At 34.1% G+C, this 72,089-nt stretch overlaps 1 protein-coding gene and 2 pseudogenes across 1 annotated transcript; 2 read left to right on the top strand and 1 right to left on the bottom strand.

The window, feature by feature from the left end:
• The first annotated feature begins 10,899 nt into the window (after nucleotides 1-10,899).
• LOC110673025 (receptor-like protein EIX2) lies at nucleotides 10,900-14,836 on the top strand. The gene has a single exon (XM_058142167.1). The coding sequence runs from the start codon at nucleotides 10,932-10,934 to the stop codon at nucleotides 14,043-14,045; it is 3,114 nt and encodes a 1,037-aa protein (XP_057998150.1). The 5' UTR covers nucleotides 10,900-10,931; the 3' UTR covers nucleotides 14,046-14,836.
• Nucleotides 14,837-17,593: 2,757 nt separating this feature from the next.
• Nucleotides 17,594-54,136, top strand: LOC131177214 (receptor-like protein EIX2; annotated as a pseudogene).
• LOC110657550 (metal tolerance protein C2-like) lies at nucleotides 28,801-30,170 on the bottom strand (annotated as a pseudogene).
• Nucleotides 54,137-72,089: the final 17,953 nt, after the last annotated feature.

Genomic DNA, 72,089 nt, shown 5'->3' on the forward strand with positions numbered 1-72,089 from the left:
TTCTGCATGGATTTTCTTCTTTTACTTTTTCTTTAGTTTGATAAGACATAATAATCATTATTAACAATATCAATAGGCTTTAGTTTAATAGTATTGGAGTTCGTTTCAAGAATTATAAAAGCTTTAAATTTAAGTCTCAGCCAGAGCTTATAAAAGAAAAAATTGCCAATTATCGTTGACAATTTTAAAATGAAAAAAAGCTAAATTTGTTCTTAAATTTTTTATTTATATCCAAATAAATTTAATTTTAAATTTTGTATTAATTTTTTTTTGAAAGTTTTTATCTTAATCAACTCTCAATTGATTCTTGATCATATGGGTCTCATCTTTTTTAAGCGAATTCATATTGGGTTAATTTAACTTAGCCATCATTTTACTATAAAAATAAAGAGTTCAAGTTAATTTGTAAGCTGCAGATTAATTTAGATCAAAATATTAATTTTTATTAAAAATTTTAATTTTATTAATTTAATTTAAAAAAAATAGTTAATTAGACCATTCAGAATGTGTCATTTTTAAGTAGAATTATACAATTATTGGATTGATCTTTAATTGAACCCTTAATTTTATATACATTTTCAAATTTTGTGCCATTTGAAATTGTTTGCAAATCTTTCTTGGGTCGAGCGATGGAATCAAAATTTGCAAACCCTAATTCCATCCATCTTTTAATCTAGTAATAATAATTAATTAGATGACAGGCATTTGGTTTTATTATGTCGATAATGATCTCGACAGTTGCTTTGTGTGAAAGCTGGTATGCAGTCTTGCTCCAACCTGCACCACTTGCTCTTGTAGATAATTGATGCGTTTTCGCCACGAGTCAAATGACCACTTGTGGGAAATTGACAAGACAAAATGACTTGAAAAATTGACTCGCCAACTAATTTTGCAAGGTGGTTTTTAATATTTGACTTGGTTCCGCCTTACCACCGAATGGTTGATATGAAATTGACAAAGGTAGGGGTGGCACGGTTCGATTTCAAATTAAAATTGAACTGAAATCAATTTGGTCAAAATTAGAACCTACTTTGAACTAATCAAAATCACCCTTTTGTGGTTTGATTAAGGTTCATATTTTTTAAGAACTGTAAATCAACGGTTTCAAATCAGATTGAATTGACGATTTCAAATCAGATCAAACCGATAATTTAAATACAAAAGAACTTAATGAATCCGCATGCAAGGTGTTTTGCAATGGCTTGGAAAGCTCTCACCGAAGTGGAAAAGAGTGAGGAGTCGCCACTTTAATTTTGAGGAAAATTAAAGAAAACCATTTATGAAAATAAATTTACATTAATCGAATAGTTCATACATAGCACTCTTTACATTGGCCTAGGCTCAGGGAGACTCCTTATAATGTAATGACATCTTTTGAAACACTCATAAAGCCTTTCTTCTTGTCTAGCGGGGTCGAATATCTTCAGGGCATACTCGGATTCTGGCAAGAGCTCTTGTTTCCCCTGTGCTATCATTCTCTCCAGCTGGTCAACATTTTCTCTTAGCTCTTGATGGAGAGTAACTTGTCTTTCTTTTTCCTTTCTTTCTTTAGCACATTCTTTTAAAATATCATTGATAAGTTATGCTTGCTCTTTTAGTTCAAGCTTCGTCTTTTTTCCCTCTTATTTATACTCTTCCATGAGTATCTCTTGGTATTCCATTTTCTCTTGGAGCTTGCCATTCCGAACTTCTGCCTCTCTTGTTGCAGCTTGGAGGGAGATCTTTTCCCTTTCCCACCGTGTTTCTTGTTCCTCAGACTCTGTTTTTTCAGTCATTGCCTCTTCCCTGAGCCTTCTTACCTTTCTTTTGAGGATCCGCTGTTGGTCCTCCAGCTGTCTTATTCGTTCTTGTAATTGCTGGTTCTCGGTATCCGCTTTTTGTAGAGAGTCGACCAAACGAGCATTAGCTTCTTCTGAAAGGATGTTCCGATGGGGGATGCTACCTTCGAGTTCCGTTGGCTTAGCAGTTGGGTGTCCTTGATCCCTGCTGGCCCTCCATTTAAGATAATCTTCCGTGGCACCCAGACCTTTAGGCGATCTCTCCATCATAGTGATGCTCTCCCAGGATTTGCGGGCTACTTTCAATTCCTCCTCACTACCGAGCTCATGATAGAAGTGACCTTGATGGTATTCTTCAATACTGAATACGGACTGGGTTGAGCCGAACTGCCTCATTACCAATGCTGGGATGTAACTCGTGTGTCCGGTCACTCCGATTAGAGATACTGAACAATTACCCCCTGTGCTAAACAAAATGGGTTAACCCAATGTCCACAATTTCTTCCAGCAGTAGTCGTGGCTGTTGAAGCTTAGAATCCGCTCTTGCCACTGCAGCTCATCCTTTGGGCTAATTACTAATCTGGTCATTTTCTCAATAAGAGGCTGGTCTGGGTACCAAGTTAACCCCTTTGTCTCTATAGGGCACATGTGACTGATGATCCAGAGGTGCAACAATTGAGAACAACACTTAATGGATCCCCTGCCTTGTTGTCTACAGTAAGTAAGAGTCAACAGAGTCTCCGCAAGGATTGCTGGTATTGGGTTGACCTTCTGCTTCTCTACTGCCCAGAACATCCCCGTGACACTGCAGGTTATAATTCCCAAAGGCCCAGGGAATAAGATCAGGCCATAGATCCCCAAAGCTAGTGCTAATGAAGCTTGCTCCTATTGTTCATCTCGGATGTACAAGTCCAACTGCTTCTTGAGGTAGGTCCAATACCACTCGTGTGTGTTCCCTTTGATAGTTTCTTTTGCCTTTGCTTCTTCCGGGGGAATCCCCAACATATGTGCAACCGTTTCCAGGTCTGCCTATGCTCGAGGTATAGGTAGATCCTATTCTGTGCCACATAAGGAATTTCTAGCAGCGCCTAATATTCTTCCATAATGGGGGTCGTATCGATGTCGTTGAAGGAGAACACCCCATACTTGGGATTCCAAATTGATAGCATGGCCTTTAGTGCCGGAACTTGGATTCTGACTCGTATCAAGGTTGCAATCCTTCCATATTTTTCCTCGAATTTTGCCTTGACGTGATCGGAAAGCGACCTCCAACTACTAGATAGACCTTTGAGACCGGTCATTCTAACCTCGACTTTATTTAAATCTAATGGAGGTAGCAGGCTAGCATCTATCCTGGTGACATCACTTTGCGGGGGCACTGAACTATGAGGCGGTCCCACCATAGTTTAGCATTCTGTTCTGGTCTAGGAACTTCTTCCGCCAACTGACTTGAGGATGCCATGTTAAAATTGATGATTATTCTTTTACAGACCCTAATTTTGTGATGCCTGTGGAGAAAACTTGTTAGCAGGATAAATTCAGGTAATTTTGAATTATACTGTTGGCGGGGTGATACCTACACATTTATCAAAGTAGGAAAATGTGCAGATCCTCCTAACGGTATGATTCAAAATTGCCCTTAAAAATAAAACATGAGAAAACACAAACAAAGTAGGGTAAGAGGAAGTATGTCCCTTTTGTCCTAAAATAGGAAAAATCATAGTACCGGGTAAGTGCTATCTAATCGAATAGTTCTATCTTATGAGGTAGCTTGCTACAGCTTCCAGCTATTGTGATAGTTTAGCTCAAGGTCTAATTTTCTAAAAGCCACAGGTTCCCAAATTGCCCCTACTATAAACAGTAGAGGCCCATTCCATCACCATGATACTAACGGGAGAGTTACACGGGTATTATAGCAAATAGAACGAGTTTCAATCTGAGCAAAAGCCTTCACGGATACTAACAGGGTAAAACCCACGGGTACCGCTACATGACTCCCTCCTACTTTCCTAAAGGGTGAGAAAGCCCGGGTATAGGGCTGAAGTGTGTGAGGACATTGTGTCAGTACTCAATGTGTGAAGGGATATATTTACCTCTTCCCTTCATGGGGGATTTTTACATTTTTTTTTATGAAAGTTACTGTGGGAAATAAGACAAGCAAAAATGGTTAGAACAATAACAAATCAACATATCAAGATTTCAAATTTTGCAAATTAACCCCCCCCCCCCCCCCCCAATTACGAATTCAATTTATATGAGCGTATAACTAAATTTATTCTTGGACTTCTAAACCAGGGTAAAAAAAAGTCCCCAATGGAATCGCCAAGCTGTCGCAAGGTGTTTTGTGGTTGCCCGGACGAAAGCTCTCACCGAAGTGGGAAAGAGTGAGGAGTCGCCACTTTAATTTTGAGAGAAATTAAAGAAAACCATTCGTAAAAATAAATTTAAAAGAAACCACTTCGAAAATAGAGATTCTAGGTTTGGGGTCCATATACAGGCGGGGAAGGTGTTAGGCACCCCTCCCCGTCCCTCAATGAGGGTAAACAGATTTAGTGTTATGCACTTTCATAAATTAAAATGGTAATTAGGGGGTTGGGATAGTGATAATATTAAACCTTTATGCAAAAATAAGGAATATTTAATATTTCACTCATTTTGGATTGCCCAAGAATATGAGTTCATGAGATGGCCCTTTAGTGAATAGGTGTTCGAATTAAAGTAGCCTTGTGTATTGGAGTTGTGTTATTAAAATTGAATTTTGTTAAGAGAGGAAGTAGCGTCTCCCGATCCCTAGGTATGTTTTAAAAATTTTAAGCTGGAGATTTCAGATAAGAACACTCCTCCTGTCTCCATGTTTTTCGTTTGAATGAGGATCAGGTAAGAACTCTCCCCCGACCTCTATGTTTGGTTCAAAAATTTTAAAAGAAAGATCTCGGACAAGAACTCTCCTCCGATCCCCGTGTTTTTATTTGAATGAGGATCAGGTAAGAACTCTCCCCTGACCTCTGTGTTTGGTTCAAAAATTTTAAGAGATGGATCTCAGATAAGAACTCTCCTCCGATCTCCGTGTTTTTATTTGAATGAGGATCAGGTAAGAACTCTCCCCTGACCATCTTAAAGTGTTCGGTTCAAAACTTTAATGAAGGATCTCAGATAAGAACTCTCCTCCGATCTCCATGTTTTTCGTTTGAATGAGGATAAAGTAAGAACTCTCCCCCGACCTCTGTGTTTGGTTCAAAAATTTTAAAAGAAATATCTCAGATAAGAACTCTCTTCCGATCTCCGTGTTTTTATTTGAATGAGGATCAGGTAAGAACTCTCCACCGGCCTTATAAAGTATTTGGTTTAAGACCGAGTCTTTCACTGATCTCGTATATGACTACCTTGTCCGAACTCTTTGGCTGGCTACATCCGATCTCTCTCGGTTACTAATCTGAAGTCCAACCTTATTTCAGTTCCCACTCTATTATGCTATTTCCTAGACTTGCTTAATAGCCCGACCTCATGACTTTTCTCCTGATTCCCTATTCATTCTTTGATTATTTTACTTATTTCAAAAGACATTATTATGTTAGGATATTGTTGCCAACACTTTGCTAAATTACCTAGAAGCTACTTGTAACCGGAACACCTATATTCGAAGGAAATAAAAACTAAGAACAAATAAATAACGTGAATTGGAGAATAGAAAAAGTAAACTCAAGAGAGTAATTATTGACCTGAAGGATCCGCATGGAGATTTTTAGTATAACTGAACTTAATGAGAATTTTAAGAATAAAAGCAGAGAATGTAAAACGAGAGCGTTCGGAAAGGTGACAGTCTAGATACTTACCTGTATGAGTTCAAGGTTATCAAACTGACTTTGGAGATCACAAATATTGTTACGTTGAAGGCTGATGGTTCCGGGACCAATGCTTACTTTGAGATTGCGAGAACCAGGCTGAAATACAGTTAAGTCGAAGCTACGGCTACCTGGTCAGAATGAGGTCAAGCTGAGAGAAGAATATGTAAGTGATAGGGTGATGAAGACAAGACTGACTAGAAATGGTATAGCAGAGTGATGAACAAACTGAAAATGAAGGATTTCAGGGTTCGAAAACTCTCTATCAATGGAGATACTCAAGAAAATTAGTTTATGAAGTTTCTCAATTTTCATGCAAGCTTAGAATGGCAAAGCAGCAAGGCTGAATTAAATTTCAGAGCCTTTCCACTATAATCACCACCACCTTTTTTTGTCCGTCTCCTCTACAGTATTGCATACAGGTATTTATAGGGAACGAGTACTTCTAATGAAGGGTCAGGATCTCTCCTGGGGAGACGGAAGGTTTGGATTTAAAAGGACATAATCCGATGTCTGAGAATTAAAGAGAATCAAAATGGATGGCTGAGATCCTATTTAGAATATATGTCCTTTCTCTTTTTTAATCCAATGGCTCAGGGTCTTGCCTTACAAGACGGATTTGAAGGCTGGGAATGAAAGGCGCCGGACCTGTCATCTGCTTTTTGATCCAAGGGCTCCGGGTTTGACCTTGCAAGTATGATCAACGGTGGAGATTGTGATGTATAGAACTGCCATAACTGTTTTTGGCGTCTGTTAGCAATGTGGGCAATTCTACAAATGAGGCGTGCGGTGAAGATTTGATCACTCCTGCAATGCTTTAACTACCTCGGCTCTGATTATGTAGAGAGTTATTGAAAGTCATCTTATCCTCTTCGAGCTTTTCGATCTCTATTCCTTCTGACCTCTTTGTTATGACCCTTTTCCGATCTCTCATATCGGGCCCCCTCTTCCCGATCTCTCTCTCCCCACCAGATTCAAACCTTGGACCTGAAATTTAGCATATAAGCCAAATCCAATGAGCCACAAGGGAAGCTGGTGCTTATGTGAATGCCCACAGCGATCTTCTGGCTGAGCTCAAGAGGCGTTATCCTGGGGAAGACTTCTCGTGGATGGTGGATCTGGCTCCTCAAGACAAAGAGGAGAGCGAGGAGGAAACCGAGAGAGAGAGAGAGAGACTGAGCAAAATGTCAATGTACCTGGAGAATAGGCTAGGGCTGACCCTCCAGCTGAATGACTTGTAACCTTTATTTTGATATGAAATGAAATCCCTTTTGTTCAATTTCTTGATAAGATCGGAAAGTATCCAAATTGTATGAGTGCTTGATTGTTTAAACGTATTAGGACATCAAACTTAAAAGCGATTATTAATTTAAGTATAAGAGGTTGGAAGAACATTGTAACCATGAGATTAGCCTAAGCCGAGACCAAATACTGAGTAGAACTTTAGATCATTAAAATTGGAAACTTGATTTGAATACTTAAGATCGGAAGCACCCTTAAGTCGGACTGCAACCTTAACTTTGTTAAACGATTTTCCACAATATTTATAAAGGAGAGATCAGAAATAAGACTGGATGGCACGGAGACCTGATATTGGTTTGATTTCCTTTGACAAGAGATCGGAAATGAGATTTGATGGCATGAGGACCTGATATTGGTGTGATCTCCTTTGTTGAGAGATCGGAAAGCATTTGATTAGATGCAGGATTGGTTTATTTCCTAATCAAGTTACTTGTAACCGAAGAATGTCAGTTGGGGGTCGACTTTCAAAGTTCATTGACTTTGGTGATCGGCCAAAATATGGTGTCGACAAATATCTCATCTCATTCCTAATTCATTAATATAAATCTTAAATTCTCTATATAATTATTCTTTCCACTCTCTTTAATTCTTAATACTTTCTCAATTTCTTTCAAATTTTCTAAATAATTATTTTCTACATTCTTTTTAATTCTCAATACTCTCCTAATTTCTCTACTTTATTATTTTATACACTTACTGAAATTTTCAATATCATATCAATTACTCTATTATTACTTTATATCTTCAATAAAATTTCTAATACCTCTATTTTATATAACTTTTAGAAAAAAGGCAAGTAATAAAACTGGAAACTTTGATTTCTCTAAATTCTAAAAGGATATATAAGCAAAATTAAGTTCATGCACTCTTTTAATTTCTTAAAAAAAAAAATAATTTTATCTCTAATTTTTTAATCAAATCAAAGTTTTTTCTTATTAATTTTTCTTAAAGATAAATTAATTTCATTATCTTTTTCCTTATTTTATTTTAATTGAAAGATTTCTAAAAAAAATAAAATATTTTTATAAATATAAGTTAATTCTAAATCAATAAAATTTTTCTCTAAATTTTTTTTTCTTAATCGCTCCCAAATCTCCTTCAAAACTTTCTTGAACTATCTTTTTTTTGAATCGCCTTCAAACCATTTTAAATCGAGACTCAAATCGAATTAGTAGTTTAAAAATAAACTTTTAAACCATTTTATAACGGTTTGATTTATGTTCATGATTTTATTAAACTTGAACCCGTTGTTCTGTCCCAAAACAATGTTATTTTATCAGAATGACTGAATCCTCCCTACTTCACCTCTTGCAACCTTTATATGTAAATAATAATTGTAATTATTAAAAGATTTGGAAAATAAAAATGCAAATGCAATTAATCACTTTGATTTATATATGATTAATTGTTCTTCTACTCATAAGTTGGAAAAATTAACCATTCTTTTCCTCTTTAAATCCTTGATTTGCTCTTTCCTTCCCATGCACGACATGTTAATTACAGCAAGCACTTGGCATCAGCACTTGGGAAATAAAAAACTAAAATCAATCAATGGCAATCATTATGATAGAGAGATATAGGTATATTTCCCACTCTACTTACGGAAATTAATGCACGTTTGAAAAATCAAAGCTGCAAAACTCTTACATACTAAATTCAGGTGGGGACTTTCAATTCTTAAAAGCATCGACATTGGCAACGCCCTATAAAGTGGTGGACACGTTAATGAGGACTTGTTAAATATAAAGTGGTGGACACGTTAATGAGGACTTGTTATATATAAAGTGTGGGCACGTTACGAGAAATTTTTGAAGTATCACTGTACTTCTATCCAAATATATAATTATTATTTTAAAAAATAAAACTGTAGCGTATTTAAAAATTTTTAAGATATATATATATATATATATATATATATATATATATATATATATATTAGAATCCACACATGTTTACCTATCCATTCACTATTAGATTATCATTCTATACATGACATCCTATATGAAATTATTATTTTATTATATAATTTTTTCGAACGAAGGGCAAGAATGGAGCCCTAAAATTTATCTTATGGGGTCTAATACGATGATAGAGCTACATATTTTTTTAGTGTGGTTAATTAATTCACTCAATTATATATAATCATTCTAAAATTATATAATAATAGAATATTTTTTACAATTTTCAATATATTTTCATTAAAACTAATACAAAAATAAAAAATAGATGAATTTTATATTTTGAATTAATATATGTAAAAAGAGTTAAAATAATTATATAATTTATTTTAAAAAAAAAAGATCACGTAATTTATTTAAAAATTTTTAATATTTTAAGTGATATTTGAGATATATATAAAAGTATTTATATTTAAATTCTATTAGCTAGCATAAATAAGAAAAAAAAATTCTTAATTTACAATGATTATATTAACATTTTAATGTATTAAAATAATTGTAAAATGTCCTAATTATTAAAAATTATATTTTTAAATTAATTTTTTATTTTCAAATTTTAAATATTAATTAGAATATATATATATATATATATATATATATATATATATATATATATAATTATTTACTTATACTTAAAATTGACGAATTACATAAATTAATAACACTATTAAATAGAATTTTTAGCTTTGACATTCAGAAAATGTTGACTATAAAATTAATTTTTAAAAATAGTTAATAACACTTATTATTTATATATTTTGAAGGAATAATGTTATATAATAAAAAAAATCATAATATAGTATAATTAAACTAAAAAAAAAAATAGAGTGCCAACACTATAAAAAAAATTATTGAATGTATAATAAAAAATAAAATAACTTAAAATTTTCATATTATATTATAATAAAGCAATAAAAATTACTAGAGGGTTAATAGTTAAAATAAAATAATTTTTTTAGAGAACATAAGGAATTTTTAGGAGGAAATTATAATATTCATAGAAATTATAACTTATTAAAATATTTCTAACATTGAGGCCACTTAGTAAAAATAGTAAAATATTTTTCTAATTAAAGAAAAAAATTAAATTTTTTTTAAGGAAAATAATTTTTTTTTAAAAGAGGAAGTTTTAAATTTTGATAATCTTATTAAAATGCAAAAATACTTATACATATATGACATAAATACATATTATTAGTTTAACATTACAACTAAATAACAAAAAATATTTTTATAAAAAATATTTTTTTTTGAAAATATTTTTCATAAAAAATATTTTTCACATACAAGTTATTTTCCAAAAAATAATGAAGCCTAAAACTTGATGTTAGAAATAAGTATTGTTGGATGCATAAATCTGTTAGTTAATTCAAGGTTTAATAATTAAAAGTCTTTAATTAAGATCATTATCGTAAGCCATTTCACAACATGTGAAACCAAAAGAGAGGGCTGCAAATTGCAGGAGATTTTGTGGGGTGGCTGGCCTGAAAAGTGAATGGCTAAATTGGGGAGCTTAAGTAATTTAATTAACATATTTGTCCTTTTTTTGTAATTCCAAATTTTTTTATTTAAAACAAAATATTTTACAATCTAGAAAATATTAATATTTTCAGTTAATAATAATACTAATAATGATTATAAAATAACAATCTCCAATAGGAAATTGAATTCGTAAGAATTAAACATAGGAAATTGAATTGTCAAACCTAAAACCACCATTTATTTTACTGAAAGCAAAATTTTTATGTGAATTTATGATCAATTCAATTTTTTTAATTTTTATTATTGAAGTTTAATTTCTGAAATTTATTGCAATTTTATCAAATCAATTCAATTAATTAAAGTTCATTAAAAATAATATTTTGTTAATTAAAATTTTTTTAACTAGAAAATTAGGAGAATAAATATTTTAATCTGATTCTGCCATATGAGTAACATCTAAGGCTAAACTTATTAATTAAAAAATTGATTTAATTTAAATCTCGAATTCACGTAGTGGAGCACTATAAATAGCATCCCAGTGGCAAGGTTCTTTCATCAAACTGAATTTCATGGAAAAATCAATGAGTGCTCCACTAACAATTTCTTTCCTCTGGATTGCAACCATCAGTCTTGGCATCTGCTATGGAAAATTCAGTTCTAGTTGCAGTCCAAGTGAGAGAGAGGCTCTCTTGAAGTTCAAGCATGAGCTCATAGATCCTCTAAACCAGCTTTCATCTTGGGGTGGTAAAGAGGATTGTTGCAGATGGTTTGGAGTGATCTGCCACAACTTAACAGGCCATGTCATTGAACTCCATCTTGGAAGTCCTTCTTACGAAGGATATTACGAGGAAGCAGACAAGGAATACTATATGAAGCCAACATTTAGTGGTAAGATTAGTCCATCTCTACTCGACTTGAAGCATATGAGGTACTTGGATCTAAGCAACAATGATTTTGGAGGAATTCGAATTCCCAAATTCCTTGGCTCTATGGGGAGTTTAAGATACCTTAATCTCTCGGGTGCTGGATTTGGGGGAATGGTTCCTCATGAACTTGGTAATCTTTCCAATCTTCACTACCTTAATCTCAAAGCTGGTGGCTATTATTATCCATATGTTGAGGATTTGCATTGGCTTTCTGGTCTTTCTGTCCTAGAATTCCTTGATTTGAGTAATGTGAATCTTAGCCAAACCTTCAATTGGTTGAAAGTGACAAACTTGCTTCCTTCTCTAGTAGAATTACACCTGTCAAATTGCAATCTGCAGTATCTTCACCCACCAGTAAATGTTAATTTTTCGTTTCTTTCCACTCTTGATTTGTCATTGAATGTTTTTCCTGAATCTTTTCTTCCTAATTGGATTTTTCATCTTAAAACTCTTACTTCTCTTAACTTAGCTGGAAATCTATTTCAAGGACCAATCCCTAATGATTTTCAAAATCTAACTTCACTCCAGAAACTTGACCTCGCATCAAATGATTTTAATTCTTCAATTCCCAAATGGTTTTTTCGTCTTGGAAATCTTGTTTCTATTAATTTTGCCCTTAACAACTTTGAAGGTCCGATTTCTATTGAACCTCAAAACATCACTTTATTGAAGGAACTCGATTTATCTCGAAACTATTTGACTTCCTCAATACCCAATTGGTTATACAATTGTAGTCACCTTGAGCTCCTTAATCTTGCTAGCAATTTCTTTCAAGGTAAAATTTCTAGCGCCATTGCAGACTTTACATCTCTCACCAGCCTTGATTTGTCAACAAACAAAGAACTTGAACTGGATGGAGGAATTCCAAGACCATTCAAAAATCTTTGTAATTTGAGGTTCCTCTCTTTGTCAGGAGTCAAGCTAAGCCAGGACATAAACGATATCCTTGAGATTCTATCAGGATGTGTTTCAAATGGGCTAGAGTCATTGGAGTTAGATAGTTGCCAATTATTTGGTCGTTTGTCCAATCATCCCAACCATTTTAGGAATTTGGTCAACCTTCGTCTTTCGGTTAATTTCATTTCAGGAAATCTCCCTGTGTGGTTTGGAGCACTTGCAAATGTAGTGGAGATAGATATTGCTTACAATTTGTTGGAGGGTGATGTTTCTGAAATCCATTTTACAAACCTCACAAATTTGAAAGCTTTTGATGCTTCCGAAAATCATTTGATGTTGAAAGTTAGTTCAAATTGGATTCCACCTTTTGATCACATTGAATTCTTAAGATTGAGATCTTGGGTTATTGGCCCACAATTTCCAAGGTGGCTTCATTCTCTAAAATATTTATATGAAGTGGATTTGTCAAACTCCAAAATTTCCAGTGTTCCTTACTGGTTTTGGAACATGTCTGCACAATTTTACTATTTAAATATCTCTCACAACCAAATCCATGGAACCATTCCTGATATCCCCAATATTAATCCATCTTATTCGGTGATTGACTTGAGCTCAAATCACTTTAGTGGTCCATTACCTTGGATCTATGCCAATGTGAAAACGTTGATTCTTCACAATAATTCATTTTCAGGTTCCATATCCAACATCCTTTGTTATAAGAAGAATCAAATGAAGGGAATGATTATTCTTAACCTTGAAAATAATCTTTTATCCGGAGAAATACCAGATTGTTGGTTGAATTGGCCAGAACTGTGGTTTTTAACTTTAGACAACAACAACTTGAGTGGCAATATTCCCAATTCGATTGGGGCTTTAACTTCTCTTCAATCCTTGCATCTTCGTAATAATAGCCTCTCAGGTGAAATACCATTCTCACTTCAAAATTGTTCGAAGTTAACTACACTTGACGTTGGTGAAAATGAATTGATCGGGCGCATTCCAACATGGATAGGGGAAAAGCTTTCGTATTTGCTTCTTCTCAACCTTCGTGCAAATAAGTTTCATGGGTATATACCCAAGGAACTTTGCCATTTGAATTCTTTGCAAATTCTAGACCTTTCTCACAATAATCTCTCAGGGACCATCCCAAGCTGCATAAAAAACTTCAGTCCAATGACTACAATTAATTCAGTAGCACAAGTTTTTAATGTGTCAAGTGGATATTCATTTTTTGGAGATGATGCATTAATTGTGATGAAAGGAAGGATGGTTGAGTATGAAAAAATTCTAAAATTTGTGAAAAGCATAGATCTTTCTGACAATAATTTTTCTGGAGAGATTCCAAAAGAAATAACAAGTCTTTTATCATTGCAATCTCTTAATTTGTCAGCTAATTTGTTATCTGGAAAGATTCCTGAGAATATAGGTGCTATGAAAATGCTAGAAGTTCTAGATTTTTCTCAAAATCAATTATTTGGAGGAATTCCACAAAGCATCACAAATCTAACATTTTTGAGCTTGTTGAACTTGTCCAATAATAATTTGAGTGGGAGAATTCCTACAAGCACTCAATTGCTGACCTTTAGCTCTTCTAGTTTTGTTGGCAACAAAGGACTATGTGGACCTCCACTCTCTGAGAATTGCAGTGACAATGGTGTTATACTCAATAATGGAAAAGAAGAAGAAAAAGAAAAGGGTGATGGTGTCAAAGTGGATTGGTTTTATGTGAGCATGGCACTTGGATTCATTGTGGGTTTTTGGAGCGTGTTGGGACCTCTAGCTATTAATAGACGATGGAGGTATGTGTATTTTCATTTCCTGGATTGTTTTTGGCATAAAATTTGGTGGAGTTTAAGGTAAATGTTGTTGAAGTTGTTGTTTTTAATGATTCACAGTTATGTCAGTGTCTTATTTGTGTATGTTATGCTAGTACTTTATTTTGTTGTTTCAATGTTTTTTGAGAGATTTTGTAAGCGAAGATACTACAACAATAGTAATTGCTATTTATGGTTTTTATCATCCTTAAAAGTTGGAAGACTCCCTCACGGAAAGAGGTGATGCTTTCTCGAGTGCTTGGATTGTCAAAATGTCATTTCATTTGTACCAAAACACAACCAAGTTCAAAGAGAAAAAAAAAAAAAATCATACTAGGGTAAGTTTTGATTCACGATCAAGTCAGCCCTGAATCTCAAGATGTCACTACGTCATGTATTCTTTGTTCATGTTTTGCACAAAGCTAACTCCATCATTGATCAACTAGCGAAGCAAGGCGATCTGTATCAAAAGGATTTTCTTGTGTTTCTCTAGCTCCTTTGCATTTGTTGTTGTGAGAGTTTAACTACCCTGCTCTTGTAGTTTGTGTTAAGTTAGTTGTGTGTTCTTCTGTTTGATCTTGGTGCTTAAGTTTTGTTATGGGTTTTAATCCTCTCATTTTGGCTTGATGTGTTGTCTTAGCTAGTTCTGGGTTTTCTTGGATGCTTTTGTATCTTCTTACCAGGTTTTTTTACTTAACATGCCACATCTAGGATGGGTGTATTGGGGGGGTCTATTGACCAGGTCTTAGAAGGATGTGCTCATGTTAAGTTTTTCCTGGCCATTAATTTAAGAAAAAAAGCATGCTTACTTATAAAAAAAAATCTCATTCAAATCCAGCTTGAATTTAAATAGCTTGATTACAATTTGCCATCACACCCTTGAGAAGATAAGAAGAAGAAAGAGAGATCATGTATACTAATACTTTGCATGCATGCCAAGATCACTATTGCGGTATGCATATAACTTCCAATTCCATTAGAAATCCAAAAATCTATTCATCTTATCATAAAGTGAAATACAGGTATTATTAGCAAAATTTATTCTTTTTTTTTTTTTCTTTCAAATGGGCCTCAGATAAATGATAAATCACTATTTCTTTGGGGGTAGTGAAACTCATTTGATACAACTTTAAAACAAATAAAAGATCTAGTAGCACTACCTTACGCCAAACTGAACTGCAGATATTGCTTAAAAATCAATAAGAGGCTCTCTTGAAGTTCAAGCATGAGCTCAAACATGCTTCAAACCGGCTCTGCTTATCAAAAAGTTGGCCATCTCCTTGAACTCCATTTTCAAACTCTTTCTTTCACAAATCGAATATCTTGACTTAAAGCAAATTTTCTTCTTTTAATTATTACTAGTTTTTTGTGACACATACGTTGTATGTGCGTCTTATAATTTTTAATACATCCATTTTTATCATTTTTAATTAAAATTTCTAAAAATCATAATTTTAATTTAAATATAAAATTTTAATTTATATATATTATTTTTTATGTGCAATCATAATAAATATATGAATATAACTATCAAGTTAAATTTTTTTTTTAATTTATATTGTTTAAAAAAGTTAAAATTTTAATGATTACAAAATCATAATTTTTAACTATTATAATTCTTCACATGTATATAAAAAAAGATTTAGAAAAAATTGCTATAAACACTTTCTTGATAATGTTATAAACACTTTCCTTTTGAATACTATAATATTATCTTAATAATTGATTTATATTATTTATATTATATTATCTTACAAGTAAATTTATTAATTTAAAATCAAAATTTATTTCAATTTGTATATGTGGATCAATTATAGGAGCATAAAAAATCATTAAAATTTTCTTTCATTGATCTTCAAAATATAATATCATACAAAAAATACAAATATTTTAATAGTTGAATATTTCACTTTTAATATATATATATATATATTATTGCAATATAATTTTTCTTTTTTAAGAAAATATCTAATTTTTCCTTTTAAATGTTAATATATTTTATATTCACCATCTATATCTGTACGTCATTTATTATAAAAATTTTATAATAAATTTAATTTTATAATTTTAAGTCTTTTCTAAATATATGAATTCAGTTATATATTTTTATAAATATATTATATTATTATATATAATTTAATTGCATTTAATATATTACTGTATATGTTTATAAATGTTCGCGGTGTGTATTTTTTAAAAAGAAATTTTTAGATTAATTGCATGTTTTAGAATTAAATTGTTTTAGAATTGTAAATAATATAATGGTATTTTTGATCCAAAAATTGCTGAAGCAATAGCCTTTCGGGAAGCATTGAGCTGGATAAAGGGTCGGCATCCACATAGCCTTTAAATCAAGCTTTGAAGGGTTCTATTGTTCATGTTTCTTACTTTGGGGTTGTGGTTCAAGACTGTAAAGTTTTATTGTTAGACTTTGATTCATGGTCTGTCTCTTTTGTTAAGAGGCTAGCGAACGTTGTTGTGCATATGTTGTTGGTCGATAGTTGGTTTTACATTTGATTTCCAAGAGTGAGGTCTGTCTCTTCTGTCTTTATTGATGATATTATTTGTTCTGATCTTTTATAATTTATAAAATTTTATAACTCAATTCAACTAAGCCTTTATCCTAAGAATTTGGGCTCGGTTATATAGATTCTCTTTCTCAATTCTAAACGATTTTGGGTTAAATTCTTGAAAATGTTTAATGCTTTTAGGTCATGTTGTACTACTCTTCTCTAAGTCAGTTTAGGTCTACCTCTTCTTTTCTTTCTATCCTCTAACCTAATGTGCTCTACTTGTCTAACTGGAGCCTCCGTATGTCTACGCTTCACATGACCAAACCACCTCAATCTTCCTTCTCTCAACTTATCCTCAATTGGCACCACTCCTACCTTTTTTTTAATACTCTCATTGCAGACTTTATCTAGTCTAGTATGACCACTCATTCACCTTAACATTCTCATCTTCGCAACTCTTATCTTAGACACATTCGACTCCTTCAGTGCCCAACACTCACTACCATATAACATGGCCGGTCGTATGGCTGTACGGTAAAATTTTCCTTTCAACTTATTGGGAATTTTGCGATCACATAAAACTCCCATGGCACTTCTCCACTTCAACCATCCGGCTTTAATCTTATGACTAACATCCTCCTCACATCCCCCATCTACTTGAAGGATTGAGCTGAGATATTTAAAGTGATTACTTTGTGACAGTACCACTTCGTCCAAACTAACTCCTTTCCTATCACCAGTTCGACCTTCACTGAACTTGCAATGCATGTATTCTGTTTTCGTTCTACTTAACTTAAAACCCTTTGACTCTAGAGTACTTCTCCAAAGCTCCAACTTTCTATTGACTCATTCTCGCATCTCATCTATCAAAACTATATCATCTGCAAACATCATGCACCAAGGGATACTCTCTTGTATATGTTTCGTCAATTCATCTAAAACTAATATAAAAAGGTAAGGGCTTACAGCTGAACCTTGGTGTAATCCAATTGAGATAGGAAAATCTCTTGTGTCCCCTCCCACTGTGCGCACAATAGTAGTTGCTCCTTCATACATATCTTTCAATACTTGTATGTACCTAATGGATATAGATAACATTTACGATCAACGAGGAGGATATCGAAAGTATTATATGAAGTCTACAATTGGTGGTAAGATTAGTCCATCTATGCTCAACTTAAAGCATTTGAGGTACTTGGATCTAAGCAACAATGATTTTGGAGGAATTCAAATTCCCAAATTTCTTGGATCTATGGGGAGCTTAAGTGCTACCTTGATCTATCGGGTGTTGCATTTGGGGAAATGATTCCTCATGAAATTGGCAATCTTTCCAATCTTCACTTCCTTAATCTCAATGCTGATGGCTATTACTATTATCATCCATATGTTGAGAATTTGCATTGGCTTTCTGGTCTTTCTTTGTTAGAATTCCTTGATTTGAGTAATGTAAATCTTAGCCAAACCTTCAATTGGTTGAAAGTAATAAATGCCCTTCCTTCTCTAGTGGAATTACACTTGTCAAATTGCCACATTCAACATATTCACCCACTTGTCAAATTGCCATATTCAACATATTCACCCACTAGTAAATATTAACATTTCCTCTCTTTCAATTCTTGATTTGTCATACAATCATTTTCATGAATCCTTTATTCCTAATTGGATTTTTCGTCTTAAAACTATTGCATCTCTTAATATAGCATATAAGACTTCACTCCACAATCGTCAATTGATTAGCTTATCCTAAGGATATGCTATTTCATCAATCCCTAATGATTTTCAAAATATGACTTCACTCCACAATCGTCAATTGATTAGCTTATCCTAAGGATATGCTGTTAGAAATAAATTAAATTATTATAGATTACATAATTAAAGAATATGTGTACTTGGAAACACGTTTGTATCCATGATTTTTAGTGAACAATCAAGAACGGAAGCAAAAGGGTAAGTTCACAACGCTCAATATCCACAGTATTCAAATTCTATCTGAATTCTATCTGATATTAAATGGGATTATCAGAATATATATATATATATATATATATATATATATAGGACTGAGAGTTGGGGCCTCTTCCTTAGTGAGCTTATGGACAGCCTGACCCATTACAGGCTTTGTTTGTTGGTTTTTCAACCACCGCAAGTGCACGGATCGCTAACAAGTAATAAAGTGATGAGTAGAGTATCGTTCCTACGAGGACCGTGTTGAGTACCAAACTATAGTGATTTTAACTATCTAGACGATCGAATTGTAAAGAAATAATAATTAGATCTAAATTAAAAGAAATAAAATCTAAATAATTAACTAAAATAAAATACTAATGCACAAAGGCATTCTAGAGCTAGGGGTTCACACTTCAATCAATTATAGAATCAATCTTATTCATTCAATAAATGGGAGATTATTACTTTGATGGAAATTAATCCTAAGTTTTCTTAAGTCTTCTCTTAAGGCACTCAAGGTGTATTTTAATTAACGTAAACCCTATTTTCATGGTGATTAAATTAATTAAAATCCTTTAAAATCCTTGATTAATTTTGGAACTCCACAAAGGTCATCAGCCTATCTCTAGGTCAGATTTCCTAGGTTCAAAATCCTGATTTTCTAATATTAACCTTCACCTTTTAGTCCTTCAATTAATATCTGTAATCAATACTAAGTGGGTACCAACACATAGCATGCATTAAGATCACAAGAGATTGAATCAAAGAATAAAATACCCAATGTATTTAATAAAATCAAACCAGATCCATAATGAAATTGAGAGTGCTACACCCTAACCCTAGAATAAAGAACCTACTCACCCATGGTGAGTTTTACAATCAAGTTTATAAAAAGATAAAGAGAAGACATGAGAAGAAAATAGAGTGAAAGAACCCAGAAAAAGAATTCCAGCCTTGGACTTTTGGCACTTCAGCTAAAAATCCTTATAGCAATCTTGCACATCTTATTTCTTCCTTGCTTCCCTTGAGGTTGATGTGCCTCCTTGAATGTAAATCGGCTCTTGAATGTTAATTCTCCTCTTTGGATGTAAATTCTCTCTTTTCCCTCAATTCCTGACTTATCCTATTTATATCTAGTGTAAAAACCCTAATTTCAGAGTCCTAGAAGCATTAGGAGTCCATCCGGGTCGAGCTGGAGCAAAGAAAAATCGCATCAGAATTGCTATCAGGGGACTTTACAGGGGCTGTGTAGTGATACACTCCCCGTGTAAATTTCTGCCACTTCATTTTTCACATTTTCTTTAGTCCAAAGAGTTATACGGGGTCCAGGAAGTTACACGAGGCTGGTTACATGGCCCGTGTCCTGCTTCTGGCCCTATATTCTTCACATTTTAACCTCCAGATTTCTTCCAAACTCATCTTTGATTATAGAACCATATAAAAACACCTGATAAAATATAAAAATCAATGAATTGAGTCAGATTAACATCCTTTCTAAAATAATAATGAAAACATATAAAAAAAAACATAAAAGGATACTAAATGCTAACAAAATGCAATGCATGTTAACCTTAAATGTCTATATAATTTGATGCAATCAAATACCCCCAAACTCAAACCCTTGCTTGTCCTCAAGCAAATTAAAACTTTATAAAAAACTAATTGGGGTACTTAGAAACATAACAAAAAAAACTTTAACTTGCACATAATTACACACTCTTCAACCTTCATACCAATTCCCACTTTCAAGGCATAGGGACCTCAACAGTTGCCCACTAGAATCTCACCCCCTTTATAGTGCTTCAATTAATTATTCCTCTATGCAAGGCCATTAATAAGTCACAAATAACCTGTTTTATCAGGATAGACTTAAGAAGCACTTACTTCCCCAAGTTGCCTCTATTGAGGATGATTGTGGTAAGTTTGATTTAATTCCAACTCCATAGGCATATCTCAATTTTCTATCTCCACTAATATAGCATACACTTTTCAAAAGATCAAAAGGTCTTTAAAAGGGTTGTAATGGGGCTAAAGGGATAATGACTTGGTTGCCAATGAAAGGTTTTTAGGGAATGCAAATATGAGGATAGCATATATGCATAAAATACCAAGTATACTAAGTTTATTCTATTGATTTTGTATGGAGAAGAGGGGCTTTTGGTTTTTATAGTGCCAAGCATACTTCTATGATACTTATTTTGGGACTTCTTTTTCTTCTTCCCTTTTTTTTTTTATTTTATTTATGTCCCTTTTGTCCTCTTCCCCAAACTCATTCCTTTTGCTGGGTTGGAAACGCAAATTTTTCTTTTATTTCAATTGCACACTTGCAGTCTTTCTTGAGTTTTACATCCTCTCTCCAATTTTTTTTCTTTTTACTCTTAATATACTTTTTATTTATGCATTTAGCTTCCTCAAAATGGTAGGGTAGGTGTTTAGGATAGGGGCTAGGTAAATAATATGGGTAAGCAATAAATTCTAAGGGGTAAATATAGGCTTCAAGTTGGCTGCAAGGGATATATATTTTAATTAGGGGTGGCTAAGGTTTAGTGAGGTTATATCAAAGAATGCCTTAATCGTTTCTTCATCAAGCATATGCTAGGATTTCGCTTTGATAGGTCCAAGAGACATGTTCTAAAGTTGGTGAGGCATTTTTAGGTTTGCTTGTATCTCAAAAATTTTCTCCTAATTTTGCAAGTTCAATGTGACAGATTAATGGCTATGAAAGGGTTTAACTAGTTTAACTCCACTTAGGTGATTAAGTTCTTCACAAACAACATATTGAAGCCTTTTTGCCCATTCAGTTACATTCATTCCTCTTTCCCAGAGAGTCCAATCATTAGCTCATCAAGGTTTTAGTTATAATTCTAAGTTAAAAGCCTTTTTAAAAAGTTCAAAATTTGTAAAAATTTTCTAGATTTTTTATACACAAATATAATATAGACATAATAGGGTAATGAAATGCAATATATGAATGCAATGCATGAAATGCACCCCCAAACTCAAATTTGACATTGTCCTCAATATCATCAAGATATCATAATCAGATCAAGAGCAACATCATAAATATAATAACAAGGAAAAGCTAATGGATATAGAATACTCCCCCTTGAAGCGTGCCTTCCCTTGAAGATTTGTGAGTTTGATCTCCATTGCTCCTTTCAAGTGCTTCTTGAACCTACAAAGTGAACAAACATCGAAATCAAGTTTGGAAGGGTGATAAAACAAAAGAAATAGACAAATGCAAAGATTAAATTTAAAACTTGGATTGCCTCCCAAGAAGCGCTAATTTAAGGTCTTTAGCTCGACCCTTTTAGAATTGCTACTCAAAGAGCGGTTTTCGCCCATAGTAGTTGTCATGTAACACCACATATGGGTATTGATTTGTGGTACTCTCAAGAATGGCAAGATCTGAATCAATATTGCACATAGCACGAATAACACATGGCTTGGAATGATATTCTTGGGGAGAGGACTGTTTTAGCTCATGAGGGATGTATGATGGTATAGGAGGTGTCCATGATAGAAAAAGGTCTTCTGGTGGTGTACGTGTAAGCATCATTAATGAACTTAAATTGATAGTCTCATCAATTTCTTCATCCACCACCTTTATCTCTGATTTGTCTTCATTGAAACACTCTTCCAATGATCCCCCAACTATAAAGGAGTTGTTTCCTTCAGCTCTAGGTTCTACTTGTTCTTTAAGTAACTCTTGCTCTTTTAGGAATTCTACTGGTAAGTCATCTTCAAAGGAATTTTGTTCTTGATGCTCAACTTTTTCTCTAGGTTCAAATTCCCATAAAGCTTCTTCATTCTCCCAACTTTGTTCATATAATTCCTCTTCATAAAGTGATAGCTCATTGTTCATCATAAGGTTGTCAAAATTTTCCAATGGAGCTATTGCCTTTTCAAGTTCCACTCTATTCTCTAATTGCAGTTCGAATGGTTGGTGTGAAATATTAGGTTGATAGGTGTCTGGAGAGTATTGGTGACTCCAACCCTGCAGTGAAAGATCCCCATGCCAATAGTAATCAAAATCTGCCATGTCATTCAACAAGTGAATGGCATCCCCATGGTTTCATTGAAGAACCTGATCACCGATAACCCAAGCTCTATAATCTACCAAATTCCTTGTCGCTTCATCCAAACCATTGTAGAAATTGAGAGTAAGTTTATAATTTGAAAGGCTATGTTGGAAAATTGCTCTACCAATTCATTGAATCTTCTCCAAGCATTACAAAATGGTTCATTGTGTTGTTAAATAAAACTTGTGAAGACTTATTGATGAAACATCTCAATGTACCTCACAAGAAAAATAAGCAAAAAATAAAATTAGACAAGAAATAAACTATAAAAGAAATAAGAATATCTAGAGTAATCAAATCACTAATCATTCAATATCAAGCAACGGTCCTCGGCAACAACGCCAAAAACTTGTTTGCTAGTTTTTTAACCACCGCAAGTGCACAGATCGCTAATAAGTAATAAAGTGATGAGTAGAGTATCGTTCCCATGAGGACCGTGTTGAGTACCAAACTATAGTGATTTTAACTATCTAGACGATTGAATTATAGAGAAATAATAATTAGATCTAAATTGAAAGAAATAAAATCTAAATAATTAACTAAAATAAAATACTAATGGACAAAGGCATTCTAGAACTAGGGTTTCACACTTTAATTAATTATAAAATCAATTTGATTCATTCCATAAATGGGAGATTATTACTTTGATGGAAATTAATCCTAAGTTATCTTAAGTCCTCTCTCAAGACACTCAAGGTGAATTTTAATTAACATAATCCCTACTTTTGTGGTGATTAAATTAATTAAAACCCTTTAAGTTCCTTGATTAATTTTGGAACTCTACAAAGGTTATCAGCCTATCTCTAAGTCAGATTTCCTAGGTTTAAAATCCTGGTTTTTTAATATTAACCTTCACCTTTCAGTCCTTCAATTAATATTTGTAATCAATACTAAGTGGGTACCAACACATAGCATGCATTAAGATCACAAGAGATGGAATCAAAGAATAAAATACCCAATGTATTAAATAAAATCAAACCAGATCCACAATGAAATTAGGAGTGATACACCCTAACCCTAGAATAAAGAACCTACTCATCCATGGTGAGTTTTACAATCAAGTTTATAAAAAGATAAAGAGAAGACATGAGAAAAAAATAGAGTGAAAGAACCCAGAAAAAGAATTGCAGCCTTGGATTTTTGGAACTTCAGCTGAAAATCCCTTCTAGCAATCTTGTAGATCTTGTTTCTCCCTTATTTCCCTTGAGGTTGATGTACCTCCTTGAATGTAAATCGGCTCTTGAATGTTAATTCTCCTTTTTGGATGTAAATTCTCTCTTTTTCCTCAATTCCTGACTTATTTTATTTATATCTGGTATAAAAACCCTAATTTCAGAGTCCTACAAGCATTAGGAGTCCATCTGGGTAGAGTTGGAGCGAAGAAAAGTCACATCAAAATTGCTGTCAGGGGACTTTACAAGGGCCGTGTATCCGTGTAAATTTCTGCCACTTCATTTTTCACGTTTTCTTCAGTCCAGAGAGTTACACGGGGTCCAAGAAGTTACACAAGGCAGATTACACGGCCCGTGTACTGCTTCTGGCCCTGTATTCTTCACGTTTTGACCTCCAGATCTTGTCCAAACTCATTTTTAATTCTAGAACCACATAAAAACACCTGATAAAATATAAAAATCAATGAATTGAGTCGGATTAACATGCTTTCTAAAATAATAATGAAAACATATAAAAATAAACATAAAAGGATACTAAATGCTAATAAAATGCAATACATGTTAACCTTAAATGTCTATATAATTTGATGCAATCAAATACCCCCAAACTCAAACCTTTGCTTGTCCTCAAGCAAATTAAAACTTTATAAAAAAATTCATTGGGGTACTTAGAAACATAACAAAAAAAACTTTAACTTGCACATAATTACACACTCTTCAACCTTCGTACCAATTCCCACTTTCAAGGCATAGGGACCTCAACAGTTGCCCGCTAGAACCTCACCCCCTTTATGGTGCTTCAACTAATTATTCCTCTATGCAAGGCCATTAATAAGTCGCAAATAACCTGTTTTATCAGGATAGACTTAAGAAACACTTACTTCCCCAAGTTGCCTCTATTGAGGATGATTGTGGTAAGTTTGATTTAATTCCAACTCCATAGGCATATCTCAATTTTTCTATCTCCACTAATGTAGCATACACTTTTCAAAAGATCAAAAGGTTTTTAAAAGGGTTGTAATGGGGCTAAGTAATGGTTTAAGCATTCCATACAAATGCTAACTCAAATGTAACATAAAACAGACTCCCACTAAACCAAAGCATCATCAAAGTTTTTACTACACCCATATGCCCAACATGCTTCTGAAAAAGACTAATGGGCAAAGCTTTGGTTAACGGATCCGTAATAATTCGGTCCATAGTAATATGTTCAATTCGAGTCTGTGATTCACGAATCTTCTCTCGAACAAATAGGAATTGGACATCAAAATGTTTAGTTCGACTAGAATTCCTGTGATTTTGAGAGAAGCAAACAGCAGGAGCATTATCGCAATAAATGGTCAAGGGCCTTGAGATGCTCTCAATAACAAGCATACTAGAAATCAATTTCTTTAACCAAATAGCTTGACAAGTGGCCTCATAACAAGCAGCATACTCTGCTTCCATAGTGGAGGTAGCAGTAAGTGTTTATTTGGCACTCTTCCAAGAAACAGCTCCTCTAGACGTCATGAAGATATAACCAGAAGTAGATTTTCTATCATCTACACAGTTTGCAAAGTCAAAATCAGAGTACCCAATGACTTTCAAATTGCCAGATCTTTTGTAAGTCAACATATAATTCTTAGTACCCTGCAAATATCTCATAACTTTCTTTGCAGCTTTCAGTGGCTCCATCCAGGATTACTCAAGTATCTACCAAGGACACTAATAGCAAATGCTATATCAGGACGAGTGCATACTTGAGCATACATCAAGCTCGCAACTGCAGAACTATATGGAATCTTTTCCATTTCAGTCCTTTCCTTGTCATCCTGAGGACACTGAGATTTAGAGAGTTTCTCACCTGAAAGAATAGGTGCAATAGAAGATGAGCAAGTGTGCATATTAAATCTCTTAAGAACTCTATCAATATAAGTTCCTTGAGACAAACCCAATATGCCTCAAGACCTATCATGGTGAATTTGAATACCCAGAACATATGTAGCCTCACCAAGATCTTTCATGTCAAAATGACTAGAAAGCATGTATTTTGTCTCGTTCAAGATATTGATGCTATTACTGGCAAGAAGAATGTCATCAACATACAACACTAGAATAATGAAATGGCTCTCACTCACCTTCTGAAAGATGCATTGATCTGAAGCATTCTCCTCAAAACTAAGAGAAGTCAAAACTTGATCAAACTTCAAATACCATTGTCTAGTAGCCTGTTTCAACCCGTAAATGGATCTTTTCAACTTGCACACTAAGTGTTCTTTACCAGCTTCTATGAAACCATTTGGTTGAACCATATACACATCTTCATATAAGTCTCCATTTAAGAAAGCTATTTTAACATCCATCTGGTGGAGTTCTAAGTCATAATGAGCAACTAAAGCCATAACCACATGAAAGGCATCTTTAGTGGACACTGGGAAAAAAGTTTCTATATAATCTATACCTTTCCTCTGATTATAACCTTTTACTACTAGTCTGGCCTTATACCTTTCTATTTCTCTCCCTAGAAATGTGACCCAAATGTCTATGCCATAACATTGAAGAGTTCTCTTTAACTCTTTGACGTTTGTGGCCAATAACAACATTGATAGGGACATCAATAGATTAACAAAGGAACTAAATTTAAATCCAACATGTATAAACCATTGCATAAAATAGCGGAACCAACAATATCAGATTTAAAATAAATAACAATTTTTTTTATTGCCTTGAAGAAACACATAACCACACTTATCTAAAAAAGGTGTTGGAATTAAATTTCTCTTTGAAGAAGGAATATAAACAATATCATTTAATTCCAACACATGTCCAAAAGATAAATTCAAAGAAACAGTCCCTATGAGTTCTACTACGGCAACTCCATTTACTCCTAAAACAATCTTCTCCTTTTCACTTGGTTTCCTCACGTTTTTGAGCCCCTTCCTTCTCATGCTTCTTCTTAAGCTTAAAACAGTCCTCTAACTTATGGCCAAGCTTCTTGTAATAGTTGCACTTGCCTTTGAAGGGTTTCTTCTAAATTGTTAAATTATGATCATGCTTACCACCATTCTTGTTCTCAAATTTAGCTTTAGGCTTCTTGTCCTTTTGAAATTTCTCATTAGTTTTGCTACTAGACCCTTTAAAAACATAATTAACAGAAAGAGTATTCTCTTTCCTCATAGATTCCTCTTATTGGCACACAATGGCTATCAACTGATCAACTGTCCACTCCCATTATTGGGAGTTGTAAGAAGTCTTAAGAATTTTGAATTGGGATGGAAGAGATTCAAGAATGCGCCAAACTAGAAACTTTCTCCCAAATCAAGATCAAAATACTTGAGCTTGTTAAAATAACTTGTAAGTGTCATTATGTGTTCTCATACACCACTGGCACCATCATATTGGGTGTGCTCCAGCAAAGAAAGATAATGACTCTTTTGAGCCTTGTCAAACCTTTTAAACTTTTCAATAATAGTCTGCAAAAATTTCTTAGCAGTCTCCTTATCAGGAATACCTTGTCTTATGGACTTATCTATATTATACTTCATCACCATTAAGCAAACCCTATTAGAATTTTGCCACGTCTCATAATAAGTCTTTTCAGCAACAGTGGATTCATTAGTAAGTTCAGCAGGTGCATCAACCCTTAAGGCTAAATCCAGTTGGGCTATTGCTAGGTACATGCCTAGAGACTCTTTCCAATCATCAAAATTAGAGCCATTCAGAGTTTTCACAGCAGATAATTGCATAGAAACAGTAGCTAGAATAGAACAATAGAGGAAACGTGAATTATGTATATAACATAATCACAAAATTAAAGTTTCCTTTCAGATCCAGCTAAGAAAGCAATTATGTACAAAACTGTTATTTATTATAATCCCGCATAAGGGTCCCGAATTACAATAAAATCAAGAAAACTCATTGAACTAATCAATATATATATATAAACCAGCATCTTTAACACTTTTGCACCGATATGGTATTAAAAATTATTAAAGACAATCAACAAATAACATTACAATCAACAATAACATATTGTATTAATAGTGTTATACCGATGGATATATCCACTATTAATATAATCCAAATAACTCCTGAAATCCATGAAATAAATTTTAACCAAATTAACAGAACAATTTTATGACTAGTCCCACGATAGGTGAGCTCATAATCACAAAAGTGTTTACCATAATCAAAATTTTAATGGACACCATGTCATGAACATAGTAATAACGTTACTACTCATGAATATGTTCTCAGTATGCCTAGACATAATTAGTCCAATAAAACCAATAACTATTAATAAACACATAATATTATCATAATTAATAAACACATAACCAAACAGAATTGTAAATATTTTATGCTCTTGACTTTTGTTATATTAATTACATATGACAGTATGCAAGTTTCATATGGGTTATGAAATTCAATCATATTCAATCATAATCACTATACAAATATATTATGTACTATTTCGAAAACCAACATATAATAATTAATAAATACATAATCAAACAGAATTGTAAATATTTTATGAATTGTAAATATTTTATGCTCTTGACTTTTATTAAATTAAATGCACGTGTATATATATATATATAAAGTATTTTATATAAAAGGAAAACTGTTTATCAAACCATGTAACCAAATTCAATATTTATTTGCGAAAATTAATATTCAAACATACAATAATAAAATTAACAAAAATAATAATAATAATCCCTAACCAAGCTTTGATACCAATTGTTAGAAATAAATTAAATTATTATAGATTACATGATTAGATAATATGTGTACCTGGAAATACATTTGTATCCATGATTTTCTGTGAACAATCAAGAACGAAAGCGAAAGGGTAAATTCACAACTCTCAATATCCACAGTATTCAAATTCTATATATATAATATTATATATATATATATATATATATATATATATATAGGATCGAGAGTTTGGGTATCTTCCTTAGTGAGCTTATGGACACTGACCCATTACAAAGCTTGCCCAATTATATGACCCAATTCATTTAGATATTGCTAATTACTAAACTTATTATTTGATATCATTTTTTAATCTGTCAATAAGTCTAACAATTGATTATTGCTAATCCATATTCAGATACAAATAAATAATCCAACATATGCTAATCATGCTTGTATGCAATCTAGATATACCAATTGTACTGTTTCTAATGAGTGATAAAAATAAAAACTATAAATGGCGGTTTCAATCTAAAGCCGTTCTTACTGACTCTCATCCAAAAATGTGGGCCTTAATCATAAGCAGTCTGCAATGTAAGATCCTGTATGCCCATATCATGATACAAACCATGCAAAAACTGTAATGTTGGTCGATCATGCATCCCCTTCTTCACCTGAACTGAAAGTGAACTAAAAACATGACCAGGCACTAATTCCCAAAATCCAGCTTGAGAAACTTCATTAACTTCTTCACGAACAGTAATCTGACTTAGGCATTTGCTCAATGCTGAAGAAGGAATACTAGGTGGCGCCATTTGAAGGAAGATGCCAACAATCGATTTAAACAGTGGCATGACAAGCATAAAAGCTGCAACTGAAACTAGCCCCAAACATAAGACTTCAGCATTGTCAACGCCGAGGGACAAAAACCAGCTTGCCAATATCAAACCTGCACTACGAATGGAATCAGCAACGAAATGCAAGCAAACTGAGTGGTAATTCATGTCTTCTGCTATTCTGTAGACAAGACTAATGCGATCATAGTTCCTAAAGAACCAAACACCAATAAGATTAATCAGTAAATTTGTCACCGCCGAAACAATCAAATAATGCTTGTGCTCGGATTCTTCTTGTATGAATGCATGAAGTGTCTCCACTGACATGGAAAATGACATGAACAAAAGAAACAGACCATTAGTGAAAGCAGCCAAAACTTCCAGCCATTTGTACCCATAAGCGTATACGCAATCAGGCTTTCTCCGAGAAGCAGCCATGGCCCAAAAAGAAAACGTTAATAGAGCACAACCAAATGTCAGATGAGATGCATCAGATATCCAACCAACACGCCCCGTAAAGAGCCCAATTCCGCAGTAGAACACGCAACATTAAGCGAAATCATCATCAAAAGCCTCTTCATTTGCCTATTCCCGGACCTAAACACCCCTAATATCGAAATAACAGAATGCAGAACTGATAATGCCTTCCTATCCTTGTTAGAGCCTTTTGCATTCTCGAAAATGCTTTCGCTTTCGTAGTCATCAGAGTAAATCGCCGGTGGCACGTATACGCCCGAAACAGTACGGGAAAGCAGAGGATTCATCGTCTCATTCGATATAATGGAAATCGGAGAGTGCGGCTTTCCAGATTGATGGTCAAATGAAGACTGGCGACTATAAGTGCACCTACGATCGCTTGCAGCGAATCCGAAATCTCCAGTCCATGGATGCTGCCAATCGGCTTATCGAGTCTGATACTTACATGAATTGCTTTTCTCCATTAGTGAAAAACCAGGAAATCTGAACAGAAGTCACAGACCCTGACTAAGATTTAAAACCCTTTGGCGGATTTGAAATGCAGAGAGAATTGCAATGATCACACATGGGACTCATACGTGTTAATTACAGCAAGCACTTGGCATCAGCAGTAGGGAAAAATTAGAGTTCAGTTCTTTCGATCTAAAAATTTCCAATTTTCGATTTTCAATTCGTTAGCTTTGATTTGATAATCAAATTTATATTCATTATATTTTTACTAATAATATATTATTTATCATTATTATTTTTATAATTTTATTAATAATATTTAATTTATAATTATTTTTTATTAATAATAAATTATTTATGAATTTTATAAGAAAAAAAATGATTAAAAATGTATTTACATTATATTCTTTTTAATTAATTTAATTATAATCGATAATTAATTAATTTCGATTAGCTTAAAATTCAATTAATCTAGTGCCCATCTCTTTGCCTTTCTTGAAAAAGTCTCCTCGTGCGATTAATAATGACCTCCTTGTGTAGCACATTGGTTATGTTGACGTTACAATTTGGTCATAAAATTCATAATTAATGACCTGCGTGTGCAACACATTGTGTTTTATTTTTCTAGGAATATGATTCTTATACCCTCCATGGGATAAATCTCCATCCTTAAAATTGGAACTCACGAGCCAAATTAGTTAAGCAACATTTATATAAAAATACAAGATACATTTTTTTTATAAGCAAAAGTTATTTATTAAGAATTAAGTCAGAAAAACTTAACTAAGCCCCGTTGATGATAACGTAACAAAGGCTAATATGGCTTAAACTTAAAACTTCTTAATCCTAAAGTAGTAACCTCATGTAAATTAATTTACTATTAGATGATTAACGATTGCATTATACGTTAACTAATGAGTTTTAAATTAGTAGTATTAGAGTTTGTCAATGAAATTATAAAAATTTAAATTTAAGCCTGGGTCAAAATTAAATGGCTTGAAATCTATCGGTTGCAAATCGTAGTGCCAAAATTTTAAAAAGATTGACATACAACACTTTCTTTTTTTTTTTAATTTTTTTAGTAGCAATATTTGAAAAGTGAAGATTTGAACCTAACTCTATCAAATGAATGATGTGTCTTCAACCATTGGACCACGTAAAGATAGGCTTGCAATAGAATCTTACTTGGCCATCAATTTGGAAAAATTTTCCACACTAAATTAGTTATAGTGGACCTTCAATTCTTAAAATTCTTGTAAATTTCCATGTGGGCCTGAAAAATCAAGGGATCCTCTCATACAGAAACATTGCAAGTAGAGAATTGTAAAAAAGCATCCGGCCATTAGCAAGATTCTTTGCATTTGTTATGTGAGTCTCTTCATGTTATTGTTATATGAGCACTTTAAATCAATTGGCAACCCAATAAAAAATAATCAAATTGAATAAAAAAAATTCAAAAACTACTTCCAAAAGCAATAAAATTACACTTTAATTATTCAAATTTGACTCTGTTATATGAGTGATATATTTTTTGCTATTGAACTAAGGCAAGCTTTGCAAATTCTAAAGTTACACTTTGGTCATAAAATTCATCACTGCAAGAATTACTAACCATAGAATTTCATTGGTAATTTACTAACGCTTTACTGACGAAAAAATAAAATAAAATTTAAACTAATTTGTACCAATGAAATTACCGACCGATTACTGACGAACTCTTTATCGGCGATGCAATTTCGTAGGTAAAAGTGGTGCCTAATATTGGCGGCAAAATTAGCGACCAAATTAAAAAAAATAATGATGAAAAGATTCGTTAGTAATTATTGACTAATTCATATTTAGTCAATAATACTAAAAAGAAAAAAAAATAAAAACTTAAAAAATTTTACTTGCGAAAATTTTTCATCAGCAATTACTAACAAACTTTTTTTTTTGTAGGTAATATTATGAAAAAAATAAAAAATAAAATTTTAAAATAAATACCTATGAAAATTTTTTGTCAGTAATTACCAACAAAATCATTTTTTGTAGGTAATATTAAGAAGAAAATAAAAAATAAAATTTTAAAATAAATACCTACAAAAATTATTCATCGATAATTACCAACGAATCATATTTAGTCGGTAATACTGAGAAGAAAATAGAAAAGAAAAATTTTAAAAAGCTTAAAAAATTTTACGTACAAAAATTTTTCGTCGATAATTACCAACGAACTCGATTTTGTCTATAATATTAAGAAAGAAATAGAAAATAAAATTTTTAAAATAAATTACCTATAAAAATTTTTCATCGGTAATTACCAATGAACCATATTTAGTCTGTAATACTAAAAAGAAAATAGAAAAGAAAAATTTTTAAAAACTTAAAAAATTTTAGCTACGAAAATTTTTCTTCGGTAATAACCAACGAACTTGATTTTGTCGATAATATTATGAAAGAAATAGAAAATAAAATTTTTGAAATAAATTACCTATGAAAAATTTTTATCGGTAATACTAAGAAAAAAATAGAAATGAAAAATTTTAAAAAGTTTAAAAAATTTTACTTACGAAAAATTTCCGTATGTAATTATCAACGTATCATATTTTTGTTAGTAGTATGCCCTATAGTATATCATTGTATTGTATCATGTAAATATTTATTCCCATTTAATGGAAATTATTCTTTTCATTTATATTCGAATGGTTTGAATTTAATTGAAAAAATCCTTTAATATCTTGTTAGATGTTCTATTTTTAAGTTGTTAAGAATATGAGTGATAAAACATTGTAGCACAAGATATTATAAATTCAGTTCACAATCAAGGAAATCTCATTGGGCATGATTTATCAGGATTGATTGCCACTTATGTTTGTATCCATGGATTAGTATGAGATACTAATGGGATGGAATGGTGAGTCTCATGCCATAAGACAAACATGATAGGCATTTATGAGATAAGTAAGCCGAATCAGTGACACAAAATGACTTGTATATGGAGTTTACTCTTGTCAATATAAAGTCATCTAGATCATACTAGTACATATAATCCCTTGACCTGAGATAACATAATTATCTTATATATAGGTAGTTTGAGTTTGATACTGCTTTCATACTTGTACTATGTATGCGTATATTGGTATGTGTTGGCTTCGACTAATTACATATGGAGATAGGTGTTAGTCAAGATGGGATCCGTTACCCTAAGTAAATAGGGATAAAATCCTATGTCCATTTAGTTGTTCTTGATGAATTCAAGTTCCTAGCCAGGACATATAGACTTAGTCAGAAAAGAGTTTCTGATAGGAAAGTCTTATTAATCAAGAATTGGAATTAAAAGAGGATATATGATTCCAAGCAAAAAAGTTTGACATAAACCATGACTCTAGCTGGAATTGAGATTTTGTAACGAAAAGATTCTAGTGCATGGTACGTATGATCAAGGTTCATGAATTGAAGAATTAATTCAGAACTAGTTGGGTAGTCATGGTACATTATGCTAGATGACAACCATGATTTATAAAAACTTAAATGAAAAGGAAATTTTATTTTAAGTTGGAATGGTTCCAATAATATTAAGGAGTTAATATTATTCTCATTGCCAATTAGTAATGAACCTGGTAAGTCACACACATAAGAGCAACTTGATCAAAGCAAGATTAATTTGATTAATTAATTAAATGATTTAATTAATTAATTGAATTAATAAATTTAGTTTGTAATTAGATTACAAAGTTTCTAACATGACTTAAAACTAAATTTGCCTATGAAAGTATTCAAGTTAATATTTAAAGTATTTAAATATAAACTTGAATGAATAAGCATATGAAAGATTATGGACTTAGTCAAAATTTATACAAGTTTGACTTGTCAAATTTTGACAATTTTGACCACTTTGACTTGATAAAAAATGGGAGGAAATTCTAATTAATTAATGGTTAATTAAATAGTTTAATTAGTATTTAGAATACTAATTAATCAAGGTTAATTTTCTTAATTGAGATTAAAGGAATGACATATGAACCAATCATAAGATGAAAACTTATTCAAGAGTTGAATGAGAGTTGGACACTTGTCATTTTAATTTTAATTAAAGGAAAATTAACATAAATATAAAAGGAAGAAAAGAGAAGATATTTTTATTATCTTATTCTTTCTTCTTTGTGCCATTTATCTCTCCCACCAGAGAGAATTTTTCTTCATCTTCCTTTGCTCAATTTAAGAGTGTTAAGTGTTAATACACTTGAATTAATCTTGAGAAAGCATTTTTCGTCACTTCCAAAGAAAGAAAACCAAGAAAATCTTCTTCTTATCTCTAGTCCATCTTGGCTGAACCATAAGGAGCAAGGATTAAGAGTTTTTGGTTTGATCAAGGGAGCTTTGATTAAGGGCTTGTGTGGACAAGCTAGAGGGCTAGCACTTGATAGTCTTTACTTCCTAATAGGTAGTGGAATTATGATTCTGCGCCTTAGGGTAAAAATTCTCCAAACCCTAACTTATTAGAATTTGGGGATTTTATTTCCTAATGGCTAAGTAGACTTGTTAGCAATTAATTATGACCAAAACTATGTGTGTTTTGTAATGGTATAAAGTGTTTATGTATGTTATATGAAACCTAAGGTTATAAATTTTAAAATTGTTAACTTTGCACCTTAAAGCTTGTTTAGGAGCATTTTTCTTTCAATTTTGTCAGTAATTCATCGGTAAATCACAAAAAGCGTGAAATTCTCACATCGTTTATGAATAAATATGAAAGCATTAAGTTTCTCTATAGAAAGAAAACCACTCCCCAAGATAGAGTAATTATGGCATAGCCACTATGTGGCGCCTACTTTAGACCCCACTAGTTTTTTTTTTTTAAATCATTTAAATATTAAAAAATTAAAAAATAATTTTACATTTAAATTAAAATAATTAATATTTAATTTAAAAATAATAAAAATTTTAAAAAATAACAATAAGTTAAAAATTAAATTTAATTCAAAATTTTAAATTAAATTAAATTTAAAAGTTAATTTAAATTAAAAATTAAATTAAAAAATGTGGAATAAAAATTAATTATAAAAAATTATTATTAGTAATTACCTACGATAATTTATTGTCATCGGTAATTGCCAACGAAAAATATTGTCGGTAAATAGTCGAAAATTTATAAGCATGCAATCTCCCATGAAATTACCTACAAAAAATATTCTAATTTACCTAAAAAAAATCGTCAGTAAATTTAGTGATAACATTTTTTTGTCAGTAAAAATTACTTACGCTAGAATTTATGAACAAAAAAATTCCATTGGTAATTTGTCTATAATCTTGATTACCAACAAAATATAGACATATTTGATTAGTACTTTTCATGATTATTTTTTTAATTTCTTGTAGTGCATGATGACTTAGGCGTGTAACACATTGTGTTCTATTATTCTAGTGGCCATGGAAAAATGAATGAGTGGCACTGGTGCATGCACTTGCAATGTGTTTCCACTGGATTGCAACCAAATCGGAAAGTGAATCATTAAATCGAGGACTTTTAAGTAATTTAACACCATATTTGTTTTCGTCTCAATTAATTCTATAATTTTATCAGAAATAAAATTTTTAAAAATCATAACAATATTTTTTTTTTTTTGGGCCTCCGTATTGATATTGCTACCAAATTAACAATATCAGTTATCCAAATTATGCCAAACCATGCAAGGTAGAGCACTACAAATAGCATCCCATTGGCAAAGTTGTTGCACCAAACTGAATTTTCATGGAAAAATCAATGAGTGCTCTATTTACAATTTCTTTCCTCTGGATTGCAACCATTAGTGTTGGCCTCTGCTATGGACACTTCAATTCTGTTAGCATTCCAAGCGAGAGAGATGCTCTTTTGAAGTTCAATCATGAGCTCAAAGATCCTTCAAACTGGCTTGCATCTTAGCTTATTTGATTTAATTGTTGGATATAACTGATAGTTATAATTGATAATAGGTTTTATTAGCTGATAGCTGTAACATAAACGCATATGTATCATTAGTTTAAAATTGCAATCAAATAATGAAAAATATTTTTTAAAAAATATTTTTTTAGAAAATATTTTTTATGGAAAATATTTTTCATATATAAGTTATTTTCAACAAAATAAACGAAATCTAATATTAATTATTTGATTAATTGATTAATTAAATTCATGTAATAAAGTCCTTGATTAAATTAATTCAAAGACTTGACATATTAATGGAGATCATTGTAATGTGAGCCAAGTTCTTAGTTATTTAATCTAAATTGTTCTTATATCATTAAGATTAGGACATTAATGATCCGGTTAGTAATATATATGTGATGATCTCTATCCCCTTGTTCGGAATATAAAATTTTGCAAAATTTTAATTCAATTGATTTTTTTTTTACTAATTCTCATGTTTGGAACGAAAAGAATTCATTTTTTTTTTAATTTAAAAAATTTTTCATTTTAAAAGAAATAAAATTTATACATGATTGTGTGAGAATTCTTTTAGAATCTTTTATTGCAAATGATCTATTATAAATGAACCCTAAAGGATAGAGATTAGTTGATATCATTAAATAAATCTCATATATAGATGATACACATGGAGATTGTTATAAATAGCTTGTATGTTAGATAGTATAGAGAGAAAGAATTTCTATATTGTTAAAATATAAGAAAGTGAAGGAATGGCAAGAGTGAAATATGTATAGAATTATATATATATAATTCAATATATATTATTCTATTATGGCACTTAACAAATAGATGTGTCTGTTAATAGACAGACATATCAATTCTATACAACAGTCACAACTGTTTGTATAGGTATCTGTTAATAAATAGACATGTCTATTCTATACAAATAGTCACAACTATTTGTATAGGTATCTTTTAATAAACAGACATGTCTATTACATAAACAGTTGTATCTATTGGAGATAGACAGATGTGTCTATCTAGTAAAGGTGCCATGACTTTTCATTCATTATAAATATGGATGAGTTTTTTCAATCCAGAAATATACTACTTCTACTTCTTCTTCTTTTCTTCTAATCTCTCTAAATTCAGTTCATATAAAGAGTTCTTAAGGGAAATCTTCAGGAGTTGCTGTCTGCAGATTTCAGGCTTTGTTGTATCCTGGAGGTATATTGCCATAACCTTGCAGCAATCTAGTGGGGGCAATTAATACCTTAAAGATAGTGATTCATCACGCCTCAAAGCCTATTCTACACCCACTGCCTCAACAATTTTAAGGTATTAATCGCAATGGAGTCCAAGGCTGTTTCCATGATGAATCAAGAGTTTGTGAAACTTGATCGTTTTGATGGGACAAACTATGTTCGCTGGAAAGACAAGATGCTATTCTTACTCACCACATTGAAGATTTCTTATATACTTGATCCAAGTCTGCCTGCTATTTCACCACCAACTCCAGAAGATTCTGAACAAGTGAAAGCAGATCGAGACAAACGTGAAGAAGATGAATTGCTATGCAGAGGTCATATTCTTAACAACTTGTCAGATAGGCTATATGATCTATTTACTTCTGTCAAGTCTCCAATGGAAATCTGGAAATCACTGGAGTTCAAATACAACTCAGAAAAACAAGGTGTGGATAAATTTCTCATCATGAAATATTTTGAATTCCAAATGGTTGATAATATATCTGTTATGGATCAAGTCCATGAGTTACATGTCCTGGTTTCAAAACTTAAAGATTTGAAAGTGATAGTTCCTGAATCATTGCAAGTAGGAGGAATAATAGCAAAACTTCCTCCTAGTTGGAATGATTATAGGAAGAAATTATTGCATACCACAGAAGATTTTTCTCTTGAACAGATTCAGAAACACTTGCGCATTGAAGAAGAGACAAGAAATCGTGATAAGAAATTTGTTTCTGAATCTACTACAAAAGTTAATTTTGTGCAAGGAAGTCAGAATTTTCAAAAGAAAAATTCTGGAAGTAAGAGAAAGTTTTCTGAAGCAGCAGGCAACAGTACTAGTTATGGCAGCAACAACAAATCAAAAAGGAAAAAAAATCAAAATTTTGAGAAGTGACAGAGGTGGTGAGTATTTTTCCAATGAATTTTCTTCATTTTGTGAAGAAAATGGAATTATACATCAAATAAGTGCACCTTATACACCACAACAAAATGGGTTGGCAGAAAGAAAGAATAGAACCTTAGTGGATATGCTTAATTCTATGCTTGTGAAATCTAATTTGCCAACAAACTTATGGGGAGAAGCTTTACTTACTGCTTGTCACTTACATAATAGAATTCCTTCTAGAAAATTTAAGATTTCTCCATATGAATTATGGAAAAATAGAAAACCTAACTTGAACTATTTAAGAGTGTGAAATGTTTAGCATATGATAGAGTTTAAGATCCTAAAAGGACTAAATTAGGTCCTAGAGCTTTGAAAGGAGTTTTTGTTGGTTATGCCGAAAATTCCAAAGCTTATAGAATTTTAAATTTAGACTTAAATGTAATTGTAGAATCTAGGGATGTTGAATTTATTGAAAATAAATTTCACAATGACCCTATACATGAGCCCATGAATAGTTCAAGTCAAAGCAATGGTTCTAGTATTGATATTAATTTTGAATCGACGTCTAGCAACAAAAGAAAGTTAGATTCTTCTAATAAAATTAGAAGAAGTCAACGTATTAGAAAAGAAAATAATTTACATCCGATTTTATATCTTCTCGTGCTATTGTTTTTCTAGAAGGCAATATGTCAGTTGTACTTAACAAAATACCAATTTTGTTAAATGTAGAAGATGATCCTAAAACGTTTCAAGAGGCAATGACTACAAGGGATGTGGCCTTTTGGAAAGAGGCAATCAATGATGAAATGGATTCATTATTATTTAATAATACATGGGTTCTAGTTGATTTGCCACCTGGTTCTAAACCAATAGGATGTAAATGGGTTTTCAGAAGAAAATATAACACAGATGGATCGATTCAAACTTTTAAAGCTAGATTGGTTGCAAAGGGTTTTAAACAAAAAGAGGGAATTGACTACTTTGATACATATGCACCAGTGGCTAGAATAACATCTATTAGAGTACTTTTATCTTTAGCATCAATATATAATTTATATGTACATCAAATGGATGTTAAGACAGCCTTTCTAAATGGTGACTTAGAAGAAGAAGTTTATATGGAGCAACCAGAAGGATTTGTTTTACCAGGGAATGAAAGAAAAGTTTGTAAATTAATTAAATCTTTATATGGTTTAAAACAAGCACCGAAACAATGGCATGAGAAATTTGATTCTGCAATTTTGGAATATGGCTTTAAACATAATAGTGTTGATAAATGTATTTATTCCAAGTTTACAGATCATTTTGGTGTGATAATTTGTCTTTATGTTGATGACATGCTTATAATTGGAACAAATATGGAAGGTGTGAATGATACAAAGAAGTATCTAACCTCAAAATTTAAAATGAAAGATTTAAAAGAGGTAGATACAATCTTAGGTATCAAAGTAAAAAAACATAGTGGGGGTTTTGCTCTTTGCCAATCTCATTATATTGAGAAAATATTAAATAAATTTAATCATTTAAAAGTCAAAGAAGCAAAAACTCCATATGATGTTTCTTCCAAATTAACTGAAAATTCTATCAGGGCAGTTGCTCAAATTGAGTATGCTAGTGCAATTGGTAGCTTAATGTATGCTATGTATTGCACTAGACCTGATATTGCTTTTGCAGTATGTAAATTATCAAGATACACTAGTAAGCCTAGTATTGAACATTGGAAAGCAATTTCAAGAGTTCTTGGTTATTTAAAAAGAACTATAAACTTTGGTTTATTTTATAATAAATTTCCAATTGTGTTAGAAGGTTATACAGATGCTAGCTGGATAACTAGTATTAATGATAATCAATCAACTTCCGGTTGGGTTTTTACCTTAGGAGGATGTGCTATTTCTTGGGCATCAAAGAAACAAACTTGTATAACCCATTCTACAATGGAATCAGAATTTATAGCTCTAGCAGCAGCTGGTAAGGAGGCAGAATGGCTGAGAAATTTTTTATTAGATATCAAGTTGTGGCCACAACCGATGCCTGCTGTTTCCTTACATTGTGATAGTCAAGCAACAATGTCTAGAGCTTATAATAAAATTTATAATGGAAAGTCTAGACATATTAGCTTAAGACATGAGTATGTGAGACAATTAATCTCTGATGGAATTATTACTATTACTTATGTCAAGTCTTGTAATAATGTGGCAAATCCGTTTACAAAAGGGCTCTCGAGAGATATGATAAAAAATACATGTGCTGGATTAGGATTAAAAATATTCCATTAAATTTACTAATGATGGGAACCCTACTTTATAGTATTATTACTAAATAAAGTTTAAAGGGTAACAACAAGTCATTAGTAAATGTTGTAATTAAATACTTAGTGTATTAAGTTAATGGAATGAGGATGAGTATTTATACTCTTAATGAAGTTTAAAATTATTACAAAGGAAACTTCACCTATATGAACATAGGAAGTGGTGCCGCTTCAACAAAAGTGAGAATAACTTTTGTAAATGTTCATGAAAACAGGAGGTAGCACAAGGCCATATTCGTGCTAAAATTTTGGTGAACTTTTAAGTTGAACTAATTGATTCATGTGTGTAGTATTTCCGGTTCTATTTAATAGGAATCTAGGTTTAAGCTAAGGCCACCATGATTTCTTTAGAACTTTGAAATACTTACACTAAGGAAAAGTTTAAATCGAAAGATACTTTTCATTATGCATGAAACAATGGGATCTAACAATACAAGCTAAGTGGGGGATTGTTATAAATAGCTTGTATGTTAGATAGTATAGAGAGAAAGAATTTCTATATTGTTAAAATATAAGAAAGTGAAGGAATGGCAAGAGTGAAATATGTATAGAATTATATATATATAATTCAATATATATTATTCTATTATGGCACTTAACAAATAGATGTGTCTGTTAATAGACAGACATATCAATTCTATACAACAGTCACAACTGTTTGTATAGGTATCTGTTAATAAATAGACATGTCTATTCTATACAAATAGTCACAACTATTTGTATAGGTATCTTTTAATAAACAGACATGTCTATTACATAAACAGTTGTATCTATTGGAGATAGACAGATGTGTCTATCTAGTAAAGGTGCCATGACTTTTCATTCATTATAAATATGGATGAGTTTTTTCAATCCAGAAATATACTACTTCTACTTCTTCTTCTTTTCTTCTAATCTCTCTAAATTCAGTTCATATAAAGAGTTCTTAAGGGAAATCTTCAGGAGTTGCTGTCTGCAGATTTCAGGCTTTGTTGTATCCTGGAGGTATATTGCCATAACCTTGCAGCAATCTAGTGGGGGCAATTAATACCTTAAAGATAGTGATTCATCACGCCTCAAAGCCTATTCTACACCCACTGCCTCAACAGAGATATGATCATTGAATCGACTCAATTGATCAGAACATACCTAATATTACCTTTAAATTGTCAATAGGATATTCTCATGAAAATTATAGTGTAAAGAATTTCTTTGACTTGAGATCATCATAGTAATTAACAAGATATATATTATACTCTGATTCTAATGCCCTAGGGTGCTTAGTTGAAAGGATATTGGGTATAATTAGATACTTGTAGAATTAATGATTGATCAATAAAGAATCTATCGACTCTTGGGAATGAGTTTGAGCTCTATATTGTCATTAATTATAGCAACTAATTAAGATGTTGACTAGGGTAATTGAATGAATGAAGAAATGAGTTTCTTAGGTCGTTCACTAGTCGGTTATGATTGATATGAAACATATATGGTTGGTAGCCTATTGGAGTTTGACAATTAAATCATACACCAGAGTTAACCTGGAGCTGTAAATGATAGAAGGACATTATTCTTCTGAAGGTTCTTGACAATAAATAATTTTACTTCATGCTGTCTAGTCGTTAAGGAGTGTTACTCGATGTTAACCTTAATTAATAAATCAAAAGTGTTTAATTTATTACCGGCTTAGTATTGAACTTATGGAGTCGCACATTTACAAGTGTTCTAATTTTTGCTAATGAATTATTTAATTTATTATTTGATAATTAAGTTAGAGAATTTAATTTAATCAAATAATTAGAAATTAATAATCCAAAAGGAATGTTAATTATATTCATTGCTAGCACTAAGAAGTTAATTTGACATTGAAAATTTATTGGAAATCCTATTTGGAGTGGGAAATGAGAGAATATATATATATATATATATATATATATATATATATATATATATATATATATATATATATATATATATATAGGAAGCCATTTTTCTTTTCTGTGAAGTACTTTATACACTATTCATTTGTTGATTTTTGTCCACAAAAGGCAAAAAGAAATGGTAACTTTTATAACCTGTTCTTGAGCTTTTTCTGGTATTTCACTTTTATTCATCAACTTCAATTTATTATTAAAAAATTCTTAAATTTTAATTTTGTTTCACAAAAATTTCTCTAACTAGCTATAACAGTTTTTCAAATTAAAAATAATAATAAAATTATTTTTTCACCTTATTTTCTCTCACATTCAAAAAATATCAGTAGTTTCAATCATAAAAATATCAATTCTATCATAATGATCCATTTTTTGACAAGGAGAAAGTTATATCCTTATTGAAAAGTATTAAATCTGCATTTGTAAACATTATACTATAATTTAGAGAAATTTTTTTAATCTAAAAATTTGCTATTACAAATCAGATGAATTTTAAAAAAGAAATTAAAATTTAAAAATTTTTTTAATAATAAATTAAAATTAAGGAACGAATGAAAAATAAGGCAAACTCGAAGAAGAGCTATAAAAACTGCCTAAAAGAAAAGTTGCTGGCATGTCTCATCCAAGTGTTATGTCAAGAAGAAAAAGGTTTTTGCTTTGACAAATGTAGCTGCGCAAAAATCCATCGTAGACTAAAAATCCAAGTTAGGCGGAAATAATTATTTCTGGAGCTGATTTCATTTGAAGAGAATTTAGAGTAAGAATTCCAATAATTTTTGACAAATTTCATTGTTTGAGGAGTTGATAGCAAATGTTAGTCTGAGTGTGGATACGTATAGAGTCTTTGTATTATCGAAGAAAAATTAATTTTACATCAAAGACTCGTAATCGGGTATTTATACAAACTTTTTTATTGTTAAAAAAAAATTAAATGAAAATAGACCTTTATAAGATTTCTAATTAATATTTTCGCGTCATATTTTTTTATAATTAACAAATTTTATGTTATATAAATTAAAAAAAATTAACATGTATCCGAGTGCTACGCACTTATTTGTCTCCTCCATTTTTGCTATGAGATTGAATAGGAACCCTACAACTTTAGAATGCCCCTTGTTTGTAGCTATCCCTCTTACTGACAACATAGACGTGAATATGGTTTTTTCGGGTAGCCCAGTGGTAGTGGATGGAAGGATTCTCCCAGCAGACTAAGCTCCTCTACCAGTAATGGATTTTGATGTAATTTTGGGAATAGATTGGCTGGTAACTCATTATGCCACTTTAGACTGCAGAAACAAAAAGGTATACTTTCATATACCTAGTGTGGAAGAGTTTAGCCTTGATGGTGACAGGACTGTGGCTCCATATAACTTGATGTCAGTAATTAGTGCTAAGAAGATGTTGAGGTGTGGATGTCAGGGGTATTTGGCATTGGTGAGAGACATCTATTGAAGGTGTTAATATGGAGGATGTTCCTATTATCAGAGAATTTGTGGATGTCTTTCCTGAGGAGCTTCCAAGGTTGCCACCGGAGAGTGAAATAGAATTCTACATAGATATTGTGTCGGGCACAAACCTCATATCAATGCCACCCTACAAAATGGCACTAGTAGAATTGAATAAACTGAAGGAGCAACTACAAGAGCTTCTGGACAAGGGTTTTATCTAGCCAAGTACTTCCCCCTGGGGCGCTCCTATTCTATTTGTGAGGAAGAAAGATGGGTCCTTAAGGTTGTGTATTGATTATAAACAGCTAAACAAGGTGACTATGAAGAACAAGTACCCACTTCCTCGGATTGATGATTTGTTTAATCAGCTCCAAGGGGCTAGATTCTTTTCCAAAATAGATCTACGGTCAGGCTACTATCAGTTGAGAATCAAGAATGAGGATGTGCCAAAGACAGCGTTTAGGACTAGATATGGCCATTATGAGTTCCTGTTGATGTCTTTTGGACTCACTAATGCACCAGTGGGCTTTATGGACTTAATGAATAGGGTATTCAGGCCATTCCTGGACTACTTTGTCATTATTTTCATTGATGACATTCTGCTGTATTCTCAGACCAAGGAGGAGCATGTTTGGCATTTGAGGATGGTGTTGTAGACATTAAAGGAGCATCAGTTGTATGCCAAGTTTTCAAAATGCAAATTTTGGCTTGAAAGCATTTCAATCTTGGGACATATAATTTCTAGTGAAGGCATTCAAGTGGATCCCAAGAAGATAGAAGCAGTAACAGATTGGCTTAGACCTACAATAGTCACTGAAGTGCGAAGTTTTCTGGGCCTAGCTGGCTATTGTAGGCTCTTTGTATAGAATTTCTCCAGAATAACAGCTCCCCTAACCAAGTTAACTCGGAAGAATGTATCAGTCATTTGGACAGATGATTGTGAGGAGAGCTTCTAGAAGCTTAAGGAGTGCCTAACTACAGCCCCTGTACTAACATTATTTGTAAGTGGTCAGGGATATACTGTGTATTGTGATGCCTCGAGAGTTGGATTGGGGTGTGTTTTAATACAACATGGAAAGGTAGTGGCTTATGCATCAAGGTAGTTAAAGAGGCATGAGCAGAACTACCCCACCAATGATTTGGAAATGGCGGCTGTAGTCTTTACATTGAAGATCTAGAGACACTATTTGTATGGTGAAGTGTGTGAGATATACACCGATTACAAGAGTTTGAAGTACATCTTCCAATAGAGGGATTTAAACTTAAGGTAGAGGAGATGGATGGAGCTTCTGAAGGACAATGATTTTACCATCCAGTATCATCCTGGGAAGGCCAATGTGGTAGCAGATGCTTTAGGCAGAAAATCTTCTGGCAACTTAGTGCACATATCAACAAAAAGGAGACTATTGATTCAGGAAATGCATGAGTTGATGGATCAAGGTCTAATCTTTGATATTTCAGATGAGGGGGTATTATTGGCTCATTTTTCAGTAAGACCAGACCTACGAGACAAAATCAGAGATTCCTAGCATAGAGACCTACAATTGATGAAGATTATAGAAAGATTACAGCAGGGTGAAGGTTGTGAATTTGGATTTGCTAATGATGGTGCTATTATGCAAGGTTCCAAGATATATGTGCCCAACATGGACAACCTCAGGAATGAGATCATGCAAGAGGCACACTATACACTCTACAATGTCCACCCAGGCTCCACCAAGATGTACCATGATGTGAAAGATAAATACTGGTGAAATGGCATGAAGAGAGACATAGCAGACTCTATATCCAAGTGCTTAACCTATCATAGGGTGAAGTTTGAACACCAGAGGCCATCAGGAAAGCCTCAAGAGATCCCTATCCCAAAGTGGAAGTGTGAAATGATTACCATAGACTTTATAACTGGGTTGCCTCATATCACACGGAGATATGATTCGATATGGGTAATTGTGGATTGTCTGACTAAATCAACTTATTTCTTGCCTGTGAAAACCACCTATTTTGTTACACAATACGCTAGGCTCTATATTCGAGAAATAGTCAGATTGCATGGAGTTCTTGCTTCCATAATATCTGACAGAGGGCCCCAATTCACTTCTCAGTTTTGGAAAAAGCTGCAGGAGGCACTTGGCACACAGTTAAACTTTAGTACCGCCTTCCGCGTTCAAACAGACGGGCAGTTCAAAAGGACAATTCAGACACTAGAAGATATGCTTCGCATGTGTGTCCTAGATTTTAAACGTTAATGGGATGATCAGTTACCCTTGGTGGAGTTTGCTTATAACAACAGCTATCATTCCAATATTAGGATAACACCCTATGAGGCGTTGTATGGCAGAAAATGTAGGTCTCTTCTGTGTTGGATGAAAATGGGAGAAGCAAAGGTGCATGATAGAGACCTAGTACAATACACTTTTAAGATGGTTCCTTTAATTAGGGGACGATTGAAAATGGCTTTCAGTAGGCAGAAGAGTTATGCATATCCCAAACGGATGGATGTAGAGTTTGCAGTAGGCGATTACGTATTCCTGAAAGTTTCTCCGATGAAGGGAGTTATGAGATTTGGAAAGAAGGGCAAGTTGGAACCTCAATAAATTGGACCTTTTGAGGTTACTGACAGAGTCAGAGTAGTTGCCTATCGGTTGGAGTTACCACCCAGCCTTTCTCATGTTCACCCTGTGCTCCACATCTTCATGCTTAGGAAATACATACCTGATCCTTTTCATGTGCTGTAACAGATACAGTAGATTTGAATGAAGACTTGACATTTGAAGAGCAACCAGTAGCCATAGTAGACTACCAAGTGAAGCAACTAAGATTAAAACAGATCCCTATGGTTAAGGTTTTGTGAGGGAGCCAATCAGTGAAAGAATGCACTTGGGAGTCAGAGCGGGACATGCGTAGCAAGTACCGCTATCTGTTTAATATATAATTCTGTTTCTTTATTCTGCCTTGTGTAAAATTTGAGGATGAATTTTCTGTAAGGGGAGAAGAATGTAACACCTATAATTTTTAAATAAATTATTTTATATGTAAATATTAATATTTTATTGTGTCAAATATTTTGAGAATTTTTTTGAAATTTTCTAAATTTTTAGAATCATATTTGATTTTTCGAAAATGTGAAACTTTGATGACTTTTAAAAATTAATTTAAAGTCCACATGGCAAAAATAAAATATATTTGGACTCTATAAAATTTTCTGAGTTTTTTGGAATTTTTGGGCCTCGTTTTTAGTCCCAAGGCAAAGTAAAAATTCACTTTTTGGGTATTTTGAATTGGACTGGCCGAATCGAACCGGACCGGGTCGGACCGGCCTCTTCCCCTTTTCCCCTCCCCTCTCCTGTGTCGTGCCTGCTGCCCTCCCTTCCCTCTCCTTTTTTCTCTCCTCCCTCCTCACCTCGCCGACCAGCCACCACCCCAGCCTTCCCCGGTAGCCAGCGCACCTCCAAGACGTCTTCCCACCGCCGGTCGACACCCCAGCTAGCCGAAAAATCATGCCAAAGCTCCCTTTATGCGAGCGCATTGTTTCGGCTTCCAAGGCCAATTCCAGGAGATCCGACTACCAATTGAATCGGGTCTTGTCCCAAAACCTATATGCACCTCAAGAGCTTTCCATAGACACCAAGAACACAAAAATCCATCAAGCAATTTGTCTAATTTTTGCCCGAGAAGTTTTAGCTCATTTTAATGTTTAGGCTAGATTTCTCACAAACTGTGAACCCCATGAAAAATCCGAGAGTACCAGAGTGCTCCCCTCAACGAGAGCTTCGCGGCAATACCCATTTCAAAATTTTCTAACACCGTTTTCCAATGAGTCCCATGGAACTTCGTAGTATTTTTTCGGGTATTAAATGAGCTTAATAAATTTTGTAAAAATTATATACTAACTCCTGTGTTATGGGCTTCACGTAGGTATATTCGATTCATGGAAATTCGACTATCAATCGGGTCTGCATTTTCGGGCTGAACAAACAGGCGGCCTAGGCTATATCAGAACAGGGTCAAGATTATAGGCTACCCTATTATTTTCAAACATCCCGAATACGTTTCTAGTATCAGAATTGGCATAGGTAAGCCCGAACCCTAAGTTTCCTTAATTATTAGGTTTCAAGTTTAGATTAAAAATCTATAAAATAATTGTGGGTAGTTAGAAAATTATAATTCCTTTTGTATTAGCTTATTAATATTGCTAAGGACCGCAGAGCAAAATTTTAGAATTTTTAAAGCTCATTTGGGTAGTTTTTGCAAAAAAGATTAATTGTAAGGACTAAATTGTAATTTTTCAAAACTGTAGTCGTTGACTGTTTGGATAGGCCCAGGAGGGGCCATGTGATGTGATTGAGATATGGTTGTGTGATTTGAGATATAAAAGTATATTTTCAATCCTTTTGCAGGTTGGGTAGGTTCTAGGTATAAGGAAAACTTTGTCAAATTTTCGGCACAACTTAGAGTGTCTTTGGTTCTTTTTAAGCTTGTATTGAGTCAATTATATTAAATAATTATAATGAAATTATCAGGTGAGTCAGGACAGCCTTTCTCCTCCATCCAGCCGCCACAGTGACCTCGGTTCACGTCTATGAGTAAAATATTGATTTTAATTATAATTTCAATATTATTATATATTCAGGCATACCCATGTATCACTTATAAATACATATCTATGTAGTTAAACACTAGGCACGTTTTATATTACATTCTTAATTGATGAAATGCTATGGATGTTCTTTTATGGTAATTTGGAGCAGTGTGCGTGTGTTGGTGTGCGTGTGATGTGTGGTATTGGATATGGACAGGATGGGTAGACACAGCTGGAGCTTGACTTGCTAGGACCTGATCCTTTTAAGGATAAGTTGAGGTAGGCACGACTCAAAATGATCTCGCTGGCCCTGCATTTTATCTATTAAGTGAAAGTTCAGCTTTAGATGTACTCGCTGGCAGTTGTTGGATTAAGAGAGTTGTATAGGGGATCAGCTACCATAAATGTACTGTTTGAATATTATATGGATGAGTGAGTGCTCTAAATTACCTTTTTGTTATTCACGATGCGATTTGTATGAAAACTATGAAGGTGTTGCATTCCACTCTTTAGGATACATTAGCCTTAGATAACTATAGAAATTGTAATTAAAATCAATATTTTACTCTCTGAGTCGAACGCTCACTCCTGTTCACCTTATTTTTCCAGGATACAGGAGATTTCTTGTTGAGTTTTAACCCGCCTCTCTTCTTCACAGGTTATTTAGTAATATTTGTTATGTTTTGTATAACTTTACTAAATTCTAGAACTCCGCATATGTTAGAAGTATTTTATTTGAATTGGGTCTGTAATATAATGTCGTGTTGGATCTGTAAATTTATTAGATGCATGTGTGATTGGATTGGATGAGGGAGCTGAGCTCCCATTTGATTTTATGAAATGTTGAGTATGTGAAGGGTGAGCTGAGCTCCCCAAATTGATATATATTGTGTTTACTGGTCGGGTGAGTCAAAAACTCTCTGTTAGGTGGTCCTTATTATGGCCGGACTCTGTCCTGTTGTTTTCTTGAAATTGGGCTCAATATGGGCCTTGGGATTGGGTTAAGAAATAACTAGGCTTACTACGGGCCTCGGGGGCTTTAGATTGGCCCAGGTTTTAGTGCTGGTCCGGCCCATAGGTTGGGTCGTGACAATGAAATCATAGTGGGACTTTCCATCCTTAATAGTATTGGAAAATTTCTTGGAAAAGTGAAATTGAAAGGATCTTTCCCCGATAGTGTATGAAAATTTTGTCTTTTTTTTTTAAATAAATTCTAATATTTACACAGTTTTTATATTCACATACCAAGCTGCCCTTTGGTCTCAATCTTTGTTATAGTATTCATGTGATTTCACACATTCCAATCCATCTTAAAAAAAAAATCAAAATGATTTGAAATAATTTTTTTTTATTTATATAACATTTTTACCAAATAACAAAAAATAAATTATTTTTGTTAAATAAATTTCATGAAATTAACGTATATATCCCATATTAATAGTAACTACAATGGCTCTTTGTAGTTAATTTTTATAGCTCATCTTTAAATTTTATCCTATGTTTCACTTTCATCCCTTAACTTTAATTTATTACTAAAAAATCTTGAACTTTAATTTTGTTTTATAAAAATCTCTCTAACCTGCTATAACAAGTTTTTAAGACCAATCCCTAAAGATTTTCAAAATATGACTTCACTCCAGAAACTTGATCTCTCATCAAATTATTTTAATTCTTCACTTCCCAAATGGTTTTTTCATCTTGGAAATCTAGTTTCTATTAATTTGGCCAATAATGGCTTTGAAGGTCCGATCTCTAATGAACATCAAAACATCACTTCATTGAAGGAACTTAATTTATCTCAAAACTTTGTGAATTCCTCAATACCCTTGTGAATTCCTCAATACCCAATTGGTTATACAATTGTAGACACCTTGAGCTCCTTTGTATTGGTAGCAATTTCTTTCAAGGTAAAATTTCTAGCGCCATGGCAAACTTTACATCTCTCACCAGCCTTGATTTGTCATACAATGAATTTGAACTTGATGGAGGAATTCCAAGATCATTCAAAAATCTTTGCAATTTGAGGTTCCTCTCTTTGTCAGGAGTCAACCTAGGCCAAGACATAAATGATATCCTTGAGATTCTATCAGGATGTGTTTCAAATGGGCAAGAGTCATTGGAGTTAGATGGTTGTCAATTATTTGGTCATTTGAATAATCATCCCAGCCATTTTAGGAATTTGTCCAGCCTTCGTCTTTCTGCTAATTCCATTTCTGGAACTCTCCTTGAGTGGTTGGAGCACTTTTAAATGCGGGGGAGCTAGATATTGCTTACAATTTATTGGAGGGTAATGTTTCCGAAATCCATTTCGCAAACCTCACAAAATTGAGGTATTTTAATGCTTTGGGGAATCATTTGACATTGAGCGTTAGTTTTGACTGGATTCCACCTTTTGATCATCTTGATTTCCTAGGGTTAAGATCTTGGGTTATAGGCCCACGATTTCCAAGATGGCTTCATTCTCTAAAACATTTACAAAAGGTGGATTTATCAAACTCAGGAATTTCAAGTGATATTCCCTATTGGTTTTGGAACATGTCTACACAATTTCTCTATCTAAATCTCTCTCACAACCAAATGCATGGTGCCATTCCAAATATCCCCAATATTGATCCACGTGGTTCAGTGATTGACTTGAGTTCAAATCAATTTGGTGGTCCAATACCTCGTATCTACTCCAATGTGCGAATGTTGGTTCTTTCCAATAATTCATTTTCAGGTTCCATATCCCACTTCATTTGTTACAAGATGAATGAGGTGAAGGGAATGAAGATTCTTAGCATTGACAATAATCTTTTATCTGGAGAGATACCAGATTGTTGGTCAAGTTGGTCAGAAATGTAGTTTTTATCATTAAACAACAATAACTTGAGTGGTAATATTCTTGTTAGAATTATGACTCAAAATCCTAATGGGATTTGGAGAGAGATATTTTCCTAATTTGAGTGGGAGAAAAATTCCTCAATAGGATGGAGGAATATTTCCTATAATGAGTAAAACTCTTATTTTAGTGTTATTCCTAAATTAAGTAGGACTCCTAATCAGATAAGGATTGAGAGAATTAACACTATAAATAGGAGAATGATAGAAAAGGTTATTTGGCTTTTGCCATTGAAGAGAACAGCTTTCAACCCATAGAGTGAGGTTGTCACCCATTGTAGAGAGGGGCTTTGTCAATTGCTACAAATTTGGCTCTGCCCATTGATGAGGGGCACTTGCTCATTGCAGTGGAGAGAGGCTTCAGCCTAAAGTGGAGTAAGGACATAGAATTCAAAAGGAAGAGATTCTTGTCCATTGGTGAGAGGGCTCTTGCCCATATAGTTGAAGACACCCTTTGTGGTGTAATATTGTAATGGTAAATATATTGGGTTATGTCTAGAAGAGACTGAGAGGGACTAACTAATATATTTACTATGAGCAGTTTGATGTTGTATGGGTTCTCTTGGGTGTAATTGGGTTGACAGATAGTATAGTTTGAGCTTGTAATTGATGATTCATTATTGATGATAGTGGAATATGGCATTCCCATGGATGTAGCCCTATGTTAAGAGGGTAAACCACATAAATATTGGTATTTTGTGTGTTTGCTTTATTTCTTTGCAGTTTACACGATTCCACAGTGCACAACAAATTGGTATCAGAGCATGGGAATGATCTTGGTGAGTTTGGTTAAAGGTGGAGCTATTGTGATATGTGGAAAGTTGCACATGCAACAATGATGATGCAAGTTCAAGGTGATGGAGAGATAAAATTTAGGTGGAGCTTTTGATGCAAAATCAAGATAGTTGATAACATGAAGATTTTTTGAAGAATAAAGCAAGTTACACCCAAGATGAAGATTAAAGATTTGATGATTTGAAGGGTTCAAGCTCAAGCATGGAGATTTGATGATTTGATGACACCCAAGAGTTTAAGGCATGCAATGGTTGATGGATTTTGAGTCAAGGTAGAGATTGTTAGAATTATGACTTAAAATCCTAATGGGATTTGGAGAGAGATATTTTCCTAATTTAAGTGGGAGAAATATTCCTCAATAGGATGAAGGAATATTTCCTATAATGAGTAGAACTCTTATTTTAGTGTTATTCCTAAATTAAGTAGGACTCCTAATCATATAAGGATTGAGAGAATTATCACTATAAATAGGAGAATAATGAAAAAGGTTATTTGACTTTTGCCTATTGAAGAGAATGGCTTTCAGCCTATAGAGTAAGGCTGTCACCCATTGTAGAGAGGGGCTTTGCCAATTGCTATAGATTTGGCTCTACCCATTGATGAGAGGCACTTGCCCATTGCAGTGGAGAGATGCTCTGACGTAAAGTGGAGTAAGGACATAGAATTCAAGAGGAAGGGATTCTTGTCTATTGGTGAGAGGGCTCTTGCCCATAATAGTTGAAGGCACCTTTTGTGGTGTAGTATTGTAATAGTAAATATATTAGGCTATGTCTAGAGGAGACTGAGAGGGACTAGCTAATATATTTAATATGAGCAGTTTGATGTAGTATTGATTCTATTAGGTGTAATTAGGTTGATGGGTAGTATAGGTATGAGCTTGTAATGATGATTTATTTATTATTGTTGATAGTGAAAGATGGCATACTCGTGGATATAACCCTATGTTGAGAGAGTGAACCACGTAAATATTGGTGTTTTGTATATTTGTTTTATTTCTTTGTAGTTTATACGCTTCCGCAGTACACAACAATTCCCAAGTCGATTGGGGCATTAACATCCCTTAAATCCTTGCATCTTCGCAATAACAGCCTCTTTGGTGAAATACCTTTGGCACTTCAAAATTGTGTAGGGTTAATCACACTTGACTTTAGTGAAAATCAATTGATTGGGCACATTCCAAGATGGATGAGGGAAAGGCTTTCGTATTTGATTATTCTCAACCTTTGCACAAATAAGCTCCATGGATATATACCTAAGGAGCTTTGTCATTTGGCTTCTTTGTAGATTCTAGACCTTTCTCACAATAATCTCTCTAGGACTATCCCAAGCTACATAAAAGACCTAAGTGCAATGGCTACAATTAAATCGGTGGGGCAAGTTTTTAATTTGTTGAGTGCATATTCATTTTATGGAGATGAAGCATTCATTATGATGAAATGAAGAATGGTTGAGCATGACACTATTCTAAAATTTGTGAAAAGTATAGATTTTTCTGATAATAATTTATCTGGAAATATTCCAAAAGAAATAACGAGCCTTTTAACATTGCTATCTCTTAATTTATTAGATAATTTATTATCTCGAAAGATTCTTGAGAATATAGGCGCTATGAAATGGCTACAAGTTTTGGATTTTTCTCAAAATCAATTATTTGGAGGAATCCCTTAGAGCATTGCAAATTTAACATTTTTGAGCCTCTTGAACCTATCCAATAATGACTTGAGTGGGAGAATTCCTTCAAGCACTCAATTGCTGACTTTCAATTCCTCTAGTTTCATTGGCAATAAAGGACTTTGTGGACCTCCACTCACTAAGAATTGCAACATATATGCTGTTATATTCAGCATTACAAATGAAGAAGGAAAAGGAAAATGTGATGATGGTCTTGAAGTTTGGTTTTATATAAGCATGGCACTTGGATTCATTATGGGCTTTTGGAGTGTTTTGGGTACTCTTGTGGTTAATAGACGATGGAGGTATGCATATTTTCATTTCTTGGATTGCCTGGGGCTAAAAATTTGGTGGTATTTGAGGTAAATGTTCTAACAATTATTGCTTCTCATGATTTATAGTTACACTAATGTCTTCTTTGTATTTGTCATGCAAGTCCTTTGTTTTGTTGTTTTAGTGTTTTTAGATAGATTTTGTACTGCATTTATATTGTTAATATAGTTAATTACTTTTATGAATTTTCTGTAACTTCTTACTTTTATGAATTTTCTGTAACTTCTTGCTAGGTTTTTCCACTTAGCATTCATCACCTAAGTTGGTTCTCACGATCGAGGAATCCTGTTGGTTAGGGTTAGTATGGTGATGTTTGCTAAGTTTTTCCTACCTTTATTATTAATAAAATTTATTTACTTATCGAAAAATTGCGTTGATGACTTTTGTCATCCTTAAAAGTTGAAACACTCTCTCGTAGAAAGAGGTGATGATTTATCAAGTGCCAAGATTGTCAAAATATTTTCTTGTTGGTAATAACAAAATATATAATTAATAGCCCTCACATAACCTACACATGTTTTGAAACTCAAGTTCATCAACCTAGCTCAAAGAGAAAAAAGAATAGTTTAGACTGGGGTAAGTTTTGGCTCAAGATCAAGTCAGCCATAAATCTCAAGATGTCATTGCCTTATGTGTCTTTTTTTTTTTTTATTTGATAAGCTGCCTCATGTATCTTTTGTTCACATTTTATGTGAAGCTAACTCCATTGCTGATCAATTAGCAAAGCAAGGCAGTCTGCATCAAGAGGATTTTGTTGTGTTTCTCTAACTCCTCTACATTTGTTGCTGCGAGAGTTTAACCTCCATGCTCTCGAAGTTTATGTTAAGCCAGTTGCATGTCCTTTTGTTTAATCTTGGCGCTAATTAAATGGTATAAAATTCACAATTTTTTCATTTGATTTATTGTATTCTGATCAGAGTCCAAACTCTGAAACTTTTTAATCTTGTAAATGATTCTAATAATACTAAGTGAAAGATTATCAATAATTGTCAATGTTTTTAAAATTTTCTTTTATTGAAATTTTGAGGCATGTAATCAAGCCACTAGTCCAATGGCTTGTTTTGACTTACGTAGCTTAATCTTCTCCATAGAAAGTATCAACCAAAACAAGTACCCTAATGAAAGGGATCGACTATTTTGAAGAAGATAAATATACAGAAACAGCGAATCTTCACTCACTTTCATTTATAAATAACTGTTGGCCCTTTATATTTTAGGTTTTAATTTTTAATATTTATTATATATTTTATAAAATTATATAGGAAACTATATAAAATATGAAAAGGAATAAAATTAAATTTACACATCTACAGATTTTCTAAAATCATAAAATTACATTTTAGATATAAAATTATCATAATAAATTTCAATATATATATATATATATATATATTACTTGTGGAAATTAGTTTTTGTTTTCTATTTTTCAATTTCTAAGAAAAATCCTGCATAAAATAAGTGTGACACCCCTTACCCATCTACGATGTAGCCGAGCAAGATATGCCACGCAGTGTACCGGAACACCCTATTTTAATTCAATCATTTTTATTCTTCCTAATTTATTTTTTTCATAGTTATGAAGTACAATTTGTGAAATATAATTCATTTAAGTCATTTATTGAAATTATAATTTATTTGAGCTTCCGTAAATTTTATAGAAAATCCGGCAGAATGTCGGCTAAAAATGGATAAAACAGTTCTTCGGAACCTGTGAAAAACACTTCCAAAATTTTCAATCACTCCCAAACTCCATTTCATCAACAAAATCTCAATATTTCTCAAATATACTCCCATTTCTCATTCATTCATTACATAGGATATTCATGTACAAGTCATAAATAAATATTCACTTTTTCATTCATAAACATAATTTCCACTATTTACATTGATAACAAAATACATTACATGAGTCTCAATTTCATATGATAAAATAAAAGTTAATTACAAAATACCCAAAATGAAACCTAGTGTCCTACCAATGTACTGATGTCGGTGAGGTGACACAGACACTATGCAGAGCTACAGAAGATCATACCTAGTCTGTGGTCTACTGGGCTCTCGGTCGGTCTCTCCAGAACCTACGCGTGGCAAAAAGCAACGCGCTAAGCAATAATGCTTAGTGGTGCCAATAATAAAATAAAAAGAAATAACAAAAAATAAATATGCAGTGCATGTTCTGATGTCTTATGCAGATAATTTTTTGATCATTATTGGTAATCTTATTTATTTTGTACTTATTGTATTCATAATTTCATTAAATTTATCTACTTCTATTTTTAGTTGCCCAAGTAACCTATACCGAATGATTGGACTGGATAAACGAGTAAACTGGCACTGGGTATCAAGTACCTCGGGCCGTCACACCATCGGTCACATATGTATCTCCCGGTGTGCAACAGAACAGCTAATAAGCTGTAATAAATATTAGGCACAAGGCCAAGTATCATCACAATGTCAGAATGGCTAAAAGCCATAAAATCACAGAATGGCATAATGCCATGTGTAGTACTGCTAACTGAACCCTATTGGCATGCCAACTTATTCAAACTAATTTTGCTAGGTATACTAGGGCATGTTACACTTTTAAATTGTACAATTCTTGAAATTTAAGTTTAGGTGTTACTATTCATTTCATTAGTCAACTAAAATGTTGACTTTTGCATAAATAATAGGTACATTGGTTCTAATACTACCAACATACCACATTTTGCATTCTAAAGTTGTTGGTATTGGTTGCCAATACCATTTCTAAGCTTAGTGCTAGTTGTTCAAAATTTTCAGATTTCAAGTCTTGTGTTTATTGTTCCATTAGTCATTTTTACAGTAGGAATTTGGCAAAGTTGTATTCATGAAAGTTGTTCCTTATTTTGTCTAGTTATATTTCCTTTTTTGGATTACTCTATTTGGAGTTTTGCAGCTCAAGTTATGGCCTAAAAATCATAACTGGCTGGATTGGACAGAATCTAAAATTCTGGGCAAAACTGGTTCTGCCAAATTTGGTAACCTAAGTTTGGTCGGCAATTTGACTAGGTTATGGTCAGAATTTGGATTTATGTTCTCCATAAAAGTTGTAGTTATATGTCTCAGATTTGTGCTGGTAAAATTTCAGGTCAATTAGACCTTTCTACACTGAGTTATAACCAAATGAATAAATACTGTTCATTTAGTCATTTTGCCTAGGCAGAATGCAAGTCACCCGGATTAGGGTAATTTTTAAGCCAACTTGATTTGGTTTTCTGGGCAGGGTTTCTTCACCAAAGTGGTGCCATTATGTGTCTAGTTTCATGTCCAATTAGCCTTGCACCAATTGAACCTCTACAACTCCATTTATGACTGCCCAAATCTGCTGGACTCATGCTCAGTCCTGCAGGTCAGCCAAGGTAACTCACCCATACACAAATGCCAAGCCTCAACTCACTTCAATTCTTCATCATACACAGCCAAATGGTCACTAATTGACCATTTAAACTTTCATTCACTAACACATGAACAAGATCTAAGTTTTTGTGTCCAAACCCTAGCTCCAATTCAAGGTTTACACAACACATTTCAATTAGGCATACTAATCCATTTCAAATTTATGTTTACACATCAATACCATTTCTAAGCCATTTTAAATCCATCAAAACCATCAACTACCACTTCCATAAAGCTGGCCAAAATTCCATTCTCAATTTCACACATGATTTATCTCAATTTCTTAATTATTTGTTCATATTCAAACTAAATTTTAAGAAATAAACAAGATTAAGTAATTAACATGCACTAACCTCTTTGGTCTCTTTATTGGCTTGTATAAACCTTAGAATTTCTTCACTTTATGATAATTAAAACCTTGCTCTTGATGTGGGGGTTAATATTTATGAAGAGTGTTTAGGGTTTTGGGGTGAGATGAGTAAGGGTTTCAAGCTTTGAAGCTTGAACTATGGTGGAGGGTCCATGGAGCTGGTTCGGCCAACCTTTAGCAAGGAAGAAGATGAGTTTATTTTTCCTTTCATTTATTCTCTTTTATGTCTTAAAAAGGGGTTTGTCAAGTTTTAATTGGATGGGAGTTTTAATGACTTCATTATGATGTCAAAATTTGAGTTTTTTTATCCTTTTCTTTTTCTTTTCTTTTCTACTCATTTTCAATTTAATTTTTAGCAATATTTATTCATATTTTGTGTCATAATAATTATTTACTTAACTGGACAAGTCAGCCAAAAATCACCTCTGAAGGCGAAATGACCAAAATGCCCTCCGTTTGGCTTAACAGACCAAAATTGTTTGTACCGATTGAAAAATTTTTCTAAGCATTTTCTTGGTATTCTAATGCCATAGGAATCTCAATGACCCTTCTCTGGAGTCCCAAAAATTATTTTATGAATTTTTCCCTGGGTCTAGGGCTCCTAATTGCGAGAACTGCAACTTCCCACTGGGTTACCCATCGCTAGGGCATCGGCTCATTTAACTTGGTTGTATTTTATTTCTAAAATTTTTCCTAAATTTTTCTTAATAATATTTGAGTTAATTATGGTTCCTCACTTTAGTTTAAATATTTTTCCGGACGTTCTAGCTGTCCAGACTGACACTGGTCACCGAAACAGTAGAATGTACGGAGTTGCTACAGGGAGGGTGTTACAACTCTTTCCCTCTAATTTAAATTTCGTCCTCGAAATTTACCTAATGCAAATAGTTGAGGGAACTATTGCCTCATCGTCTCTTCACTTTCCCAAGTTGCCTCTTCGGTGTTGTGGTGCCTCCAAAGCACTTTCTCCAGTGGAAACTGCTTATTCCTCAACTCTTTCACTTCCCGAGCCAGGATCCGTATGGGTTCTTCATATGTCAAATTCGGTTGTACTTCAATTTCTTCCATGGAGATGACATATGAAGGATCTGAGTGGTATCTTCTTAGCATAGACACGTGGAACACATTGTGGATCTTGTCCAGCTTTGGTGGTAAAGCTAGCCTTTAGGCCACTAGACCCACACGTTCAATGACTTCATATGGGCTAATGAACCTAGGGCTTAACTTATCTTTTCTTCTAAACCTTAGTGCCTTCTTCCATGGTGACACCTTGAGGAACGCTTTGTCACCCACTGCATATTCTATTTCTTTTCCCTTCAGGTCGGCATATGATTTTTTACTGTCTGAGGCAACCTTCATATTGGCTTTGATTAGCTTTACCTTCTCCTCAGTCTGTTTCACCAGGTCTGGCCCTACCAGTTTATCTTCACCCAATTCAGTCCAGCACACTGGAGTTATACATTTCCTCCCATACAGTGTAACACCCCTCACCCGTTTACAGTGTAGCCGAACAAGGCGTGTCACATAGAGTGCCGGAGCACCTAATCTTATCTGATTTCATTATAGTTCTTGATTTATTTATTCAAAAACTTTATCTGAGGTTTAGGCTATTTTTACTTTTATCATATAACTAATTTAGAAATTTCAAATATTTTAACAATAATCCGGCAGAGTTCCGGCTGTAATTTAGACTAACAGTTCTTATGAACCTGCCAAAAACAGTTCACAACATATTTAAATTCACAGCTCAATTTATCTTAATAATATCTCATCAGTTTCTCAAACTCAAATTCAGCCTCAAAATTTCTCAAATTCAATCTCATTCAGAATCATTATGATTACATAATCAATTCAAATATCAGAATTCTTATATTTTATTAACATACATAATTTTCCAATTAAGTACATAAATTTATCAAGTACTGGATATACAAATGAAATTATAATTATTAATTCACATTACAATATAAGCAGTAATTATAATGTACAGAATAGAAAACATGCTTAAAATGAGCCCTATCTACATGCATTGTTGAGGAGGTGACAATTTTGAACTCTTCTGACACTTCTGCAGATTTGGACTCCAAAAATCTCAGTCGACAGTCTACTGGTTTTACTTTCAGTACCTGCGCAAGAAAGCAATTCCATCGCACTAAGCATTTCTGCATAGTGGTGCAATAGTATAACAAGAAATAATATATACAAATAAAGAAAGGATAGAGCATAATTTAAATATTGAATAATCAATTTGATTTACTTGAATGTTTCTAATATTAACCATCTTATATACAAGTTTGTTCCTCTTTGGAAGTGCTAAATTTATAACCTTTCAGTAATACTACCCAGTATACAAATTATTCTAACTGTGTTGTCTTTGAAGTCTCTACGGTTCTGCAAATTATATTTTTGTTATGTTTATATTGCTAATCTCTTTTACTCATTTCATTCAATACTAAATTTTATTGTACAAAAACTTCATTATGCTTAACTTAACTTAACTTAACTGCCTAAATTGAATAATGTTTTAATTGACTGCCCGTGTAGCCTATACACTGACCAGACTAGATAAACAGATATAGTTGCACTGGGTACCTAGTACCTCGGGCCGTCACACCATCGGTCACAAAGTATCTCCTGGTGTGCAAACAGTGTGGCTAAAAAGCCATATAATCAATTAGGCATTAAGCCGAGTATAATAACACAATCTGTATAGCCATAGGCTATTAAAATCATAGTATGGCATAATAAGCCATAAAACATAATATGACGTAAAGTCATTTACAGAACAGCTGTCAGAATCCTATTGGCATGCCAACCTATCCGAACTAGTCAACTAGGCAAACTAGGGCATATTACAGGATTAAATATTTATTTTTAGGGTTTACTGGTCATTATACAATTCACTGGTCAATGAAAATTTTGACCTTTTCATACATCATGCATAAGTTGATTCTAGTATCAACATGTCACAATTCACATTTCAATATGCTGCCAGTATAGTGCCATTTACAATTCTCACCAGTTGGCATTTATTGCCAAATTACTTCAAGGCTTCAATGTATGTTAATGTCAAATTCTCAATTTTTGAGTGCTAGATTGGTCTAGCATAAAGTCCTATTTCTCTTGGTTTTTAGCTTCTGGTCAAAGAAGCAAAATTGTAGCTCTATGTCTTATTGCACTCTGGGCAAAATTTCAGGTCATTCTGAGTTGTATAGACCAAGATATGGTCAATTTACTAAAGCTGGATAGATTGCACCTTTAGTGCAAAATTTAGTCAATTTTAGGTCACTTTTAGTTCTTGTAGTTTTGGTACCCAAATTTTTCAAGCTATTTGACTTGGTTCTGGCCATTTCTGGGCTTTAGTGTCTTCATAAGAATTGTAGCTCTATGTCTAAGCTATCCATGGTAAAAATTTCAGATCAATTGGATCTGGTTTGAGTGAGTTATGGTCATTCTAATGACTACTATTCATATAGTCAAAAATCTGGGTTTACAATGTTGCCATTCCGGATTTGGTCATTTTTAAGGTTAGTTTCTAGGCAGAATTTTGGCAACATTTCTATATGAAAGTTGGCCTATTTGATGTCTAGTTTCACCCCCCATTGGCCTCATACCAATTGGGTTCACAGTTTTGCACTTATGACCTAATTTAGGCGCTGCTAACATACACAACCTGCATTTGAACATCGCACTTCCAATTTTGACAATCCTCCTCCTCCCAATACTTCAACATTTAATCATGGCACTTATATATATATTGTACACAATTCCAGCAAGCATTTTGGGCAGAACACTCAAGTGCTCAATGCACACAATACACCATTAATGTTTAACATTTACTTCAACCCAAATTCAATGTACAACAATACATATATCACACATACACTTCCATGGCAATTACACAAACTGCCCACCATTCAACACCATCATATTTCATTGATAAATTTCATAAACTCACACACAAATTCATGATATTTAAGGCTGCCCAACATGGTAGTTTACTAAAGCATCAAAGTCCCACTACTAAACCCTTAATTCAAGTACTAACATATACATACTTGAATATTAACTTACTATAACTTCCACTTGGGTTAATCAACCTTAATTCCCATCCAATAGAGGTAAGAAAAACTCAACCACAACAAACTTTCATGGCTGTCCAAAATTGAATATATCAATAACTCATCAAATCCTTCAAATTTCTTCACTATTCAAGTCATCTCAACCTTAATACAAACTTTAATGAAGCAAGGGATAAAAAACTAGCACTAACCTCAACTTGAGCTTGAAAAATCCTTGGAATTTCCTCTCCTTTTTGCTGCCTATATGTTGCCCATGGTACAAGGATCATTTTTCATGAAATTTTCAAAATTTAATACCTCTTATTTTTAATGGACATTGAGGTTAAATTTTCGTTTCTTTAATTTTCGTTTTTCATTTATACTAACTTATTAATTTTTCTTTGACATTTCCAATGTCAATTACACCTCAATAGACCTTTAATTATGTCCTGAAAATATTTCCCCGAGTTCCCCGCCATCCAGGGCTAGTCAACGGTCCTCGCCGTAACTTCCCGGTGCGGTCACCCATCGCTACGGGTTTGGCTCGTTTAACTTAGTCACATTTTATCTCTTTTATTTTTCCTTAATTTTTCTCATCACATATTTCATTATTTTATACTTTCTCACTGTCAATTAAGTGTTGTTCCAGACATTTCGACTTTCCGGGGCAGACATTAGTCGTCGGAACAGTAGAACATACGGACTACGTAAAGCGAGGATGTTACAACTCTTCCCCTGTAAAAAGGAATTTCGTCCTTGAAATTCATCGGATTCAAACAACTGAGCTTATCTTTATCTCAAAATTTTATTCACTTTCCCACCATTGTTTTCTTTTGCCTTTATTATTTATACTCATGAAAGTCTATTATTCATTAGTTCTCTGATTTGTCATACTGGAATCCTTACTAGTCCTTCAGTCTCTTTTACCAATTCCAACTCTGTTAAATTACCCTTTGTCTAGGTATTCTGCATTTATCTCATACAAGACCTTATACCTTGGTATCTTCATGCTTATTTAATAAATATCACTATACACAAACTCCATCAATGAAAGGTATCTATTCTTGCTTCCAGAGGGAATAGCACTACAACTTCTAAATATATTTTCAAATACCTAAATCATTCTTTTCTGACAAAAATATCAAAATAATTATAAGACTCTATATCAATGTGTGACACCCCATACCCGTATACAGTATATCCGAGTAAGTAATGTAACACGGTGTACCAGCACACTCTATTTTTTTTTTCTTAAATAAATTTTCATCAATATTTTGAATATAACTTGTGAAATATAATTTATTTAAGTCATTTATTGAAATTATAATTTATTTGAGGTTCTGAAAATTTTAAAGAAAATCCGGCAGAGTACCGGCTAAAAATGGAGAAAACAGTTCTTCGGAACCTGTTAAAACACTTCCAATATTTGTATTCCATCATTTCAAACTCCAATATCCAAAATCTCAACAATATTTCTCCATTTCAGTTCTCAACAACCTTTTCATTTCTCAAACATCCATCACATGTGATAATCAAGTATAAATCACAAATAAACATTCTCTTTTCCATTTACAAACATAATTCTCATTATTTACATGATCATCATGATACATTACATAAGTTCAAATACATATGAGGAAATAAAAATTTGCTACAAAATATCAAAATGACACCTAGTGTCCTACCAATGCACTGCAGAAGTTGAGGTGACACGAACACTGAGTAGAACTGCAGGATGGACTCACCCAGTCTGTGGTCTACTGGGCTCACGATCTGTATCTCCAGAACCTACGCGTGGCAAAAGCAACGCGCTAAGCAATAATGCTTAGTGGTGCAATAATATAATAAAAGAAAATAGCAGAAAATAAATATGTATAGAATGTGTATGATTTGTTTGTTTGGTATTGGCATATCCATCATTTTATTAACTTTGTTCACCTTCATTCATTTGGTTGCCCAAGTAACCTACACTAGACGACTGGACTGGATAAACGGGTAAACTGGCACTGGGTATCAAGTACCTCGGGCCGTCACACCATCGGTCACATATGCATCTCCCGGTGTGCAACAGAACAGCTAACAAGCTGTAAATAATATCAGGCACAAGGCCAAATCTCAATACAAGGTCAGAATGGCTAAAAGCCATAAAATTCACAGAATGGCATATTGCCATGTGCAGTACTGCTAACCGAACCCTATTGGCATGCCAAACTATCCAAACCAATCTTGTTAGATATACTAGGGCATTTCAAACCTTTAAATTCTTCAATTTGTGAATTTCAAGTTTTTGGTGTCACTATTCATCTCATTGGTCAACAAAAATGTTGAATTTTGGATAGAAAATATGTACATTGACTTTGGCACTCCCAATATACCACATTTGGCATTCAAAACTTGTTGGCATTAAGCATTTTTACCATTTCAAAGTTTAAACCAAGGGAAGCAGAATTTTCAGTTTTTATAGCTCAAATTTACTATTCCATTGGACACTGTTGCAATGGGAATTTGAAGAAATGGAAAACATGAAAATTGTTCCTTATTTTGTCTAGTTGAATTTCCTTTTTTGAATCACTCCATTTGGAGTTTTGTAACTCTAGATATGGTCCAAAAACCACAGCTGGCCGGATTGCCAATCTGCAGAATTGACCATATCTACAGTAACATGAACAGTAACTAGAGTCACTTGGTTGGATGGGTTCTGGCCATAATTTGGGGTAGGTTTCTTCATAAAAGTTGTTTGTATATGTCTTAACTTGTTGCTGTAAAAATTGCAGGTCAATTGACCAAATCTACAGTGAGTTATGGCCAAATGAACAGTTACTATTCATTTGGTCATTCTGCAGAATCAGTTGCAGGGTATCCGGATTGGGGCCAAGTTTTGGTCCTCTTGCTTTGGTCTTTTGGGCATGGTTTCTTCAGCAAAAATGTGCCATTATAAGCCTAGTTTCATGTCCAATTGGCCAAACACCAATTGGATCAACACAGCCAAAGTTATGGCTGTGTAATTGGACTGAAATTTCAGTCTATTGCTGCTGTCCCTAGGCAGCATAGTCATTCACTTTACCATTCATTTTTTTCAGTCCATATTATGGTCAAATCTCCTCAAATGGTCACTAATTGACCATTAGAATATTCTTTAACAATTGCATAAACCAAGTTCACATTTTACTCCCAAAACCCTAGTTCAAAGTCATGATTTATACAATTTACCTTAGTTAGCTACTAATTCACTATTCTTATGTTTATAAACTTCAAACATGGTTTCTAGTTCACTCAAAGCTCCTCAAAAACACTCATTCCTATTCCTTCAATAGGGCAGCCGAAATTCATGTACACATACACATGAGTTTTGTTCATTTAAATTACATTTTCTTACTAAATTCAAGTTTCTATTCATGAAATTAAAGAGTTTTAGGTATATAGTGCACTAACCTTTAAGTGGCAGAATTTTCCCAAGTTAAATCTTCACTTTCCTTCACTTTCTAGGCTGCCAAAAGGTTGTTTAAGGTGTGGGGTAAAATTTTAATGAAGAGAGGTTAGGGTTTTGTGGTGAAACAAAGGAAGAATCAAGCTTTTTGATTGAAGATTAATGGAGGGAGAGGGGAAGGGATTTCGGCTGGTTTGTCCAAAGGAAGAAGATGATTTTTTTTCCTTCTAATTTCAGCCTCTTTTAGTTGTTTTAAGTGAATTAGTTGTAAGGTGATTGGTGGACCATTTTAAATGACATCATAATGATGTCATTATTTGCATTATTTTGCATTTTCTTTTCTTTTCTTTCACTACTCATTTTCAATTTAATTTCTAGTAATGTTTATTCATATTTTATGTCATATTAATTATTTACTCAACTAGACAAGTCGGCCAAAAATCACCTCTGAAGGCGAAATGACCAAAATGCCCTCCGTTTGGCTCAACGGGTCAAAATTGTCTGTACCGATTGAAAAATTTTTCTAGGTATTTTCTTGGCATTCTAATGCCATGGGAACCTCAATGACCCTTCTCTGGAGTCCCAAAAATTATTTTATGAATTTTTCCTCGGGTCTAGGGCTCCTCGTTGCGAGAACCGCAACTTCCCTCTGGTTACCCATCGCTAGGGCATCGGCTCGTTTAACTTGGTCATATTTTATTTCTAAAATTTTTACTAAATTTTTCTTATTAATATTTGAGTTGATTTTGGTTCTTCACTTTAGTTTAAATATTTTTCCGGACATTCTAGCTGTCCGGACCGACACTGGTCACCGGAACAGTAGGATGTACAGAGTAGTTACCGGGAGGGTGTTACAACTCTTCCCCTCTAATTTAAATTTCGTCCTCGAAATTTACCTGATGCAAACAGTTGAGGGAACTGTTGCCTCATCGTCTCTTCACTTTCCCAAGTTGCCTCCTCGGTGTTGTGGTGCCTCTAAAGCACTTTCACTAGTGGAATCTGCTTGCTCCTTAATTCTTTTACTTCCCGAGCTAGGATCCGTAGAGGTTCTTCTTCATAAGTCAAATCCGGTTGTATTTCAATTTCTTCCCTGGAGATGACATGTGAAGGGTCTGAGTGATATCTTCTTAGCATGGACACGTGGAATACATTGTGGATCTTGTCCAGCTCTGGTGGTAAAGCTAGCCTATAGGCCACTGGACCCACACGTTCAATGACTTCATATGGGCCAATGAACCTAGGGCTTAACTTACCTTTCCTTCCAAACCTCAATACTTTCTTCCACGGTGACACCTTGAGGAACACTTTGTCGCCAACCGCATATTCTATTTCTTTTCTCTTCAGGTCGGCATAAGATTTCTGTCTGTCTGAGGCAACCTTCAGGTTGGCTTTGATTAGTTTTACTTTCTCCTCGATCTGCTTCACCGTGTCCGGCCCCACCGCTTGTCTTCGCCAATTCAGTCCAAAGACCTCGAGTTCTACATTTTCTCCCATACAGTGCTTCATATGGGGCCATTTGGATGCTAGCTTGGTAGCTATTGTTGTATGCAAATTCTGCCAGTGGGAGGTATCTATCCCAGCTTCCCTCAAACTCAATGACACAACTCCTCAGCATATCCTCAAGGACCTGACATATTTTTCATGTTATTGTTATCATTTCAGTTCAATATGTGTATTTATCTAATTGGTTTCAATTGTTTACCTGGATTACTCTTTCAGATTGCCCATCCGTCTGAGGATGGAAAGCTGTGCTGAAATGGAGTTGTGTACCCAAGGACTAATGCAATTTTTTCCAAAATCTCGATGTGAACCTTGGGTCTCGATCAGATATGATGGAAAGTGGAATTCCATGCAGTCTAACTATCTCACTGATATACAATTCTGCTAACTTCTCTAGTGAGTAGTCAGTCCTAACTGGCAGAAAGTGTGCTGACTTCGTCAATCTATCAACTATCACCCATGCTGCATCATGTTTCTTCCGAGTGAGAGGTAGACCACTTACAAAATCCATGGTGACCCGATCCCATTTCCATTCAGGTATGCGTATAGGTCGTAGCAAACCCGATGGAACTTGCCTTGACTTTGACTTGCTGACATGTCAAGCATTTAGTCACATAGTCAGCTATGTCCTTCTTCATACCAGGCCACCAATACTGAAGCTTTAGATCATGATACATCTTTGTACTTCCTGGGTGCATAGCATATACACTGGTGTGTGCCTCTTTTAGAATACTGGCCTTCAATTCCCCATTATCCGTACACAGTCTTCCTTTGTAGTGCATACACCCATCTGCTTTCACCTCATAGTCACCGCTTTTCCCTGCGGGATTTTGCTCATAATAGCGATAACTTTTCATCTACTTTTTGCCTATCTAAAATCTGTTGTAGCAGGTTTGGCCTCACTTGCAACTCAGCCAAAATAGCTCCATCTCGAATCAAAGATAGACGGGCATTCAATGATCTCAAGGCTGTCATGGATTTTCTGCTCAAAGCATCAGCAACTACATTTGCCTTCCCGGGATGGTAGTCAATTACACAATCATAGTCTTTCAGAACTCAATCCATCGCCTCTGTCTAAGGTTGAGCTCCTTCAGGGTTGGCAAGTATTTCGTGCTCTTGTGGTGCTGTAAATGTAGCACTTTTCACCATACAAGTAATGCCTCCATATCTTGATCGAAGATAATTGCCGCGAGCTCTAGATCATGGGTAGGGTAGTTCTGTTCATGTGGCCTTAGTGCACCGAAGCATAGGCGATCACTTTCCCCTCTTGCATCAATACACACCCTAACCCATTATGAGAGGCATCACCGTAGACCACAAAGTCCTTTCTCGACATCTGGGTGTGTTAACACCTCTGTCAACATAGTCTTCAACTTCTCAAAGCTGGTCCGACACTTGTCATTCCGGTCAAATCGACATTCTTGTGTAACAACTTGGTCATTGGAGCGATTATTAGGAAAATCCCTTCACAAATCTTCTGTAATACCAGCTAGCCCCAAGAAGCTTGACCTCGATTTGTATTCTCGGGAGGCTTACATTCCATCACTACTTCTATTTTCTTGGGATCCACCCTAATCCCATCAGCTGACACTATGTGTCCAAGGAATGCAATCTCATCCAACCAAAAGTCACACTTGGACAACTTAGCATACAGCTTCTTTTCTCTCAGGGTTTGCAGAACAATCCTCAAATGCTCATCATGTTCTTCCCTAGTCTTAGAATACACCAAAATATCATCAATAAAGACCACTACGAACCGATCTAAGTGTGGATGGAAGATACGGTTCATAAGGTCCATGAATGCCGCTGGTGCATTTGTTAGGCCAAAGGGCATCACTAGGAACTCATAATGCCCATATCGGGTCCTGAATGCAGTCTTTGGCACATCTGCATCCTTCACCCTCAACTGATGATACCCTGATCTGAGATCAATCTTAGAAAATACTCCTGCTCCCTTCAACTGATCAAACAGATCATCAATTCTAGGCAACGGATATTTGTTCTTCACAGTCACTTTATTCAACTGCCGGTAATCAATGCATAGCCTCAAAGTCCCATCCTTCTTTTTCACAAACAGCACTGGAGCTCCCCATGGTGACACACTGGGGCGTATGAACCCCTTATCCAGCAACTCTTGCAACTGAGTTTTCAACTCCCTCAATTCAGTGGGTGCCATCCTATAAGGAGCAATGGAAATGGGTGCTGTACCCGGCAGTGTCTCAATAGCAAATTCAACTTCCCTTTCTGGTGGCAAACCAGGCAACTCTTCGGGAAATACCTCTGGGAAGTCTCTTACTGTGGGTATGTCACCCAGGTTTGGCTTAGCCTGCCTAGTATCCACCACATGTGCTAGGTAGGCTTCACAGCCTTTTCTCATCATTCTTCTTGCAACAGTGGCTGAGATGACATTGGACAAGAAATCTGTCCTTTCCCCCACAACTGTGATCTCATTACCCTCTGAAGTTTTTAGAAAAATTCTCTTCAATTTGCAATTAACTATTGCCTGATGACATGACAACCAGTCCATTCCCAAAATCACGTCAAACTCGTGGAAGGGTAACTCAATCAGGTCGGCCAAGAATTCATACCCCTGAATCCTTAACGGGCAACCCTTGTACAATTTGTTCACTACCACACTGTGACCCAATGGATTAGTGACCAGAATGTCTTGGTCACTCTCCTACCGATATCCCCCTTTCTACGGGTAGGTTGATGCAGATGTATGAGTGAGTGGATCTGGATCCACCAAGGCATGCAGGAGTATTGTAGAGGAGAACGCACTGATGACGCCCGGGCATCTTGCTCCTCCCGAGCTCTCGGGGCATAATTTCGGCGGTGGTGCATTCCGGCCTCTCTGCTGGCTCAGATGCCGGCCTCTGTGATGGTCCCACTACCTCTGATTTACCAGGTTTCCTACCCCTTTGTGATACAGGAGTAGGTCTGTCTGCTTGTGTTGGAGCAGCTGTAATAGTTCTGCGCGGACAGTTTCTCAACTGATGCTCTGTTGACCCACACCTCAAACAGGCACCAGTCACTCTCCAACACTCCCCCTTGTGCCACTTCAGGCAGTGTGGACATGCAGAAGATGTTGGGGCTGGTCCCCTGAACCCCATCCCTGGAGAGCTGCACACTGATGGTGTGGACTCCTCTCCTAGGGGTATCTCGTGGCCTGGGCCCCGAGACCACTTCGACCTTGTAGCCGACTGAACTCGTGCGGTGGACCCTTGAACTTCTTCCCAGGTGCAGGAGATGAGCTAGACTGACCCGGGCCCCTCTTCTGCTGTCTATCCCTTCTGGTCTGCACACTGATTCTCACTTTTTCAACCCTTATTGCTGCTTCCACTAACTTGCTAAATTCTGTGATTCCCAAGGCAGTGAGCTGGATCTTGATGTTGTCATTTAGTCCCTCTTCGAATCTCTTGCACCTTTCAGCTTCATTAGGGACTATCTCCCTTCCATAGCGGCTCAATCTTACGAATTCCTTCTCATATTCGGCCACTGACAGCTGTCTCTGCCTCAGGTTAATAAACTCTCTTCTTCTCTCTTCCAGGTATACAGTACCCACATATTTCTTCTTGAATTCAGAGAGGAAGAAGTCCCAAGTTACAACTTCTGGCTGCACTTCACTGGACACCGTGTCCCACCACTCATAAGCATCATCTTGCAACAGAGATATGGCAGCCTTTAAATTTTGCTCTGGGGTGCAGTGGAGTTGTTTTAGAACTCTGCCTGTTCTGTTCAACCAATTCTCGGCTGCCACAGAATCATCTTCTCTCTTGCCATAGAAATCCACTGCCCCAAACTTTCTTAACCTTTCCAGGTGTGATTTCTGCTGTGGAGCTGGTGGTGGTGGTCGTGCTGGCATTACCCCGGCCATTTGTCTAAAGAAATCAGCCATTTGCTGAAACATGGCCTGTGGAGGCTGAGCGGGCTCTACCTGAGCTGGTGGAGCAGGTTCTCCTATGCCCCCAGTCTCAGCTGCTGCAGGTGGAGCATGACTCTCCACTTCCTCCTCAACAGCTCTCTGAGATGAAGGGTCCATATCCTATTCAAAATAACAAAGACAAACAGATCTGCATTAGTGTCACCTCGACTCTTACAAATGCATGGTATGGACTCAATCTAGGCCCAGAAACGCCTAAACCGTGCTATGATACTACTAAATGTGACACCCCATACCCGTATACAGTATATCCGAGTAAGTAATATCACATGGTGTACCAGCACACTCTATTTTTTTTTCTTAAATAAATTTTCATCAATATTTTGAATATAACTTGTGAAATATAATTTATTTAAGTCATTTATTGAAATTATAATTTATTTGAGGTTCCGAAAATTTTAAAGAAAATCCGGCAGAGTACCGGCTAAAAATGGAGAAAACAGTTCTTCGGAACCTGTTAAAAACACTTCCAATATTTGTATTCCATCATTTCAAACTCCAATATCCAAAATCTCAACAATATTTCTCCATTTCAGTTCTCAACCACCTTTTCATTTCTCAAACATCCATCACATGTGATAATCAAGTATAAATCACAAATAAACATTCTCTTTTCCATTTACAAACATAATTCTCATTATTTACATGATCATCATGATACATTACATAAGTTCAAATACATATGAGGAAATAAAAATTTGCTACAAAATATCAAAATGACACCTAGTGTCCTACCAATGCACTGCAGAAGTTGAGGTGACACGGACACTGAGCAGAACTGCAGGATGGACTCACCCAGTCTGTGGTCTACTGGGCTCATGATCTGTATCTCTAGAACCTACGCATGGCAAAAGCAACGCGCTAAGCAATAATGCTTAGTGGTGCAATAATAAAATAAAAGAAAATAGCAGAAAATAAATATGTATAGAATGTGTATGATTTGTTTGTTTGGTATTGGCATATGCATCATTTTATTAACTTTGTTCACCTTCATTCATTTGGTTGCCCAAGTAACCTACACTAGACGACTGGACTGGATAAACGGGTAAACTGGCACTGGGTATCAAGTACCTCGGGCCGTCACACCATCGGTCACATATGCATCTCCCGGTGTGCAACAGAACAGCTAACAAGCTGTAAATAATATCAGGCACAAGGCCAAATCTCAATATAAGGTCAGAATGGCTAAAAGCCATAAAATTCACAGAATGGCATATTGCCATGTGCAGTACTGCTAACCGAACCCTATTGGCATGCCAAACTATCCA

Source organism: Hevea brasiliensis, unplaced genomic scaffold (genome assembly GCF_030052815.1).
Source record: "Hevea brasiliensis isolate MT/VB/25A 57/8 unplaced genomic scaffold, ASM3005281v1 Scaf36, whole genome shotgun sequence".
Taxonomy (NCBI): Eukaryota; Viridiplantae; Streptophyta; class Magnoliopsida; order Malpighiales; family Euphorbiaceae; genus Hevea; species Hevea brasiliensis.

Excerpts from the sequence above, each read along its gene's own strand:
- LOC110673025 (XM_058142167.1), top strand. The coding sequence starts at position 10,932 with ATGGAAAAATCAATGAGTGCTCCACTAACAATTTCTTTCCTCTGGATT.